This window comes from Gossypium raimondii, chromosome 7 (genome assembly GCF_025698545.1).
Source record: "Gossypium raimondii isolate GPD5lz chromosome 7, ASM2569854v1, whole genome shotgun sequence".
NCBI lineage: Eukaryota > Viridiplantae > Streptophyta > Magnoliopsida > Malvales > Malvaceae > Gossypium > Gossypium raimondii.
Window position 1 is genome coordinate 29644239 of NC_068571.1, and position 72089 is coordinate 29716327.

The 72089-nt window shown below is 32.5% G+C and overlaps 3 protein-coding genes and 1 non-coding gene across 5 annotated transcripts; 2 read left to right on the forward strand and 2 right to left on the reverse strand.

Moving 5' to 3' along the window:
- Positions 1 to 19709: 19709 nt before the first annotated feature.
- On the reverse strand, positions 19710 to 19816 carry LOC128042729 (small nucleolar RNA R71). Its single transcript, XR_008198242.1, has one exon. It is a non-coding gene; the product is annotated as a small nucleolar RNA R71 (small nucleolar RNA).
- A 3932-nt stretch (positions 19817 to 23748) lies between these two features.
- Positions 23749 to 27997, reverse strand: LOC105797164 (uncharacterized). Of its 2 annotated transcripts, none has more exons than XM_012627106.2 (14): positions 27811 to 27997; positions 27674 to 27727; positions 27387 to 27588; positions 27226 to 27300; positions 26992 to 27093; positions 26749 to 26789; positions 26456 to 26569; positions 26129 to 26243; positions 25832 to 26052; positions 25628 to 25744; positions 25237 to 25317; positions 24841 to 25079; positions 24590 to 24629; positions 23749 to 24425 (listed from the first exon to the last, which is right to left on the reverse strand). In XM_012627106.2, exons 2-14 carry the CDS (start codon positions 27719 to 27721, stop codon positions 23862 to 23864), a joined length of 1959 nt encoding a protein of 652 aa, XP_012482560.1. In that variant the 5' UTR covers positions 27722 to 27727; positions 27811 to 27997; the 3' UTR covers positions 23749 to 23861. The 2 variants fall into 2 exon arrangements, with proteins under 2 accessions (XP_012482560.1, XP_012482567.1); XM_012627113.2 differs by having other exon boundaries at positions 25832 to 26022; positions 27811 to 27995.
- Positions 27998 to 30877: 2880 nt separating this feature from the next.
- Positions 30878 to 32021, forward strand: LOC128042539 (zinc finger BED domain-containing protein RICESLEEPER 2-like). The gene is made up of 3 exons (XM_052633906.1): positions 30878 to 31387; positions 31480 to 31929; positions 31971 to 32021. Exons 1-3 carry the CDS (start codon positions 30878 to 30880, stop codon positions 32019 to 32021), a joined length of 1011 nt encoding a protein of 336 aa, XP_052489866.1.
- A 30468-nt stretch (positions 32022 to 62489) lies between these two features.
- On the forward strand, positions 62490 to 67780 carry LOC105797129 (DEAD-box ATP-dependent RNA helicase 8). Its single transcript, XM_012627067.2, has 10 exons — positions 62490 to 62937; positions 63376 to 63436; positions 64000 to 64234; positions 64676 to 64914; positions 65700 to 65951; positions 66032 to 66212; positions 66760 to 66848; positions 66942 to 67015; positions 67108 to 67229; positions 67354 to 67780. Exons 1-9 carry the CDS (start codon positions 62648 to 62650, stop codon positions 67184 to 67186), a joined length of 1500 nt encoding a protein of 499 aa, XP_012482521.1. The 5' UTR covers positions 62490 to 62647; the 3' UTR covers positions 67187 to 67229; positions 67354 to 67780.
- Positions 67781 to 72089: the final 4309 nt, after the last annotated feature.

Sequence of the window (72089 nt, forward strand, 5' to 3'; positions counted from 1 at the left end):
TAACTTCTTTAGAACAATCATTAAAATAAGCATGTCACCAGATAAAAATTGGTTTTCTGTTATTGTGTGCTCTGCTTTTTAATTTTCTATTGCTGACCATTTTTGCAATCACTGTGTTATATATTGGATTGATAAGGGGGTGTCATATCAAAATGGAAAAGATATTCATGTGTTTGAGCGTTTACAAACTCAAGAACTTTTCCTGACTACCTACTATAGTCCTTTTTGATTCATTGTTAATGTTTGGTTCCCTTTAGAAAATTGTTCTATTAATCAGTCCAGACTGCCCCTTATCTGTGATATAAAGAGGGGGGGAAAATGAAGCGAGATTATCATCTTAATTTGCTGATCTTTCTGAGATTATGTTTGTTCTTATGTAATAAACTACTCTGGAGTGTAGATGTATGGTGTCGAAACCATTTTTTTGAAAAACAAAATTTTTAGGTTGTCGACTTTAAAAAAAACAAAATAAATGGGAGTCGCCACCAATCTTTTATTGAGGTGTGATTAGATCACCTAAAAAAACAGCTTTGGTCTACGAGTTTTAGAAAAACGGATCTGGGAGTCAGTTGCGTACGAGGAAGGATTAGCACCCTCGTAACATCCAAAATTGGTACCTAGTTAATTAATTAGTGTCTTAAGGTCGAGAATTTGGAAAAAAACGTAATCCTTAGCAAAACTTAAAAGGCTACGTATTAAGACCCTTATTATTTCAGAGAAAGAATATACCACACCCAATGCGTTAGGGCACAGCATTCTAAATTTCCCCAAAATGAATCGGGCCAAAATACTTGTACAATAAAACTTTAAAAGAACCTCCACTTATCCAAGATTTAAGAAATCACACCCAATACGTTAGGGCACGATTCCTCTAGAATCCCAAACTCGGAATATTTCTTTTTCTTTAAAAGAACATCCACTTATCAAAGATTTAAGAAATCACACCCAATACGTTAGGGCACAATTCCTTTAAAATCCCAAACTCGGAATATTTCCTTTATTATTTTAAAAAAATCTTCATTTCGAGAAATCAATGCGTCACATCCAATACGTTAGGACACAACGTGTTGAATTTCCAATAATGAGTTTTTTTTTATTGAAGAGAAATGCTTGATTATCGGATTTAACGAAGAAAATCGGAACCCAATACGTTAGGGCTCAATTCCCTTGAAAATCTTAAATACGAACATTATCTCAATTTTAAAAAAAAATTATATCTTTAAATTTGAGTAAAAAAATGATGTAATGTGATTTTATACATGAAAATGCTATAATAACAATAATAACAATAATAAATACATCATCGACATAAAAATAATATAAGCAAATGAATAAACGAAATAAAAAAGGTAATCCATGACATGCAAAATATTAAGTGTAAACACAATTATACAATGGATGGGATAGCAAACAAATAAAGAAGGATCAAAAGATGTACACATGGAAATTATGAAGATTAAAATATACATATAATTTACAAATAAAATTTTAGGTTATGGGATTTATATATAAATACAACACATAATATACTTATGAAAATAAAGAAAAAATAATTATACATACATATATAAAATAATAAAAATAAGTATATTTTAAAAAGGAAAAATGTGAGTATTTAATCACTTAAAAACGTAAATATATACATATATATATGAAAATATTCATTAAAAAATAGGAAAATATTCTTTTTTTAAATATATATATGTGTACATATAAAAGGAATATATATAGATAAAAAATTAGAATAAAAATAATAATTACACTATTAATTAATAAAATAAATAAAAGAACATAAAAAAACTAAATTGAATTGCAATTAAAATATCTGGGGTAAATCTGCAAATAAATAAAAGTAAAGGACTAATTTGAACGCTTGAGTTATATAGAGGGTTTGGAAGGAAATTTTCCCTTCTCCTCTAAAACGGTGTCGTTCAAAAGGATTAAATTGGAATTTAAAATAAATAAAAGGGTAAATTAAAAAAATAAAGAAAACTTAATTACAAAAACATTAAAAGGCGGAAGGGCTAAATAAATAAAATTCGCAGTGGTATCACCTTCTCCTTTTTTTAAAATCGTAAATAAGAAAAAAAATAATCGAAAGAAAAAAATAGTAAACCACCTTTAAAAAACTGCCAATCATTCTTTTTTATTTCTCCTCCTCTTTTCTCTTTTTTTCTCCTCCCTACAATGAAGGGAGAGGCCTCTATTTATAGTTGAGCCTCCCCAAATCCAACGGTACAGATCAACGGCTGAGATTAAAGGATATCTACAAATTAAATCTCTAAGATTACAAAATCATATCTTCTAAGATTACATATCATATCTAAGATTGCATATATCATATCTAAGATTGCATATCATATCTAGGATTGCATATCATATCTAAGATTGCATATCCTCAAAAATTATGTTTCCATATGTGAGCCCGGGCTAAAATTGGGTATTACAGCTGCCCCTCTTTGCTCGTTGTCGTGTAACAGGAACGGAGCAAAGACTTTAAAAATGCTCAATTTTGCCCGGTCTTGCTGGAACATGAAACTCTTCTTCTTTAAGTAGCCTCATTCCTTCCTACTGCATCTTCAAAAGTATAGGAGCTAGTGCTTCAATCTATTCCACTGCAACTGCAGGGAGATAAGACTTACAATCTTCAACCTATTCCACTGCTGACTAGGGAGATAGGATTATTGACTTCAATGTACTCCACTGTAACCACAGGGAGGTAAAATCCACAATCTTCGATCTACTCCACTATTGCTTTGGGAGATAAGATCTGAAATCTTCAATCTATTCCATTGTTGCCCAGGGAAGTAGAATTACTGGCTTCAATGTACTCCACTATAACCACAGGGAGGTAAAATCCGCCATCTTCGATCTGCTCCACTACTGCTTAGGGAGATAAGATCTGAAATCTTCAATCTATTCCACTGTTGTCCAGGGAAGTAGAATTACTGGCTTCAATGTACTCCACTGTAACCACAGGGAGGTAAAATCCGCCATCTTCAATCTGCTCCAGTACTGCTTAGGGAAATAAGATCTGAAATCTTCAATCCACTGTTGCCCAGGGAAGTAGAATTACTGGCTTCAATGTACTCCACTATAACCACAGGGAGGTAAAATCCGCCATCTTCGATCTGCTCCACTCATTGCTTAGGAGATAAGATCTGAAATCTTTAATCTATTCCATCGTTGTCCGTGGAAGTAGAATTATCGCTTCAATGTACTCCACTATAACCACAGGGAGGTAAAATCCGCCATCTTCGATCTGCTCCACTACTGCTTAGGGAGATAAGATCTGAAATCTTCAATCTATTCCACTGTTACCTAGGGAAGTAGAATTACTGGCTTCAATGTACTCCACTATAACCACAGGGAGGTAAAATTCGCTATCTTCGATCTGCTCCACTGTCAATGCAGGAAGGCAAGATCTACTACCTTTAACCTGCTCCACTACAAACGAGGAAGGCAAGGCTTTGTTTTCGATCTGCTTCGTTGTCGATGCAGGAAGACAAGATCTGCTCTTTCACTGATCTGTTCTCTGGGGAGCATGACCTGTATAATGAACCTAATTATGCCTAATGATTAGAATGGCATGATCAAAATGCATCAAATGCTCCTAACTAGACATGTATGAATGGTGCTTGCATGAATGCAAAATTTTATTTTTCCGAGAATGATCCCGCTTAGGTTGTCATTACTCGAAGTTTATTAAGGCTTTGTGACTAACGTGCTACAACGCCTTCTTGCTTGACTGGCTTTTCTGAAGAAACATTTAGCCAGGTTGCCCCACAGTGTGAACCTCCAAGTTTAATCCATTGGGGCGCAAAAATTCATACCATCGTTCTCCCACTGTAACCCAAGAGTATATGACTTTTCTTCAAACCTCTCCTATCACAATTCAAAGATACAGGATCTAAATCTTTCTAGTCTCTTACACCATTCCCAAGATGTCGTACCAAAGGCTCATGCACAACTGAAGGCTCTCTTCCCTGAGGTAACCTCTTTCTATTGCCTGGTGATCATTAATTGCTTGTTGACCTAGGCTTTGTCATCAACACGACATCCAATTTTTTGACAACAAAATCCAAGGAGAAAGTCCTAGTTTAGACTGTTCCTTTTCAGATTTCCAACCTTTAAACCCGGTGCGTTCTAAATAATAGTCTTGTTTCAGGCTCTTGTATTATTTAGAAACTTCTAGAGTAATATGCAAAACTTCCTTCGTGAAAGTTTTATTAGTCCATTGATCATTATTCTAATGCAACATGCTTGCAAAAAGAACAAAACGATGGATGAAATAGAGATAATTCTGAGCATAGCTTGAAATAAATAAATTATCAAAGATAGTAAAGAAGAATAACAAAGAGATTAATTGGGAATACGTATCTTGGAAACGAATGAAGTGTTTCGAGAATAAAAAATTTAGTATAAATAATATGAATATTGGGTGCCCAGATATCGCAGCTTGAACTTCTCTCAGACAAACTTTTTTGAAGATCCATCCGAGTTTGACATGTGTTTAGGAGATCCACAGTACTCTGCCAATGCCCCAAGATGTTGCCTACCTTTTCTTGATAATTCTGGTATAACAAGATCACCACATGCCACAATCTGGTTAAAATTTGAGTTGCTCTAATCACCTCGTACCCCATTCTGATCAATATTTGAGCCGCCCTTCTCGGGTTTTCAACTCAAATCCCCATTGGTCTCAAAGTGCCCTTTGCGGGTTTTCACTTTGGCCTCTCCACTTTTCCTTTTTTTTGTTTTTTTTTGTTTTGTGTTTTGTTTTTTTTTTTTGAATCTAAACTCATAGGATTAGACAAGTTTTCGTTATCCCTTTCGATCAGAACCAATGTAAAATCTTCTTTGTGATCAAATTTCTTTGATAGAGCCTTTTGGGGCATAATTTTAACTATGACGAAAACTTTGGATCTTTCTCTTCAATAAATATGAAATCCAACAACGGAGAAATGACAACTTGACTTCGACGGGCTAAACCATTATGAGTCAAAGAAGAAGGCATTGCCCCGGCAAGGAATGCATCGTTCATGATGTTAATCTTGAACATACTGTAATTTTTTTTTTTGATATTGCATTGTTGTTCAGATTACAATGTCAATGCATACCCAAGCATGACCATACGAAGACATCTTTGAACTCTTTGAAGTAACTCAACAAGGTTCTGCTTCATTTCTTCGGTTATGCACGTTCCCTTAAGGTCACAATCTCCATTGTCTCCTCATGAGGTAAGATTTCATTCCTGTTCGACCATCTGTAACAAGTCTGAAAATAGGCCACAATCTATGCCATCTTTAAAGTCATGAGATCCCTCTAAACACAGATCCCACTAAAAGGAACTTCTGAATCCGTAACAGCATCACTCATGTCGTTGATATCTGGAGACCCATAATAGGTACCAAAGAATATACAAAAGAATGTATGAATAATCATTTGTACAATTATGAATGAATGGAATAATATGGAAGAAGATCCGAAAGAATGAAAGTATAATTATTCGAAAAGAATGAAAGAATATTGGCTTAAAAATGAATGCAAAGATGTATTTTATTAGAATAACAACGTTCAGACATGAGCCTATTTCATAAAGGAATTCTTATTGCCTCTAGGCTGAAGGCAACAAGTGTGTTTTAAACATTACTCTGAGTAATCTCTAAATACTACAGGGGCTTCTTCTGCAGTCTAATTATTTAAAACACTCCCAAGTCTATAACGGCAAAAATCTGACAAGGTCTCTTCTTCAGTTGTTTCATCGTGAACACTTCTCGACACCCCTTCATATTCAATCATGACTGGGTACTAGATGAACCATCTATCTTGACAATACCCATGTTGATGAATTTTTCAACTAGCTTTTTGAAGGTAATGCAATTTTCTATAGAATGCCCTGTAATTCCTGCATGATAATCACATTGTGCACTTGCATCATACCATTTGGGATACGGGGGCTGTGGAGGCTTCACATGTAAAGGAGCAACAACATTGGAATTGGCGTGAACTGGAGCTTTTCAGTACCTGGCTTCACACCTAATTCTTGTCTTGATGAACCCTGTTGGTTAGCAATCGATTTGCCGTATGTATTCATGCTGTTCACCTCATTTCCCTTTTCTTTTGAGGCTTGTCTTCTGTTATTTCCTCCAGCATCAATCTTTCCGCTCCTTATGGCACTTTCAATCATTTCACCATTCATGATTATGTCAGAAAAGCTTTTTGTCGCACTCCCTAACATATGTGTGATGAACGGAGCTTTCAATGTATTTATGAATAACATTGTCATTTCCCTTTCCAAGAGCGGTGGCTGAACTTGGACGGCGACCTCCCTCCACCTCTGTACATACTGCCTGAAGCTTTCATTTGATTTCTTTTCCAAATTCTGTAAGGTGATTCTATCAGGAACCATATCTGTCACATGACTGTACTACTTTATGAATGCCTGTGCCAAATCTCTCCATGAATTAATCTGGGTACGGTTCAATCGATTGTACCACTTGGATGCTGCCCCTGTGAGGCTATCCTGGAAGCAATGAATCAAGAGTTGGTCATTATTGACATAACCGGTCATTCGTCTGCAGAACATGGTAATATGAGCTTCGGGGCTACTGGTTCCATTATATTTCTCAAACTCTGGCATTTTGAATTTGTAAGGGAGCACTAAATCTGGAACCAGACTCAATTCTTTAGCATCCATCCCATAGTAGCCTTCTGCACATTCAATCGCTCTAAATTTCTCTTCCAGCCATTTTTACTTTTCCTCTAGCTGTTTTGGCAATTCATCATTCATTTTTTTCCTTTCCAACCGTCTCATCGAAATCAGGAATAGCAGGATTAACAAAGTTGGCTCCGGGGTTAGAGCCTGATCCTGCTTGGAGATTCAATAGCGTTGCAGCGTCACCCGAAGGATTAATGGTAACAGAGGACCTACGCGGGTATATCTCAACTTGTTGGGGGTAAAGTCTGGAGGATAAACAGGTCCCTCATTGTCTCCTTCTTTATTATTGAGCATAGAGCCTTTTCCTTTATCAGTTCCTTTGTTGAACCATTGAGTTAACTGAGTCATCATACTCCCTTGAGATTCTATCATTTTGTCTATCATTTTTTGCTGCTCATTCATTTGCTTTTGAAGTTGCTCATGCATTTCCTTTTGGGATTGTTCTAGTCTTTCCATCCTTTGATCCATATCCTTTAGTTTTCAATCGAGTACCGTAGCGGTGTTTAGTAGGCTGGTTGGTTTCCAGATTAACTGAGGAATGATTTATATCAATTAGAATCTTTTAGTGGACTTTAATGCATATGATATCATGTAATGTGAATGCATGCAATGAATGCATAAAGAGATGTTGATTCTAATTCAATTCCATTTAAATAACATTACTAGAAAACAAATCTCTTTACATAAAATGAATATTTATAAGGCCTTACTGTAATGGCCCAAATTTAAGGTTATCGGAACAGTGGTTTCGGGACCACAAATCCGATGAGGAAAATTTTATTTTTCTTATATTTTTATGGTCTACGATTTCACAAAATGATTTTGTGAAAATTTCGTTCGAAAATTTCGACGTTTGGGCACTCAATTTAGTCAAAAGGACTAAATTGTAAAAAGTGCAAAAGTTGAGTTCTACATGTTAGAGGTGTCCAATTGTTATGAAACTTTAAATTGGAGGTACTTATATGGTAATTAGACCATTGGTTAAGTTGGTAGACAAAATGGACATGAGATAAGTGAAATAGAAAATTTTTAAGTTAGGGGTAATTTGGTAATCTAGTAATAAAAGAATTAAAAAGGAAAAGGATGGCAAAATCATCATCTTCTTCATTAGGACGAAATCAGCATGGGGGGAAGCCATAGTTAGGGTTTCAAGCTTCCAAGCTCCATAGTAAGTGATCCCAAGCCTCGTTTTTAATGTTCTTTACATTTTTTGGAGTCCCGGTAGCTTAATTTAGCTTATTTTAGCAATAATTTAACCTAGGGTTTTTATTTGGAAAAATACTCATAGGTGAAAAGTGTTTATTTTGATGTTTTATGATAGAATATGAAGCTAGAAATTATGCTAAACAACTTTTGCTAGTCAATTTTAAGTGAAAACGAATAAAACGACATAATCGGTAAAAATACCTAATGTTCTTTAGTACATGTTAGAGTGGAAATTTGATGTTGCCATAGAAGGGAAAAATGTTCAGCATGTCATAAAACATAAGAATAAGGGATGAAGTTTAATTTCTGAGCCTTGGGGCAAAAATGTAATTATGTAAAAGTTTAGGGGCAAAATTGTAATTTTGAAAAAAATTAGAGTCGAGGGCTGTTTTGATGAATGTGAGTATTAAATAAGTTAAATTTGCTATTTTATATCAAGAAGAACGAAACTCGAGGTTAGACAAAAGGAAGAATAAAGTTAAAGACTAAGTTGGTGAATTGGACTATATTTGATACCGAGGTAAGTTTACGGTAAATAAATACAATATTTTAATAATTATTATTAATATTTTTATTTTCCAGCAATTATGCATTTATTTTATGAGTTTATTTAATGTTGATCCAAGCATGAAATGATAGAGAATTAAAGTTAAAAAGCCCCGTTGATACATAAGGATGGTACTAGATACGAATGTCATGACATTTGGGTAAAGAGATCCCATGTAAGACCATGTCTGGGACATGGAATTGGCATCCTTAAGATCATGAGAGGTCCTCAGAAGACCATGTCCGGGACATGGCATGGGCACCGAGACAAGAGGTCCCATGTAAGACCATGTCAGGACATGGCGTTATATCAGATGAGAGGTCCCTATAAGACCATGTCCGGGACATGGCATGGGCACTAACATGAGAACATCCCATGTAAGACCATGTCAGGACATGGCTTTGGCATGTTATTATCAAGAGACCCGAGTATCCTTATTATTCCAATGTAGCTCAACGGGCTTGTAAACGAATCATGTTCATGAAAGTTCAGTTTAAAGCATAAATGGCAAGCTCAGGTAAGTTATAAGAGTTAAGAACTTATTATACTATAAATTGATGTTCAACAATGCAGCAAGAGATGAGTAAGTTATGCACACAAGTATTCTAAGTAAATAAGTAAGAGAACTAAAATGAGATTAACTAAAGAGTAAACTAGAGATATAGACACTTGAGTTTAATTAATTGTGTTTAATGTTGTTATTTATTCGCTAGTAAACTTACTAAGCTTTATGCTTACTTCTTTTATTTCTCTTTCTCTTATAGTATTGCAAAGCTACTTCAAGGATCCTAAAGAAGTCGGAGATCGTCCACACTATCAACCACAATCGCTCGATATTTTATGTCAAAACACGTTTGAGTTATGGCATGTATAGGTATTTAGTTATTTTGTATGTTTGTAATGATGATTTTGCTAATGAGTGATGTGTGAGCATTTGATGATGTATGGTCATTAAAATGGTTAAGTATGAAGGTGTTTGTTGTTATGAAAGATTAGGTGATAAATTATGCATGGAAATCATGAAAGGATAAAATTTTGCAAAGGAACAGAATTCAGGCAGCACAGTGACGTGAATTTGAAAAATCACCTAGGATGGTATAAAATGAATTAGAGGGTGAATGATATATGGAATTAAATCTTGTTGAATCTATTTTCATGGAAAAATAACGGTGTAGCAAAAGGAAATTTATATTTTAAGATATGTGAATTTTAGTGAGACAAGGTCAGAACTGTTTCTGGAGTCCCCTATTTTGAGTTTATAAAATCATTAAAATTATATAAAAATGGTTATAAGATGTATTTTATATTTATAGATTCCTTATTGAGTCTATTTGCTTTAGAAACAAGTAAAAACTTCATATGAAAATCCTACACTGAGAAAATTTATTTTTAGTGACAAGAGGTCAGGGCAGTCAATTGGTGAAACAGGGAGACTTTAACTAATAAACTGTACTAATTGGCTAAGCCAAAATTCTAAAAATTTTATGGTAGGAAGATACATGAGTCTAGTTTCAGGAAAATTTACAGAATTAAATTTCAAGTCCCGTAGCTCGAGTTATAATCAATTTAGTAACTGCTGCGCGATTGGACAGGTTTGCTGTAAATAGTAAAATTAATTTTCAAAGTAAATTTTTAAGCTCCGAATTAGTAAGATAAGCTAAGTAATGCCTCGTGCTTGACTCCGCAACGGTCTCGAGTAAGGGTGTTACACTTACCCTCATAGGCGAAGACATTCGATCTTCTTCTTCATTCGAGCGTTAAGATAAATCTTACGAACTCTTCAAAACGTCTCTTCTATCTCCTTTTGCTCGATCCGGGCAGTAACTTGTTGTTCGCTCATCCTTGTGATGCTCATTGGTTTCTCTTTAAGAAGGTTCAACGGTTCTCAAATAATCTTTGTCATCTTGAATTCTTGGGCAACGGAGCCATAGTCCTCCATTAAATTATCATCCTTCTCTTATCATGTGTTCTTGGACCATATTCGGACAACCATATTGTCATCCACTTTATCAAGAAACCCATTTTCTTATGACCAGCTCTCTATTTAGCAATTGAATATGAATTAACACATCTTTTATAATGAAATGAAATGCCATGACATGTAAATAAAACACGAAAAGTCAGTATCATATAAACATATAATATAATAGTAAAATTCCTACTCGGATATCTACTAGGGTTTAGTATAGTTCTACTTAGGATGGATTCCTAAGGTTCATTATATGAGGTTTGGCTTCTAGAGTAAAGGTACCCGAACCAGCAGATTCCTCAATCCTCACCCATTATAGGCTCATATGGATCAAGTTCGATTCAGGGGAATACATTTCCCTATGGCTACACGGAGATGAAAATCTCACGAAGACATAGGTACGGATGTATCCCGAAAGCAACCCACTACCCTACACGGAGGTGAAAACCTCACGAAGGCATAGCTTCTTACTCCCACTTAAAAGGGTAAAATTGTTCAACTCATGAAATGTATAATGCAAACAATATTTAAGTGATAAGATAACGAATGCAAAAGGATGTCATGAATTTTTTAAAAAATATTTTTCTCGACCGTAAGACAAAAATTAATCAACTTTGTGGCTCGACTCTCTTTTTTTTTTTAAATGTCCCCAGTGGAGTCGCCAAGCTGTCGAAACCATTTTTTTGAAAAACAAAATTTTTAGGTTGTCGACTTTAAAAAAAATAAATAAATGGGAGTCGCCACCAATCTTTTATTAAGGTGTGATTGGATCACCTAAAAAACGGCTTTGGTCTACGAGTTTTAAAAAAAGGATCCGGGAGTCAGTTGCGTACGAGGAAGGATTAGCACCCTCGTAACGCCCAAAATTGGTACCTAGTTAATTAATTAGTGTCTTAAGGTCGAGAATTTGGAAAAAAAACGTAATCCTTAGCAAAACTTAAAAGGCTACGTATTAAGACCCTTATTATTTCAGAGATAGAAGATACCACACCCAATGTGTTAGGGCACAGCATTCTAATTTTCCCCAAAATGAATCGGGCCAAAATACTTGTACAATAAAACTTTAAAAGAACATCCACTTATCCAAGATTTAAGAAATCACACCCAATACGTTAGGGCACGATTCCTCTAGAATCCCAAACTCGGAATATTTCCTTTTCTTTAAAAGAACATCCACTTATCCAAGATTTAAGAAATCACACCCAATACGTTAGGGCACAATTCCTTTAAAATCCCAAACTCAAATATTTCCTTTATTATTTAAAAAAATTTCATTTCGAGAAATCAATGCGTCACATCCAATACGTTAGGACACAACGTGTTGAATCCCCAATAATGAGTTTTTTTTTTTTGATTGAAGAGAAATGCTTGATTATCGGATTTAACGAAGAAAATCGGAACCCAATACGTTAGGGCTCAATTCCCTTGAAAATCTTAAATACGAACATTATCTCAATTTTTTAAAAAATTTATATCTTTAAAATTGAGTAAAAAATTATGTAATGTGATTTTATACATGCAAATGCTATAATAACAATAATAACAATAATAAATACATCATCGACATAAAAATAATATAAGCAAATGAATAAATGAAATAAAAAAGGTAATCCATGACATGCAAAATATTAAGTGTAAACACAATTATACAATGGATGGGATAGCAAACAAATAAATAAGGATCAAAAGATGTACACATGGAAATTATGAAGATTAAAATATACATATAATTTACAAATAAAATTTTAGGTTATGGGATTTATATATAAATACAACACATAATATACTTATGAAAATAAAGAAAAAATAATTATACATACATATAAAATAATAAAAATAAGTATATTTTAAAAAGGAAAAAGGTGAGTATTTAATCACTTAAAACGTAAATATATACATATATATATGAAAATATTCATTAAAAAATAGGAAAATATTCGTTTTTTTTAAAATATATATGTGTACATATAAAAGGAATATATATAGATAAAAATTAGAATAAAAATAATAATTACACTATTAATTAATAAAATAAATAAAAGAACATAAAAAACTAAATTGAATTGCAATTAAAATATCTGGGGTAAATCTGCAAATAAATAAAAGTAAAAGGACTAATTTGAACGCGCGAGTTACATAGAGGGGCTAGAAGGGAAATTTTCCCTTCTCCTCTAAAACGGTGTCGTTCAAAAGGATTAAATTGGAATTTAAAATAAATAAAAGGGTAAATTAAAAAAATAAAGAAAACTTAATTACAAAAACATTAAAAGGCGGAAGGGCTAAATAAAATAAATAAATAAAATTCGCAGTGGTATCACCTTCTCCTTTTTTAAAATCGTAAATAAGTAAAAAAATAATCGAAAGAAAAAAATAGTAAACCACCTTTAAAAAGCGCCAATCGTTCTTTTTATTTCTCCTCCTCTTTCTCTTTTTTCTCCTCCCTACAATGAAGGAGAGGCCTCTATTTATAGTTGAGCCTCCCCAAATCCAACAGTACAGATCAACGGCTGAGATTAAAGGGTATCTACAAATTAAATCTCTAAGATTACAAAATCATATCTTCTAATATTACATATCATATCTAAGATTGCATATATCATATCTAAGATTGCATATCATATCTAAGATTGCATATCCTCAAAATTATGTTTCCATATGTGAGCCCGGGCTAAAATTGGGTATTACATATGGAAATTGGTTTCAAGAATGCTGGAGCAGCTTCTGGTTTGCTCAGTGACCTAGGATCATTGTGGAGATGGCTATTCTTAAGAAGCCAAAATTAATGGTCTTCTTAACTGCTCCATTCTTGGGTATTATTTTTGTATCTCTTTTATATTATCAGGGTTTTGGATTTTTCTAAGCTCGGGTGTATGTGCACAAGTCATAGAATTTTAAAAGTTTTCCCTTGGATCATGTTTAGGACGTGAAAGCAGTTGAATTAACACAGGGTGATGCGACTATGGAATCTTCCTCAGTTTCTCAAACAATAGATCTGAGGCCAACTTTTTCAGATAATGTACCTAATCTAGGTAATGGTGGAAATGTTCCGGCAATGAATGTGCATAATAAACGCCCACATTATAGATTTGTAACATTCTATACCCGACTCGATTGTCGAATTCGAAGTTACGGATATCATACTCATTGTCGAACAATTATGAACAATTTCAATTCAATTTAACAATTAGTACATATTATAAAGTTCAAAATATCATTTTGTCATGTTATACAATCGTATGCGAGACTTGTACAAGTTTACGGAAGCTCAATAGATAATTTAAGATTGAATAAAGATCAAATTGTAAAAATTTTAAACTATCGAGTTGATGACATGATTTTGGGGGTTCTAGGTCGAGATGTAACTCATTGACTTGTCCTCAACGTGACATTGAGAGCTTGACATCACAATGCTTGTGCAAAAATAAACAAACCGCATGCTAAGTGAAAAGTTCAAGTGGTACTTTCAAGGCTCAAACCATATAAATTAAAATATTAACATAATAAGAATATAACCGATGCATAATTCAATTTTAACCAATTCAAACAATGTATTCATGATTCATATGCTAATTTCATTCACTATCTCATTTAGCAATTCAATAAAAACATGACATGACAAATTTTCTACCATTAAGGATGTATGTGATACCATTTGATTATACCAATATCACATTTCTTTATTGAATCTACTGATTCGCTAAGTTTCCATATCGACCCTCCAAGCTTTTATAAACCGATTCGCATGGTCTTTTACATGCTACTGATAATCACATATCACATATATGCATTAGTAGTATTATTTCATATTATCAAATCAATTCAAATATCATTTAATCGATTCAAATTTTATTATTTTAAATTATATTTTATAGTATTATATATTATGATTTTAGTAAATTCATATAAGAATATTTAATATTAAGAATTTTATTAAATTATATATTTTATTAAATTATATTTAAAATAATTAATTTAAATTATATTTTATAGTATTATATATTATGATTTTAGTAAATTCTAAGAATATTTAATATTAAAATTTTATTAAATTATATATTTTACTAAATTATATTTTTAATAATAATTATTTTAAATATATTATGATTTTAGTAAATTCATTTAAGAATATTTAATATTAAGAATTTTATTAAATTATATATTTTATTAAATTATATTTAATAATAATTATTTTAAATTATATTTTATAGTATTATATATTATGATTTTATTAAATTCATATAAGAATATTTAATATTAAGAATTTTATTAAATTATATATTTTTATTAAATTATATTTAATAATAATTATGTTAAAATATGATTAAATTATTTATTATTTCTATTAATAATCTTATTAAAATTTAATAACAATAACAATAATCATCTACCTAAAAAAATTCTGCTAAGGGTATTCTAGTCATTTTAATTTTTTCTTATGCTATTACAACATCATTCCATTCAACCAAACACAAGAATACTATTACGCCTCTATTCCATTACATTCAACCAAACAATTGAATTACTATTATGCCTCTATTCCATTACGACTCTATTCCATTACAAATGATATGTACCATTTTTTCGATTTTGGTGGAAATATGTTGATTTTTTTCAATTTTTCAATTTTAATTAATAAATATATTGTTTTCAAATTTATTTTTATAAAATCAAATAATAATTTCCAAATATAATTATTTTAGTAAAAAGTTTAAAACAATATGAAATAAAAAAATACAAATGTGCTTAGAAAAGAAAATGAACTTAAGATTCAAATACAAAATTACTATTATTTGACCGAGTTAATGTGTTACAAACAGTAGCTAAAAATAAAAGCAAAGCATAAAACAAGTTAAAATGAAAATACAAATGAGAGTAGGAGAGGAACCGAACTTAAATCTCAAGGATAAAATCAATAATATTTAAAATTATTTAATCCCGTGTAACGTTCTCATAAAATTATCAACAGCTTTATAAGCATTTTGTATAGTTTTAATACAAATTTATAACATTTATTTCCATAAATAACAGTTTTCATTTAATTTATGCATTGTAATATAATATACATATGTATTAGTTTTTCTTACCCGTACATCTATTAATTAATATTATATTAAATCGTATTTTATTTATAATTTTATTAATAATTTAGTAAATTGTATACTTAAATGTGTAATATAAAAGATAATAGTATTTTCTATAGATTTATATTTTATTATATAAACCATACATGATTATAACTATTAAGCAATAAATGTTTTTCAAGCAATCATGCATGTTTTAGTAAAAGCTTTACTAAAATATTGTAAATTTAAAATGTGTATCGCAAAGCAACTTTCCTGGTATGATGAGTTTTAATTTAAACAAAAATACGTTCTATTTCAACCACTTTTTATTAAAATTATTGACCTGAACAATTTTTATGTTTATAAAAAATATGTTTTAAAAATTATAAATGGATTGATTTATTAACAAATTAAGCAATGTTTAAATAGTGTGTTAATTCTATATTTTTGAAAACATGCATATTAAGAAAATTGAAGAAATTACCATGGGTATTGTTACCGATACAAGAGAACGTGGGTTCCTCTTATTTATAGCTTACAACACCAATCAATAATTATAATAAAGATGAAATATACAAAAAGAAAAGAATTAAAATGAATATATAATAAAAGTATAATATATTCAGGGATTTTACATAGAATTATACCTTTTCCTCAACACCCAGCCTCTCAAGTAGTCCAATTTCTCCAAACAGTTCCACGAAGCAGAACCAAAGTAAGAGCTGGTACTGTGAAGCTTAAAATGTTGTATATTACACAGAAGAATTTAATAATATTATTTATTTACCACTTTATTCAAATTTATTTCAACTTTTATCACTTTAAAGAAGTGTTATAAATAAGATTTTATCACGTAAATAAAATCAAAGTTTTATTTAAAAATTATTACTTTAAATCTCATAAACTTATTTTATCACCGATTTATTAAAATTTGATTAAAAACCCAAAATTCATAACGAAAATAGTTACATTTATCATATATATTTTTATATTTATTTATTAGAATTTCCAGTTTATCTTATTTTTGAATTATTTCTATATATTTTAAATTTATGGTTTATCTTAATTTGTTTAAAAATCAAATATTTATAACATTGATTTAAAACTAACATGGTTAAATTCTAAGTTTTTTTTATGGTGAATTTTTCTTTTGATGGTGATGGAGTTGAGCCATGTTCTAATGAAGATCGAGGCACTAAGAAAGTGTGGTTCCAGGATATGGTAGTAATGGCCATGGATATAGCCACCAACACGTCGACAAAATCAAAACTATTGTGGAAAGATAAGTTAACGGGGAAAGGCATTGCCGGATCTAGGAAGTCGGTTAACTCGAACAGGCTTGAGGATGATGATGATGATGATTTCAAACTTTTCAAAGGGATGTCACAAGGTCGGTTGTTAATGGGATCTCCTCGATTAAGTTCTTCGATAGGGTGTATCAACTCTTGATCAAAGACATGGATACTATGATGGTTCTAACATTGTTGAGACTAAACATTGGATACGTTGCCCTTCAAAGTAGAACATATAACCTATGGAGGCCCTCTATGCCGTTCCAATTGATGGAGATTGAAAATGGCTATTTTTTGGCGAAATTTCAAAACAAAGAGGATTAAGATAAGGTGTTGTCTCAAGGGCCATGGGTCATTTATGGGCAATACTTGATGGTACAGCCTTGGACCATTGATTTCAGGTCATCTCAACCTTATTTGAGTATCGTAATGGCCTGGATTCGTTTGTCAGGTCTTCTAGGATACATGTATAAGAGAAAGATAGTTGAGGAAATTGATCTGATTTGATTTTTGGGCTTTCTCAAATCAATTTACATTTTTGGGCTTCCTCAAATCAATTACTCCAATTTGATTTTTATTGGAAAAAATGGGCAGCTCGAAATAGAGGAAATGGCCTAAATTGAGCAAGTAAAGAGGGAGGAAGGACAAGCCCAAAAGAGCAGCCCAAACCGTCCCATATAGCTAACCCAATTAGCTTATTATAGCTAATTTTTAAACTTTCAAAATAGCCCTTGAACTCCTCCTAAATGCCATTCAAACCCTTCCTCTTTTCATGCCTTCCTTTTTTTTAGCCACAAGCTAAAAATAACAAGGTTGAGTCAACCATTCCTTCCACCTAGCATGGTCAACCATGGGAAGAGGGATTGGCTGCTATTTTTAGCTAATTTTAGTTGTCATCTCTCACTATAAAAATCCCCATTCACTTCCTCATTTTGCATCCCTCACTTCACACATTATTCTCCATTTTCTCTCTTCCATTCCTATTCTTGTTTTCCCATTTTCTTTGTCTTCCTTCCCTTGCCGATTTCTCCTCTTGAAAAAGAGCTAGCATGCCCCTTGGAATATTAGCATTCAAGTGTTCGTGAAGGCCTTGGATCAACAGAACGAGCACAGAAGAGAGAAGCATACTAGTTTGGCTTCGGAGAAACACCGAGATTTGTTTTCTAGTTCCCTTCTCTTTATTTTTTCTCATTTATGTTGTGATCATGAACATGAATATTTGTGTTGTTGTTTTTCAATTAATTAAAATGACTTCAATTCCTTTCGTGTTAGATTAATTTCATTTTGTCCACTTAAATTATTTAAAATGTGTTTGTGTTGTTGTTAGGTCACATAAATTGTTCAATTAAATAAAATCATGCTTATGTTATGATTGCATTTAAATTGTAAGATAACAATTGAATTAATTATTAAACGGATTGAAATTGTAATTAATGGACACAATACTTAATTGGTGCATGTTTAATCTTCTAAGGTAATTGAGGGTTAAATTCATGACGGTATTAAACAATACATTAGCCTTGCATAACTTGTAAGATTATTGTGATTAAACTGTTTCAATATAAAGATATATTATTACCTCACTTAGGGTGTGTTTAGTAAGCACTTTTGGGATAAAAAGCACTTTTGAAACAAAAGCATTACTAAACGAGCTACCTTTTAGAGAAAAATATTTTCTCAAGCTAAAAATTGGCCCAAAAGTACTTTTTTATAAGCTGAAAATTTTAGCTTCTCACCAAAAGTGTTTTTCCTAAAAGCACTTTTGAGAAGCATTCTAAACTAAACATTAATCTTATACTTGTTTATAAAAATTTGATTAATTGTTTGAATTGACATAGAGATATGTTCAAGAGATTAATGGATTTTAGTAAGTATGTGCATTAGTTAGCAAATTACTAAGTTGTTGTGAAATTATTCGTAACAACACGAACATAGTTTTAATGATTCTAAGTTAAAGAATAAAATTGATCTAACACAATTATATCATATTGGTTAAACTCATTTTTGGAAATCGTGCATTGGAACTTTTAATTTTATTCTCCTAGTTAATCACTTAGTTATATTAATTTTATTTAATTTTTCACCTCTTTCAAATCAACATATTTTTCCTCACCAATTTGTTTAATTTTTACATTTCATAACCTTTTTCTTGCACAGTCCCTGTGAGTACGGTAACTCGACATTACTTGTCATTTTATTACTTGTTAACGGTTGTGTACACTTGCACATTTCCTTCATTCCAAGTTTTTAGCGCCGTTGCCGGGGATTGTTTTAAAAGACATTATTTATGAAATTGTTAATTTTGCATTTTGGTTTATTTTCTGTTTAATTTTAATTTAAATATTTTTCTGTGATTGTTTTAGGTGTTTATGAGTATTGATCAAATTATCAACTTACTCCCCGTAGATCTTGGAATTGAATGGACTTTCAGACAAAGGAGAAGACAAGCAGATCAAAGAAGGACAGAAGAGATGAATTTCGAAAACCAGAATCAAGGAAATGGAGTGAATCATGCTCAAAATCTTATCTTTATTGTTGATAATAGAGATAGATCTCTAAGACAAGATGTCGTGCCATTGTTTCATGAGCTTAATCCGGTATTAGGAGACCCAAAATCGAGGTACAACAATTGAGCTAAAGCCACCATGTTCCAAGTGCTTCAAACAAGGAGCCAATTCGGTGGAATGCCTCATCAAGATCCTCACATTCACCCAGATTGTTCATGGAGGTGAGTGATTCCTTCAAGTTAGCCGAAGTACTTGAAGATGCACTAAGATTAAAGTTGTTCCCATACTCACTAAGGGATATAGCTCGAGCCTAGTTGAACTCATTGTCACCATATGCGATTACCACATGGCAAGAGTTACCAGAACATTTCTTTATGAAATATGTCCCACCTAGCAAGAATGCTAAATTGCGGAACGAGATCACAACCTTCCAACAGATGGATGACGAGTCCTTGTATGAGGTGTGGGAAATATTCAAAAAACTGCTACGAAAATGTCCTCATCATGGAATCCCGTATTGCATCCAATTAGAGACTTTCTATAACGGTCTCAATGTTCACACGATGATGGTAGTAGATGCTTCTGCCAATGGTGCTCTCCTTTCTAAGTCTTATAACGAGGCTTATGAAATTATTAAGAGAATTGCTAGCAACGATTACCAGTGGCTAACCAATCGAGCAGCTTCGAGACGAGTCGTGGGAGTACATGAAGTGGGCGCCCTCACTACACTTGTAGCTCAGGCATCTTCGATATCCACAATCTTTAAAAGTTTTACTATTAATAGGTTTAACAATGTTGCAACTCGATTGGTAGGGGGCAATGACCTCTTCATCTTCATCTCCTTCACATTCACCTTCTCGCTCGAAAACAACATTCTCACTTTTATCCACAAGTAGAAGGAGGAAAGAAAACTTTACTTTCCCAATCTTCTTTAAAGGACTCCTAACCTGTGCTAGAAGGATTCCAAATGTCAAAGCCAACCTACACTTTAGCACAACATCCCATATCCATGTTAACTAGATTTAAAGGTTCATAAGCAACCTAAATAGCAAGGATAATACCATGGAGGATGAATTCCACACATTGGACACACCAACATGAGCATCAATAATAGTTTTCATAAATTTCTCCTCATATTCAAGGCAAACAAATGCCAACCAATACTTCTTCTCAGCAGCTTCATTCTCTAAGTGAGTTTTCTCTCTTAATTCAGTCAACTTGATTTCAAAGTCCTTAACCCGCATTGTGGTCTTCTTTTGCTTCATATCCTTCAACTTGTGTTTGACCAACTTCTCATTCAGTTTGTAGATTTTGGTGTGAGTGTTGGCAGATTCAACCTTTTTTCTTTGTTGTTTCAACTAACTTTTTAGTAAACTCTAATTACTCCCGCAATTTTTTAAGTGGGAACATCCTTTTTATACTTGTGATAGGTGGGCATCAATTTCTCTAGATCATATAATGTTTCTAACATAACTCCCATAGACTTATCTAAAAAACATGCAGTCGGGGAATGCTCTTGAATTTAAGCCATCAATGGTCCCAACAACCTTGAAGGAGTACTTATTTTGGCAACTTCAACCAACAGCTTACCAATGGTATTCTAAGTAATTGCGACAACTTTCTTTGCACACAATAAAAATTCAATCTTGGGGATATAATCATGCCATTTAAATTAAGCCTGATTTTTAATCACTAACTTTTCTATAAACTAAGAATGTGTGGTCCTAATTGAGTAAGCTTTCTTGAGGGTAACATAATCATGCTTTGGCTTGACAAAGGCGACATAACATAAGAAACTATAGTAGAAGCAAAAGATAACTGAACAAGAGGTGGCTAAGTACTAGATAAACCTACTGCAACAGTAATACTAGCAACAAGTGTATGAAAAAACCCTGTCATACTGGCAGGAATTTTTAAAGGTGTAGTACTAGAGGCTGGTTCATTACTCTTAAAAGCAATAACCTCCTTCTTTCCTTTAGTTTTCCTCTCTTTCTCTTGTCGTTCTTTCTCTTGGCCAACAATGATTTTCTGTCTCTTACAAGACTACTAATCCCTTAAAGAAGAACCTCACATTTTATCTATTCCAAACATCCTACTCATAGCAATACCACTGAAATCCATACTTTTTAAAGTACTTGCAAATTTGTAAAGATGAATTAAATTCAATTTTTCATAACATAAAAAGTTTTGAAGAAAATTACACAAACTAGAACTATTACTAGGGCTTTAGTTAAAGCTACTAGGGATAGCCAAAATATTACAATTCATAAATTCTTTCATAGATGGATAATATATACCAAGTGAGGTAGGAATTTCATCATTTGAAAAGGACATGTTTATCACCAAAGTCTTGGAATTTTCCTTCATGGAGTAAATTTCCTCACCTTAATTGGTAGCAGCAACCTCTCTAACACATGCATGACTAGAGGAAATGTCAATACTATCATCAACTTTATCCATAACAATAGAGGTTTCTTATGAGGCCTTACCACTGATAATTCTATATTTTGGCACTTTATATTTCCAAGAAAGTTTTGGGTACTTACAAAAAGCGCTAAAAAAGTCCTTCGATTCATCAAATACTCCAAGTAAAAATTTTCCTATATTATCAACTGTGTTGTAAGGCCAAGCTTGATTATTTGCAAGCCAAGTTCCTTCCTTTACATCACCCTATTCTACATCATCTATGCTTACATCATTTGGTCTCCTACCCTCCAAACAATACAAGAACCCATTTTTCATAGTCATTGTCTCTTTAATAGACAATGAACAACATTGTCGATACTTTTTATATTGAGCCTTTATAGTATTACTTTCCAAAAGCGAAATCCTCTGGCATTACTTAGTGGTGGGCAATACCCATTCCATTGAAAACTCAAAATCTTCACTATTTTGTCTTACAAAAATTAACTTTTGTTTATCAAAATGAAGATTACTAGAGACTATTTTTTTTAGAATGGGCTAATGTTGAGCATGTGCTTTAAAATATGTCATATCCCCATTATGTGACTATACACTGATAGAGAAAAGTATATCCTTTTTTTTTTAAATATGGCCTAGAACAAGGTGACGTCCCCTTAACACATTCTCGAAAAACAAGTGCAAGGGTTAAGGAACCCCACCTCAAATAAGTGCAATGGCAAAAATATTCCCCTTCTGTGACCAAGCTCTTCAACATCGCTTAAACACCTAGGTCACTGGGAATAATAAATTCAAACTTAGGTTTTTTCAATTCTAACACTCTTGTAGTTAGAATTAACCTCATAAAATCAGACTCAATGTGACATGGAAAAGTATCTACCTCAATGGAGATATCAATGTCTCTGTGTTTAGCCCTTTAGCCCTCCTCAAATCTTCTCTTTCTCTTTTAATGTCTCTCCCAAATCTTCCTTTTTACCAACCCTTCTCCTAGTATATCTACTCCCACTCCTATGTCTTCTAACAATCTTACCCACAATTTCAAAACTTATAACGAACATTTGATCCTTAGACCAAAAACATGGAAAGCACACAAAATATGTACCATTAACCCAAAAAAACACCTATACTTCCTAGTTGACAAAGAAAGCCAAAAAAAATATAGCTAGATACTTATCCAAATAAGCCTACACAATCAGACAAAACCCTTCACCAAATTGAAAGAACTCCATAAAATTTCAAAAGTAAAGCACAAGAAAATGTTTCAAAACAAAATAAGTTATTTCACCAAAACCCTCTCCGTATTTATAATTTTGGTTTTTGAAACATTTCCTATAAGTCTATCATCTCATATGCGTCCAACATAACAAATTCAAGATTGTCGTTAAAGCAAAAAAATGATGCACCCCACCAGTGTAACAAACACGTGACTCTTCAAGAATTCTAGCATTCCTTAACCACCCAAACACCAAAGGCGCCTCTTTCAAAACCTCATCATTAACCAAATGCACACTCCGACAAATCCTTCATACTTTACAAAAGAAAACCCTGCTACAATAACCCAAAACGCAACTATGTTACAGTAATTACTATATGCCTTCAACTATGTTACAATAAAATTGCACCAAGTGCCTATCCCGCCAATAGCCAAGTCTCATCACCTTTGCTAGCAACAAGAACCCGACTAAGGACCTCTTGCCTCCTCTAGAGTGCACCGATCAATTATCATGCAGATCGAGAGAGAAATGTTGATGGGAGGATACTTAAACCAAAATATTATTATTCTGAACCTTCAAATTTAAAGGAAAGAAAAAATTTATTCTAAATTGATTATCTTAAAACATTAAAATTGATATTCTAAAATCAACTAAGTCTTAACTCGATTAGAATAAATATTGTTACTAATACAATAAGACGTGGGTTTGAATCCACTGAAGTGCATTATCTTTCAGTGTTTCAACTTTCGTCATTTTTGTTTTAATACCTATATTCGTACTCTCAAATAAGCTTCATTCGCATATAATATAAGAAGGAAATAATACCCAATCCCCATAAGCTGACATATGAACATGTAGTGTAATATTATATTATATCAGACAAATTTTCGATTATTAAAAAATTTTAAAGTTGAATTGTAATTAAAACTTAGGTAACACATGTTGACACAAGATAAGATCCGAGATGCACTTTCCATGGCGATCGATCCTTCGAGAGCAATTGACACCACCATCGAGAATGTTACGAACCACCACGTTTAAAGACTGAATTCCATGGACTTCATATATTTCCACCTTTACATTATCTTCATTCACCAATTGTTTTGTCTCATCAATGGCCTTTGGAGATGCATCCAGAAGGACTGAGACCACACTCTTAACCCACTGGGGTGTTATGATAAGCTTCAGCATCTCAAAGTTCTGCGGACAGTGTGGGATGACGGAGAAGTTCAAGTCGTTTCCTTTATCTCCAGCCCTACTGTGGGCTATATTATAGAGTGGAATCTTTTGACCAGACTGAGCTGCTGAGAGGCTGATTTCCGATGACAAGCCATATTCTAGGCAAGAGTTCTGCATATCTTCTTGTTGAAATGGTGGCAATGCCAGTTCAGCTGAAATGCAGGCCTTTGTAACATCTGCAAAGACATGTTCACTGACTTCTGTTTGCTTTGACCCTATCCGCCAGAAAACATGTTCTCGACCGATCTAAGTAGAAAGGAAACAGATTACTTTGCATAAGCACATCCATAAACTAATGAATTCAATAGTTCGAACAACGACATGTTGGCCTGATTACAGTTTCAAGTTCAACAATAAGGATTTCATGGACCAAGAATTTATTTAACGGAAGAAGAGGGAATGGAGAGTACCAACTGTTTTTCCAGAACAATTTCCTTCTTGACACCAGTGCTGCATGAGATGATAAACATAAACATCATAGGTTAGGCACAAAGATCATGGAGCCAAAGAAGAAACTCGCCATCCATGCGTACATGAATACAGCATATGAACCATTGGCATTATCCAGAACCAGAGAACTTTACACATTCACTATTGGCATTTAGTTTTTCGTACATATATATGGTACATATCATAGATATAAAATTAGGAGGAAATATACCTGATACCACCACCGCCGGCCGGTCCATTTGTATATAATGCAGTAAACTCTTTAGCAAGTTGCTGTGCGTGTTTCTTCTCCTGGAACAGTCCATCCATGCGTAGCCGAATGTCTTCACTGGCTCTCCATGTCGATAGATGGTGATCAATGCAGGTAGCTTTCAAGCTATCCAGTCCAATTATATAAGAAAGAATACAGGAACTGACACCAGGAAATGCCTCTTCCATCCATGACCTAACCTAATATATGAAGAAAGAAAAGGAATACCAAGAGTCCAAAGGAAACAATGAGCAAAGTATTTCAAATGCTTTTAAAGATGATGATCAATATCAAAGAATGTCATTCAGAATCAGAGAGTAATAAACCATCAAACATTCTCTTTTACAGCAGACTTACAAGAAGTTCAGCAGCTTTTGCACGTTTGACACATTCATATCCTCCATATGATATCTCACCCCATCCTTTCCATCCACGGTGCTGGAAACAAGATAAATTAGAATGCATAGAAACAACCTTAGAAGACATTAGACCCAATGAAGTAATATCTGTGACTAGAAAATAATTGAGATAACTAGAGGGAGGGGAGGCGGGGGACAGGGGCTGCAACGAGGTAACAACGGGGTTCCCTCAATCATAGAGTGAAGAGAGAATACATGCTTTATTCAAATACAGAAATATGGAAATAGACGCTTTGTTGAAATACCTACAAGCCATCTGCTGCAGGACTGAAGCTAAGAAAAAAGAACAGTCCTTAAAGCTAAATATTACCTTCAGGATAGAAGGTTACCTTCGGAATCAACTGCAAAAGTTTATCAGGAACAGGATGAGCAGATGGCTTTGCACCAATACAGAGAACTTTAGATCTAGATAATGGCTGAAATGTAACACCCTGAAAATCAACTACCTGCAGTTACAAGAAGCCCATTTTTGTTTAGTTTTCCCCATCAGTGTAGTTATAGGTGCAAATTCCTGAAGAATAAATTCAACTTACAACATCAGGTGTAATGTAAGCACTTGGATCTCCAACCTCATAAAGTAGTTGTTCAGCACAAGTACCGAAATTTAAAATCCCACCACTACCTTCTGCTTTCATGACACATATTTCCCCACTTGATGAAATTTCAGCATACGGCAGTGATAGATCCAGGAGACTTGGGAAAGACAAGTTTCGGTTCTTGTCCGCTAAATTGGAGAAAATGCAGCACAATGAAACTGAGTCAATCAAAATTCTCTATTTCAATCGACCTATTTCCCATGTTATCATAAAGACAGACAAAGTGTAACTAACCTGGATGCATGAAGTATCCCCCTGTGAGTTGACAACCACACTCTAGAAGGTGTCCAGCCAGAGATCCCTGTGCTAATAGCTCCAAGTCATCCCAATTCCAGCCCAGTTCGTAAACCTTATCAAATACCAATTATATAATTTTGATTAAATACATTAATGCTAGCCATAGCATAGCCTAAACATCAGCACACTGTCAAATATAATTATGATAACTAATGAATAGAACCATAATGGCGATAAGTAAAACTAACCTAGAGAATTATACTAAGACTCAGAAAAGGGAAAACCTAAAGCCGAGTAATGAAAAGAAAGGTTAGATTTTCATACCATTGGTGCTAAGAATAGTGCGGCATCAGCAACCCTTGAAGTAATTAAAACATTTGGTCGGTATCTCTCTAGACATGCAACTATTGGGGCTGCTCCCAGATATGTGCTAACACCCTTCAAAGAATTAAACAAGATAGAGCTCAAGAGTTTGCATTTCTCATGAAATTTCATAACTAAAGATGAAAAAACGTACATGCAGATGAAAACCAGATCATTAATCCTTTTATGTGAAACCAAAAAGAAGATACAAAAGGCCAATGAACGGTACATGCAAAGGAGTACCAGATTCTTACACCTTCCATGTTAACCAGCTTCTCAGGCAAGGATCCTGAACCTGAATATTTAAAAATATTTCTCATTTGGAGTCCAAGAATATTGCTAAACACAATGAATCAAAATTCTGAATTGCACACAACAATATACGGACTATAGTTTCTAAAATGAAGATCATACAATTGTCAGTTATCTGAACTCACCAGCAAAATTCTCATACATGATTAACTTAAATTTAAAAAGGGCTAACTTGATGAGCATACCCGATTCATTAACAAAGACCTCATGAGCCACAGCAACAGACAAACGAATCCCAAGGCTGCTGGCAACTTCTAAAACCTTTTCTCGAGCACTGACCGGATCCACTATCCAGGAAAGAATCAATATGCTCAGTATGAAAAGAAAAGATCAAACACAACTTTGAACATCAGCACAAAGCATTTGGTGAATTTGGCAGACAACTCAAAATTTGAAATGATGTTTTCAAATAGTCATACTTGCACCCATGTTGGTAATTATACAAGTTCCCCTATCCACAGCCAAAGGTAGTAGCAGAGACATCCATTCTGAAACTGGAAATTGAACATTTTAGAGAAAACCCAAAAATAAAACATAAATAAGCTTGAATTCAAAACAATTGAAAGCAACATAAACATACTATTAGAATCATAGCCATCACCGCCGGACGCCATAGCCTGGTATCGTTCAGCAAGAGTACGTTCTGCTAAACATTCAAGAACAATATAATTCAGCTCTTTGACTCTGTTAAGCAATTTTTTAGCTGCCATTGGCCGGTCACCACCGAACCCAGCTCCACAGCCAATATAAACTTTGTCTTTTCTTCTTTGAGGATTGATTCTCTGCAGTTTAACATACAACAATTCAATTCAGCCTCCGGAAACTACCTTGGATACTTGTTTCTAAAAACTGATAAATTAAGCTAACCGGCTTGATCAGGCAGTCATGAATCTCTTCGTAGGCCTGTTTTTCCATTGATATCTGTTGAAGATTCAGAAAACAACAACGAAGTTCACACCAAAAGCTACGCTATTATTGATTTACTGATGAATTCAGAAAATTACCTTAGATTCAATGTAAAAGAGTTGAGAAATTGTCTCGCCGCCGAGTTTTCTTCTCCGGAATCTAATTTATAGCTCTCCCCTGTAATCAAACCTATCAGTTGCTTGATTAGAATCTGATAAACGAAGTCTGGGTTCTTAATAATTATGATGATAACTAAATAAATACAATAAGATCAGGCAGGCTGGCAGGGGCAGCGTCCTAAAATGTAAAATCTTTAAATTAATAAAGATAAAATTAACATTTAAAAATATTAAAAATTTAATTTAATTTTTAAAATTATAAATATATAAACTATTAAAATTATAATATTATTATCATAAAAATTATAATTTAATTTCATCCTAAAATATTATTTACAACTAGAAGCCAAAATTGACACAATGTCGGAGGGTCCCGCTTTGAACTTTGTTTTGGTGATAGTCGATGGTTATTTATCCTTAACCTGGATGAAACACACGCCGCCTGTTTTCTTCTCTTTCTCGGCTAGAAAATCCCAGTTAGAGAGTTCAAGTAGTAATGTTGCATTGGTTTCATTTAACTTTTCTTTTAGTTGAAAAAGGTTTCTTTTAGATTTTCCATCACTTATGCCATGGAGGTAAGTTATGTTAACAAATCTACATGCAGAAAAGAGGAAAAACGACTTGCTTACTGTTATGGATTCAGCTCATTTACTGGGTAAGGGTAGGGGTGTGCATAATTCGGTTAAAATCGAAAAAATTCGGTTAACCGACCGAATTCGTTAAGCGGTCGGTTAACCGAATTTTTTCGGTCGGGGGTCAGGTAATTTTTTTTGATTTTTCGGGTAACGGTTAATTCGATTCGAAACCGGTCGGTTAACCGAAAAAAATTCGGTTAACCAAATATTGCAGGGTAAGCTTTAAAAAAAAATTTGGACCCTTATTACTATGGGCCTCAACTAGGTCAAATTAAATTTGGCCCAATTTATTTTCTCTCCTCTAAGAACCAAACTTTTTTCAAAGACTCAAAGACACTACCACAAAGAAGGACCAAATTGACTTTCACAATTTCACTAACACCCCTAAATCCCTAATATTCTCAATCTCAGTTGAATCGAGAAAACCCACCATTTTCACACCTTTTTGCTATCCATTTCTCTTCCACCACACCAACACCCAGACCCAGGTTTGTTGTCTTCTAATTTTACACCATGTTGCTGTCCATTTCTCCTTAGTACTTGACATTTGTGCTTTCAGCTTACTTTTATGGGTTTTTCTTTTTAATTCTGGGTTTTGCTTACTTTTATGTTAGTAATAATGTCTTCTTACTTTTTGTGCTTTTCTTTCATTATTATTTTCAAAAAAAAATGTTGATTTTCTCTGTTGATTTCCTTGAAAGCTTGAACTGCAAAAGCTTGTTGATAACTATCTTATAACTATCTCTCACCGACAAAATCAAATGTTGCCTTACTTTATTTATTAACTATTATTTTAAGTTAATGTTTTCATTGTTAAATATTTATTAGTTGAAAAACTATGTCGTTGTATACTATTGTCTTAATTTTTTCATTGTATACTATTGTCTTAATTTTTTCATTGTATACTATTGTCTTAATTTTTCTTTCATCTTTATAGTTAACCTTTGTCGTTGTTTAATTACTTTTTTATTTGTAATTAATGATAATTTTATATTGCATTAATTAAATAACAAAATCCTATATTGTTAATTAAATAATTAAATAATTAAATGCTAACATTTGAATCTTAAAATATTTAAAATTAAAATTGTTATTATTTATGATTCATTGTATATGTTATTATTTAGAATAATAAACATCTTAATTATCAAATGAATATCGGGTTCATTGTCATTACATAAATTGAACATAAATTGAAATATCATATAAGATTATCAAATTGAACCGCTCAAACTAAATACCTTAATTCAACAGATAAGATTATTTTTCATATAAGATTATTTTTCATACCTTAATTCAATTTCTGCTCAATTATCAAATTGAATCTTACATGAACCGTTCACATTGATGATCATTTTTCTTTACGGCAAAACAACAATAATTTTATTGCTAACTACAATTTTCTCCACCCAATGATGCAAAAGCATATTTATTTAATTAGTCTGACTTTGCTTGGGCTTTATCAACGAATTTAATTGATTAAGTTGAATACCGAAGGGTGCAGTGCATGTGTTCCATAATGATCAACTAATTTAATTGATTAAGTTGATTAAGTTCCATATTGCATCAATTTAATTAAGTTTATGGATTTTGTAAATAATATTGTCCTTGACCCCAAGTTTGTCGATTATTTTAATTTATTATATACTTTTTTCTTGCGTAATGTCAACCGAACCAACATCTATTGGGGGTAGTGTTACACCTCCTACTTCGATAGATTCTGAAAATTCGGGAGTTGGAGCTTCAATCCAAACAAAGGTGACTACCGGGAAAAGAAAAGCCCCTCCTCAAATGTCAGAAGTTTGGTCTCACTTCACTAAATTTATTAATAGTGAGGGTGCAAGTAAGGCTAAATGTAATTATTGTGAAAATGAATTTTGTTGTGATATGAAAAAAATGGTACGAGGTCATTGAAATATCATATTGGTTCATGTAAGAAAAATCCTAGTAATGTTGTTGACACTAGTCAAGGACAACTAGTTTTACCTAGAAAGGGAGTTGAAGGGGGGAAGGGAATCTTTCAACTTGGAGATTTGATCAAGAAGCATGTAGGAAAGGATTAGCACAAATGATTCTGATTGATGAATTACCTTTCAAGTTTGTTGAAAGTGAAGGTTTTAAGAAATTTATGTTTGTGGCATGTCCTAGGTTTCATATTCCTTCACGAACTACTATGACTAGGGATGTTTATCAATTGTATCTAGATGAAAGGGTCAAGATAAAACAACTTTTGAGAAGTTCTTGTTCTAGAGTTTGCTTAACTCTCGACACATGGACATCTTTGCAAAGAGTTAATTATTTGTGTATCAACGCTCACTTTATTGATAACGATTGGAAATTGAATAAAAGATTTTAAACTTTTGTCCAATTTCTAGTCATAAGGGTGAGTCCATTGGGATGGTGATTGAGAAATGCTTGTTGAATTGGGGATTGATAAGTTGTTTATCGTTATCGTTGATAATGCAAGTTCAAATGATGTTGCTATTGGTTATTTGAGAAAGAAATTTAACCCTCGAGGGGGTTTAGTTCAAAATGGTAAATATCTTCATATGAGATGCATGGCACACATTGTGAATTTGATTGTTGTTGAAGGCTTAAAGGAAATGAATAAATCTGTTGAACGTGTTAGGGGGGCTGTTAGATATGTGAGACAATCTCCAGCTAGATTACAAAAGTTTAAGGAGTGTGTTGTGGTGGAAAAGATAGAGTGCAAGAAGATGTTGTGTCTTGATGTTTGTACTAGGTGGAACTCGACCTACTTAATGTTAGACACTGCTCAGAACTTTGAGAGAGCTTTTGAGAGATTTGAGGAGCAAGATACAAATTTTAGGGCTGAACTTGAAAGGGGAGAGGGTTGGCCTAGTGTGGATGATTGGGATAATGTTAGAAACTTGAGGGATTTCTTGGAACACTTTTATGAAGTCACTTTATGTATATCTGCACTTCATATGTCACGTCCAATAATTTTTTTGATGAGCTTTCTGAAATTGATATTCTTTTACGAGATGCTCAGTTAAATAGTAATATTGATTTCAATGTTATGGCCATCAAGATGAAAGAGAAGTATGATAAGTATTGGGGTGATATTGATAAGATGAATTTGCTTATGTTTGTTGCTTGTGTTTTAGATCCTAGACAAAAACTAAAGTATCTTGAATTTGCACTTAGTGAAATGTCTAGTTCTGAAAAAGATTGTGAAATGATGCAAAAGTTGAAGGAATCTTTGTATGAATTGTTTGATGAGTATAAGCCTCCACTTCATGGTACTTGTAGCCAATCGAGTGTGTCAACACATGTTTCTATTGGTGAACCACAACAAAAAATGAAAAGGCGAATGCAAGCTTTGTATAAAAAGCGTGAGTTGGAAATTTGTGGTGAGGATAAAACATCTGAGTTGGATAAATATCTAGCTGAGGCTAATGAAGAATTTGTTGAAGATTTTGATATTTTATTGTGGTGGAAAGTGAACAGCCCTAGATTTCCCACTCTTTCAAAAATTGCCAGAGATGTGTTAGCTATACCGGTTTCTACGGTTGCTTCAGAGTCCGCATTTAGTAACGGAGGACGGTGCTTGATCAATATAGGAGTTCTTTAACTCCTAAAATTGTACAAGCTCTTGTGTGTACTCAAGATTGGATTCGAAGATCATCATCACAAGAAGACATAAAAAAGATTGAAGAACAAATCCAAGAGCTTGACAAGATTGAAAATGGTATGTTTATTGTTTTATTTTAATAGTTTCAATTTTTTTACCATATCACTCTTACTTATTTAATTGATTCAATGTTTAGACATTTCTTGAATGCATTAGAGCCTACCCTAGATTCATGAGCTTTGTGAGTTGAAGGGTATGCTTACTACTATCTTATTCTTGTTAATTTATAATCTATTTGTTTGTTTATATTATTTGAGTTTTTTTAAATGCGATATTTCTATTATATGCTAAATTTTTGCTCATGTTCTTTTTTAGGTTTAATGCAAATGGAGATATTTTGGAGAGATGAAATGGATATATTTTGGAAAGATGAAATGGATATAAATGGAGAATGTTAAAACATACATTTCAATTATGTGTTAATTCAAGACTTATGTAATATTTTTAATTATATAGTGATTCAAAGACTTATGTAATATTTTTAATTATGTAGTGATTCAAATATTTATGTAATGTTTTTAATTATGTAGTGATTTAATTCGGGTAATTCGGGTAATTTGGGTAATTTTCGGGTAATTCAGGTAATTTGGGTAATTTTCGGGTAATTCGGGTAATTTTCAGGTAATTCGGGTAAGTCGGGTAATTCGGGTAAGTCGGGTAAGTCGGGTAATTTTTAACCAAAAATGATCAACACATATTTTTCGGTTAATTCGGTTAACCGACCTTATTAATCGAAAAAAATTTCGGTTCGGTTAATTTTTTTTAAAATTTGGTTCGGTTAACGGTTAAAAAATTTGGGAGGTCGGTTAATTCGGTTTCAAGAATTTCGGGTCGGTTAACCGACTGAACACCCCTAGGTAAGGGAGGAAACAGAAATGATGAACGAAGAAGGTAGATTGTTGATTGCCAAGCGGCTAGCTGGGTTCATCAATAGTCTCTCCTACTAAGTACAAGCTATATATATATGGCTCACCTCACTTCGCTCGAGTAGAGACTTCGTTAATGGTCTATCTGGTCAAGGTCCATTACTTTAATATTAATATTTTTTTAAGATAAAAACATTATTGAGTTTTTTAAAAGTATGTGTAAGGCCCAATTTTAGCCCGGGCCCATGCAGATTAAATAAATAAAAAAATAAAAAAATAAAACAATAAACAATGTCCAGTTTTTTTTACAAACTCAAAATCAATACAGCCCAGTAAACTAAACCCTATTAACCTAGCCCAAACCTAAATCCACTAAGTCTAGCCCAGCAAACCAACTTAACCCAAATCCCAACCCGATTACAGAAACCCTAGCAGCAAACAACTTCCAGCGCCGCACCCACCAAAGCCTTCGTCCCCACATGCCGAGCCTCTACCACACAAGACGCTTTCACACGCAGCGCCATCACTACGTACACGCCTCCATGCTTACAGTGTTTAGCAAATACACGCCACCGCATTTAATTCAAGTATTCTTGTAAAAAGGACAAACAAACGAAAAAGGCAGAGAAAGCAAGCAAAAAGAATAGAAATCGCCAGCAAATCAGAAAATAGGAAAATAAGAAAATGTAAAGAAAAAAAAATTCGGGGGGATTTCATTTTTTTGATTTCGGTTATAAGAAGAAATAGGGAGCCTTTTGTAGGGGTTACAGAGAAAAACATACAAAAAAAAAGCACATACACGCATATTGTATACAAAAAATATATTCAGAGAAATCGGAAAAGAAAAGAGTTAAAAAGGTGATCCCTCTTGATTTTTCAGTGATTTTTTTCTTGTTTCTTTTTTATATTCGTCTTAGTTTTTTTGTTTATTGCAAGAAGAAAATAGAAAGGAGGAGAGGAGAAACTCACCTGCGAGGTGGGAACGCCGGATCTTGGTTCACTCCGCCGTAATCGGAGTTCGGACCGGATGAAAAAGGGTTGGAGGTGGCGCGGCTCTTGAATGGAAGAAGATTAAGTTTTTAGAGTTTTTTTATTATTATTTCTGTTTAGGGTAACAGATAGGGTTTTAACAAAGGGGCTTAGGGGGAATCACGAAACAACACCGTTGGGGCCGGATTCAATGGCTTTGAAACGGCGCCGTTTTAGGCCGCGACCCGATGACCCGACCCAGACGCGGCTAGACCCGCATGTTCTGGCGTAGGGAGGGATATTTGCGCGACCAGCCCTTCCCCTTTTCTGGTGTATTTTAATTAGTGGTCTTCTTTCTCTCCGATTTGGCCCCCATATTCTGCTTTTGTTCCATTTCAATCCAGCTTGCAACACTGCGTTTTGGGGAAGCGGGATATTTCCCAATCAGGCCCCCATGTAATACGTGTGTTGCAGCATGGTCCCCCACTTTTCTTTAATTTTATTTTTTCCTTGTTGATTCGATTTTGTTTGTGACTTACTCCTTCTTGCCATTTAGTTTTTGTTAAGGAATTTATTGTTATTTTTATTATCATACTTATTCTTATTATTGTATTATTGTATTTTTATATATTAGTTTTATATAAAAAGTTAATTTCTATAATAGTACTGTATATTTATATATATATATGCGTATGTAATATAATTATTATTTTTCTTTTTTCTTAGTATACGTGTGTATATATAATCATATATTATTATTTTCAAATGATATTTTCTTATGCATGAAAACTTTATTCTTTTTAAATTTTTATTTCATTTTAATTATTTAACTTTTATATATTATTACTAGGTATATACTATTAATTTTACTAAGTTTTATTTATATAAATTAGAATGTATATATTAATTTTAAGTTGTTCACTTTTATTTTACTACATTTTTTTGTGTTTTAAAATCCTTCATTTAAATTTATTCAAACCTTATATTTAAATTTTTATTCCTTACCAAATTGTATTAAATATTTGTATTATTTATTGTTATCACTGTTGTTTTTACTCATTGTCTCGATTTTTTTATTGATTATGAATTTATGGGTTGCTTAATTTTTAATGTGGATGTTTGTATAATATGATTAAAGTCAATATTTGTATTTTCCTATTATTGGTTAAATTGCTTCTAGTTTAAGTTTAATTTGTTATTTATCTTTTACATTATATGTATCGTTATTCAATCACGTTCCATTTGTAAGAGTTGAATTTTATTAAAGCATCATAATCGTTTTATTTCATAATCCTTAAAAAAGAGGTTTGGCGCTCATAGGTTCCCGAGAGAATTGTGCCCTAACTTACTGGGTTTCAATTTTTCTCGATGAATTTAGATAATCAAGCGCCCATTTTATTAAAACCATTCAGCTATTAAAATAAAATTCTTAAGATTTCAAAATATTGGATCCTAACTTATTGGATACGACATTTTGTTATCTCAATTTTAAAATAAAGGCAATGTTTGATGTTTAAGAATTTCGAGAAATTGAACTCTAATTTACTGGGTTCGGATTTCTCGATTGACTTAGATAATCAAATAACCTTCTTAAAACACATGATTTTCTTAAAAATAGACAAATTTAATTTCAAAGATTGAATTGTTGCACCCTAACTTACTGAGTGTGACAATTTATTTCTTTGAAATAAATGAATCTCATCATCCAATTCATTTTATTCAAATTTTCTTTTCAAAGGATTGTATTCTAAAATCTTTTCAAATTCTCAACATTAAGACATTAAACAATCGATTCAGTACCAATTTTGGGCGTTACGAGGGTGCTAACCCTTCCTCGTGCATAACCGACTCCCGGACCTATTTTCTCAAATCTCACAGACCTAAAATTTATTTTTAATGGTGAACCGATCACACCTTAATAAAAGATCGGTGGCGACTCCCATTTTTCATTTTCAAAGTCAATCCCCGTTTTTTTAAAAAATTTAAAAATGGTTTCGACAGTATGTTTTTAAATTTTTAGCTAAAAAATATTTTGTAAAAACATTTTTTTAGCCAAAAATAGAAGTAAAAATTCTAGCTTTTGCTCAAAAATGTTTTTGGGCTCAAAAGCACTTTTAATAAGCAATGTTAAACGAGCTTAAGTGTAAAAATTTCATCAAACCTCGTACTTTACTTGTAAGACCCATTGATTTATCATTATATAAATTTTTAAAATTCGACGATGTAACATGTGACTCAATAGATATCTGCTTGGTACTAAAATTGATGTTGCTAAGTGTGAATGATGCAAGATAATAAATTAAAAATTCGAATTAGTACAAATATATAAAATTAATCCAAATATTATACAATTTTACAAAAATAGAGTAAACATGGTTCCTTCTTGTGTATAACTATTTGCAAGGATTTTTATGATAGCGGATTTGGGCAACTGTGGCTCACTATATGTTAAGAGTACTGTTGAAGATACTCTAAAAGCCATTCCCTACCACCACCAACCATACGGATGAATAGGGTATCTCATTTCTTGTCCGGAATTTTTAATGAAGTAATTAGTTTAAATAATTATCTTTAATTAGAATATAAACTCTATTTTAAAGTGATCAAGAGTATAGTTTAAGAGAAAAAAAACATAAAAATGCACCCCTATCCAGATCAAACGATTAACTCAAAATAAAATTAAAATTAGGCTAAAAAGTTTTAAGTGAAAATCAGAAAGATAATTGGGTTTAAGTCAAAATAAATTTAAAGAACTTGTGTTCTGTCACCTAGCTTGGCATCTCTGCACTAACACAAGTTAGTTTTTGTTTACATGGCACTAATACCCAATTCGATGGTGGTACGTGACCTCTCAATATGCGACATGACAAACATAAATAATGAACATGGACAAATGGTTGTCTAGATATGTATACATTTGGACACCCATTTGTCTAGATTCATTTCAAATATATTTTTTTAGTAAGTTTATAATTTTTTTAAATTTTTTTATAAAGTACCAGATTGTCTATATTATGATTTTGAAATTAAAAATATATTTTAAAAATAAAATAATTAAATTAATAAAATATAAAAAATTACATCAAGAATGACCCTAGATAAGTTGTTGTTTAAATTCAAATACATCTCCACAACCGCTTATCTAAATTCATTGTAGATGTGCTTTTAGTTATTTTATATTTGTTTATTTCTTTTATAATTTTATAAAATTTTAATTAATTTATCTATATTATAGATTATAAATTTTATATATTTTTCAAAATATTATACGCTTTTTATATTTTTTATTGTATATATTTTTCTATTTTATAAATTTATATTTTTATATATTTATAATAATAATAATCTAAAACTGATATTTTATATAAAAATTAAAATATATAAACTTACTAAAAAATATATAGAATGAATTTGAAAAAATGGGTGTCTGGATTCATATGTATCTAGACAATTATTTGTCAAAGTTTATTCTTGATGTGAAAAAAAAATTTTAATTGACTTATATATTTTAAATATTTTTTAATTCCTTAAGTTTTGCTCGCCAAATGGCATATTGAGATGTTACTACGTGCTACCATCGAATTGGCCATTAATGCCACGTCAATACAAATTAACAGTGCTAGTATGGAGGTACCGACCTAGGTAACTGAATACAAGTTTAGGTACCAACTAGATTAAAAAAAAAATTTAAACACCAATTATATATTTTTAGACAAATTCAAGAGCAAAATATGAATGAAATAGAGCAAAAAGGGGCAAAATGCACTGGTATGATAGGTATAAGATGGGAGTTTCAGCGAAATTGAAAGTATAGTTTAAGGTTTTGATTTAGGTTAAAATGTACTTAAAAGTTGTTATATTCCTTGTATATTTAGAATTTAGTCCTTACTTTTATTTTAAGAAATTTAGTCTAAATTTATTTTAAATAAAAGTCTAATTTAAGTTTATTTTATCACACTACTGAATTAAACAAAATATTTTAATATTATTAACAATTGGACTAGAATCTTAAAATTAAAAAATAAAAAGATTAAATTCTAGTAATACTAAAACCGAACTAGTTGATTGATACACTGGTCAGAAGCAAAAGAAACAATAGATTGACCCTCTACCAAAATAACACTTTTATAATTTTTTAATATTTTAAATTTTATAAATATTTAATAATTTATTTAATTAAAATTGATTACACAATCCGACGCTTGCAAGCATATATTAACCTTTGATTTATTTTAGGAATGAAATTGACTACTCTATTGTACAATTGGTTCGGTTAATTGAATCGAATTAGTATTAATTTAATTAATTAAAAAATTTATCTTTTAACCATTAATTGAACTGAATTTTTGCATAACCAAAATTTATATGTTTTATTTTGTTAAAGCAAGTATAATATATATCAAAAATAAATAAATTAATAATGTTCATTTGATCAAATTAAAACTACATATAATTTGTATTATTAATTAACCGATAACTAAACTTTAAAAAAACTATTAACCGAGCTTTGACTGAATTAGATCAATTAATCCATCAATTATCAAATTAAATTAGTTCATTTAGTTAATTCGATTTTAATTGAAATTTAAACACCACTACTACTGCTCGTCTTCTCCAGGAGCCCTTTAAAGTCTCATTTTTTAGTCTTTTACTTCTCTACGAGCCCTCTGGAGTCTAATTTTTTAGATTTTTCCCGCCCTGTCTTCAGTTGGGTCCCTTCTTTCTTTATTTTGGACCATCTTTTTCACCTCATTTTGGATATAAACTGGCATTTTCCCCCCCAAAACTTGCAGCAGTTTCTTACCTACATGGTGTTTGACGAAATGCACAGGGACTTTAAAGCTGATCCCTTGAGTTTATCTGTTTATCCTCCCTTCAAGCTTCTAAGCTATTTGTCTCCTATGAAGCTGTCATCTCGAACCTGTACGAGGCTGGCGACCAATTTGATTGTGATCAGTCGTTCGAGGTTACTATGGTTGAGACCGGGATTCAGCATAGAGCAACTGGAGTTTGGACTCACGGGCCTTCCTGCTTGAGGGTTAGGGGACCGCCTTTTTTATGATCACAACCTGAACGAGGGGCTTTTTCATCCGAGGACTTCCACTAAGACGTTTCTTTCGCTCCTCTTGTCCAGGTATGTTGCTTTTGCATTGAGCTTTGGGATTGGGTTTTTCTCGGCTACACATTTTCTTTAGTCCTCTCTGTTTTGGGTCCCTGTTCTCATGAAGTTGAAAGTTTTAAGTTGGAACTGTCGGGGGCTTGGTAATTTCCGTGCAGTTTGAGCTCTGAAAAAAACTCATCAACAACAAAAGCCCCCTGGGGTGGTATTTCTTAGTGAGACGAAGCTTAACACGAGTGAATTGGAAAAGGTTAAAAGGCAATGCAATATGGAATCTTTTTTTATTGTGGCTATTGATGGAAGGAAAGAGGGACTTGCCATGTTATGGAAGTCTAAGTTTGATCTCAATCTAACAAGCTTTTCCCTCAATCATATTGTTATGGAAGTGAAAGATGGAATGGATGATTTCTTTTTCTTAACAAGCATCTTTGGGGAATCTGAAACACATGTGGGAAGTTCTTCATGGAATCTAACTCGTAGCCTAGCAAGAGAATCACGATTACCATGGCTATGTTTCGGTGACTTTAATGTGATTACCGATGTTGATGAGAAATGGGATAAACTTGAAAGGTCAGAAAAACAGATGGAAGCTTTTTGTGAGGCTCTTGAAGACTCGGGTCTCTATGTTATCGGTTTAAGGAGTGTGATACACTTGGACCAACAACCAGAAAGGGGATGAACTCGTCTGTGGAAGATTGTACCATTTTTTGGCAGATGATTTGTGGCTGAACAAGTATTCTATGTTCCAAGCTGAGCATCTTATTAGCTCACATTCAGACCATAGCCCAATTTTCATTGACCTTGGAAGGAACAACCAGAGAAATTAAAGTGTTGATAGACGATGACGATCTGGGCAAAAGAACTAGCATGTGAAATGATCATCTGAGACACTTGGCAACAAAGTGTGGGAAACTTGGTTAACGATAAGTTGAAAACGATTAATGTAAAATTAGGCTAATGGCACTCTTGTAACATTGTCAATCTATCAGTGAAAATAAATGATCTTCAAAAAAGAATTCAACAACTTCAAGAGGCTGGCCCTAATTCTATAATGTTAGAAGCAGAGAGTAAGGCAAAACAAGATCTTGATACTTTGCTTGAAAAGAAGAGACTTTCTAGCAACAAAGATCCAGGGTAACGTGGCTTAGCTTCCACTCTCAAGCTAGTAACCGACGCAGAATTAATCACATTTCAACCCTAGCAATTGATGATGGGAACTAGAAATTTGAGGAAGACAAACTCCAAGGCATTGCTACTAACTACTTCAGGAATTTGTTTGATTTTAACCAATCGATATTAGAGACAGTTGGAAAAATGTATTATTGATGAAATGAACAAAGGCTTTTGTGCAGAGTTTAAACTTGAGGAAATTGAATCCGCACTGCATCCAACAAAAACACCTGGACCCGATGGTATGCCGACATTATTTTATCAAAATAATTGGTACATTGTTGGGAAAGATATTTCTGGATTATGTCTGAGCTTGCTAAAAGGGGATATGCCTTGGTCTGAGCTGAATCACACAGTTATCATCTTAGTCCCTAAAAAGACAAATCCCACCCTTATGTCACATTACTGACATATTACCTTGTGTAATGAATTATATAAAATTGTGGCGAAAGTCCTTACAAATAGGTTGAAGCTTGTCCTCCCGAATTGTATAAGCGAGAGCCAAAGTGCTTTTGTCCCCCATCGATAAATCATTGATAATGATACAGTGACTTACGAATTGATCCACAACATGAAGGCATGGAAAAAGGGTAAAAAGGCTCAGTTTGCGCTAAAGGTGGACATGAGCAAAACCTACGACAAGAAAGAGTGGAATTGCCTTGAATCAATTTCATTGGACATGATAGAGTGGAATTTCCTTGAATCAATTTTATTGAAAATGGGATTTGCTGGGCAGTGGACTTGTTAAAAAAACGGGTTAAGAAAAACAGTTGTACAGTTATAGTGGAAGATTTAAACTTTTCAAAATCGAATCATTTTGTGATATTTATAGTAATAAATTTTAATTGAAAAGTACTTGTAATTTGTGTAAGACGGGTTTGAGTCGATCTTGACTTTCAACCTAACGACATTCTTCGCAATCCTTGAACTATGAATTGTGTAGAATATGGGCTTGAACAACACAAACCACACATAAAAAAAACAATGTAGTTACTTTCAGTAGAAAAATAAATTATCTCAATAGAAACTAACAAATATAGTAATTACCAGGAAATATAACTTATTCTTAGATAATAATTTCCCACCATTTACAGGGAGAGGTACAAAAATATTGGTTGAATAAATCATTGTAAAATAATATTGTTTAAATAAAAAACTCTTTTTTAATCTAACGAAGAGAGGGGTGGCAACACACCCTCTTAACTTCCCTTAGGCTTGTCGCCCCTCATGTGCTATGTGAGGCAAATTGGACGTCTTATTATTAGGTTCAATTATATGTGTTTTCTGAACTTTTAACCCAACATTTTATTATTTAATTTAACCTAATATTTATTTTCTATTTCTCAAAATAAATAAAACAAATATTATTTATTCAATTAATTGAATTAACGAAATTAATTTATTAAATGAATAATTTTCTCAAACTAATTTTATTTCCGTTAAAGTTATGACAACTTTACCGTAAAAGAATTTATGAGAAAATATATTTAATTTTCTTATTCAACATATTCATAATGACTAATTAATTTAATTTAATTTTCCAACTTCAATTATTTATTTAATTATAATTAAATAATTATTCTAAAACCTTAAATTAAGTCTTAAGTCATTTTTATACTTAGCGAGAAAACATATTTATATGTGAATGCGGTCCATTTCTCTTACTTTATCATTTCCACTTATTTCTATCAATTTGGTTCTACATTCAATTCATTTAGGGTTTCAATGAGCTAGTAGAGATCGATTGAACATATATAATTAGGGCTAAAATAATTTATAATTAAGTTACAATTTTTGCTTATTAATTATAAGTTTATTTAGTCATGAAGTCACTCCACTATAATATCATGACTGATCTCTTCCTAATTACATACCATTACGAAAATTACTTAATAAGTGCTTGTCTAATGACCTTGTCATAAGTGTGTTGCCCTCATAGGATATTCTTAATATTTTTGTGATAAATTCGTTCTCCCAATATGATCCTATTTTATCTCATGGTAATTATTACATTTTATTTCATGAAAAGTCAATTACTATCAAATAGTAATCAAGTCATTTATTGCAAAGACAAACGATTCGTGACCACGTTTACTTTTCATGTATCATGTAATGCCTGTGAGAGGACATCATTTACCATTTAGTTAGGTTATGAATTCCACTATCATGAACGATGTTACACACTAGAGAAGTCATATACCCAATGTAGCAGCTTTCAATTTCTTATCTATTTGAACTCAGACTTTTATTTACATTAAAGTATACAAGTCATGCATACATAGTCCATCATCCACTCAATATTAATGTATGTCATACTATGAATGTCACAAGTGAATAAATACAAAAATGAATCTAGGATCTATTCTACTTGGGTCATATCTGATGTATTGTCAGTCTAGTTAGTTACATCTATGTCTCCATCTTTTAAGAGTCATCTCTGATACTCAAGATAAAGCATCTTCCCTATTGGACTTGATAGATGTCATATTAGTCTTTCAATTGGTTTGCTCCTTTCCTATTAGACTAAGGACATATTTAGATTATTTACTAATACAAGCTATCTCTTCGTATTACGATATGACTACGTAATACCGCTTAGTATTAGTTAAATATTAAATAATCAATGAGCCAATATACTTTCATTTTGCTTTGCACGCAAAAACTATTGAGGACAATATATGAAGAATATCAATGTAATAAATGGATATTTTATTAAACCAATTTATTTGAAAAATACAAGTATACAAAATGAATAAATTACACTTAGGGTACTAAATCCAACACTTAACACATTATGAGATGCATCAAATCAATCTCTTACTCAGTGATCTTCAACAGAAATGTTACATACTGTGAGATCCCTTATAACCATATTTGTTCATTCTCTGTTAAGAATGCTTGTCGACCAACTTAGCAATGGCACAAAGGGAAGGGGAACTTGTAAGATTTAAGGCTAGCAAACTTGGACTTAGAGTTAATCATCCTTTCTTCATAAATGACAACTTACTTTTTGTGAAAGCAAATAGAAGCAAGGGAGAAAGATTTATGAATAAAGCTTTTAGCCAACAAATTAATTATGTGACGTTTTTCCTCTATTTCAACCCAAATAAGAATGAGAATATTGAACGAGAACTACAAGCTTTATTCAAAATTTGTGTTGCTACTAACCTAGAAAAATGCATTAAGATGCCAACTTTGGTAGGTAAAGGAACTTTCAAGGAGATCATAGCAAAAGTTCAACGAAGAGTTGATAGACGGAATAAGCATCTCCTCTCATTTGGAGGTAAAGAAATCTTTATTAAGTTGGTTCTATGATCCTTGCCTTCTTATGTTTTTAAATGTTTCAAATTACCTTCTACATTGTGTGAGAAAAATTCATGCTTAATTTGAAGGTACTGGTGGATGAATAAAAAATGATGGTAAAAAGGATTTATTGGATTGAATGAGACAATCTTTGCCTACCAAAGTCACAAGGAGGATTTAAATTCATGATCTATCTAATTTTAATTTGGCTATGCTGGATAAATAAGGATAGAGTTTGACCTAGGATAACCAATCTCTTTGCCATAAGGTTTTCAAAGCAAAATATTTTTCCAATGTTGACTTTATAAGTGCAAGGCTTGGAAGGAAATTATCCTTTATTTGGAGAAGCTTTTGAGGATAAAAAAGAGTGATTAAGCTCGGAGCAAGATAAAGAGTTGGCAATGGGAGCAATATTTGAGTCAGAGAAGACAATTGGATCCCCATCGCATGTGCTTACAAGGTTCTTTCTGAACCAATACACTTGCTCTTGAGGCTAAAGTCTCAAAACTTATTGACTTTACCACATGGAGATAGAAAGAGAATGTCACTTGTAATGAATTTTATATGGTTGAAGTTGAAACAATTCTTAACATTCAACTTTTCATTGGTAATTGGGAAGATAAACTGATTTGGCATCCAAATAATAGTATAACATACTTAGTTAAAAGTGCTTACAGAGCCATGGCTAAAAGGATTTCAAGATTTGGCCCGCATGATAAAATTTGAAATTTAAATTGGAGTTTATTCTTACCACCAAGAGTGTGTCTCTTTTTTCTTGGCATCTTTGTTGTGTTATTCTTCCTACAACTTCCAATATTACGAGACATTTGAACACTCCAGACATTTGTTCTAAACAATGTGGCACTAGTAATGAAATTGAGATGCATGCTTGAAGGAATGCAGTATTGTTAAGTTAGATTTGCTAGCTTGTGGGTTCCTTATTGAGGTTGTGGAATCTAAAACCAGCAATGGTGTAGATTGCCTGGAATCAACGACCAACTCCATTGATAAGAAGTAGTTTGATCTCCTTATTATGATGGCTTGATGTAACACCCCCAACCCGTATCCTTCGCCGGAACTGGGTTACGAAGCATTACCTGGGATTACAGATCAAACAGACAGAAATCTCAAACATTTTATATCATCAAAACAAGTCATCAAAGCATCATTTAAACCAAATTATAAACTCTCCAAAATAGATCTTATAACTTCATTTACAACCAAACCACAAAATAACTAATATTTAGACACTCTAGGTACATGCCGACACAAAGAAATAAACATCACAATATTTGAGTTCGGGATCGTTGTTAGATGTTAAATCAGCGATCAAACTTAAGTACTTAACCTGCGCACGGAAAACAAAACCCTACGCTGAGTAAAAACTCAGTGGTATTTCTATAATCCAATTTTTTTTAAAAATAAAACAATAAAATATGTATAATAAAATGTTAAGCACAATTGAACATTTAAATTCACACAATACTCAATTTTTATCACTTGCTATATATAATACCTTTCCAGAATTTATTCACGTATCCTTTAAACAATGGCACTATCCATTCTACAATCAATTTATGAATATATAACTCGTGTATTCCATGTATTTACAACATATTTCACATTCTATTTTCAGTTTACTATCTCATATTCTTAGCCCAAAGTAGATTTTATAGAGCACATCGGATATACGAAACAAATACAGAGGTGCATTATTATGCACTAATGAACAGAGAGCACTAAAGTGCTAAACAGAGAGCACAAATGTGCTAAACGGAGAACACTGTCGTGCTAGTAATCAAATAGCACCAACGTGCTAATAATCATAGAGCACGCTAAATTCCTTAATGGCATGCCACTAATATCCCAGTAGTTTTAAATTTCGTCTACTTGGGCATTAAACTGAATTTTTACATATAAAAAATAATCCAATTATCATATTTGCACAATTTCACATTTACACATATATATTCATAACATATATATTTCAATTCAATTCGACCAATATAATTTCATCACATATCAAGACAATCCATTTCAATTGTAAAACACAATAATTCTCACATCAATCACTTACTATAACATTTAATCAAAATGCAACAATTAATAATTAGATTCGGATTATAGAAATACAAACCAAGAATTCCGAGCTATTCCTCGTCAACTATATTTTTCCCCTTTTTAGTTGAGAATTCCGGTACAACGCTAGCTACGGAATTAAAACAATTAAAAATCATCAATACAACACCATTCAATCTCACATTAAATATTTCAATTTTTACTCAATATTTGTCTAAATTCCAATTTAGTCCCTGAACCAAGACTAACTTTTATTCTCAAAACTAATTTCATATTTTCATTCCATTCCCACTTTAAACTAATTTAACTCTCTAATTTCACCATAAATCCATAATTTTGAAATTCTCTCAATTTAGTCCCTACTATTCAAAACTTATGTTTTATTTTACAAATCAACCATTTACTAACTCCTAACTTGAAATTCAATCAATTTAACCCTAATTCATCAATTAATTCAACATGAACAACATCTAAAAATTTACTAACTTTCAAAATTTCAACTTAAATCAAGTAGTATTTTGTTCTAGGATTCCAAAAACATCAAAATTATAAGAAAATGGACTAATTTGACTTACCAAATTAAGCTTGGAACTTCAAAACCCCAATTTTCCCTTTTCTTTCTTTCCTTCTCTGTTTCGTTTTTCAATTCTGTTTCTTCATTCTTTTCTATTTGTTTGTTTTTATAATATAATATAATATAATATAATATAATATAATATAATATAATATAATATAATATAATATAATATAATATAATATATATACTTAACTTTTAAGTAATATTATTATATTATAATATATTTTAACTTTAGATTTTAAATAAATATCTACTTATGCCGCCTCAACTTTAAGTAATGGCATAATTGCTTCTTTGATCCTTTTAATTTTTTTCTATTTCATAATTAAACTTTCACAATCAATTTAATTTAGTCCTTTTATCTAATTAACCTTAATTAAGTCAAACTCACCTAATCAAAACCTAATTAACTACACAACTAGCTTCGTAATATTTATTAAAAATATTTACGAATCAGATTTACCGGAACGGAGTCCCGGGAATGCATTTTTAAAAAAAAAATACATTTGACTCGTAAATGTTAAATAATAATATTTACAAACTTACACGTAGGATTTAGTGGCCCTAAACTACTATTTCTAATATCACTGAAAATCGGGTTGTTACACTTGAGGTTTAGGAATGCAAGGAACAAATAGATTAATGGTTTAAAGTAGACAACGATCAACAATCTAATGAACTCCATCAAGAGCTATTGGAATGAATTTAGAAAATTGACCAACTATAAGTCAACGCTTAAACAGGCTTCTACGATGCAAAAATCAAAACCTCTCATTCCAAACTTCATTAAAGTGGAATTTGATGGGAGTTTTGATGCTAAACTAAAGGTTGGTGGAGGAGGCATTGTGATAAGAGACTGAAGGATTTGTGTTGGCCTGTACAACTATTAAACTTGAGATGATCACTAACCTTGAAATAGTAAAGGCTTTGACAACAAAAAAAGATCTTGAATTTGCTCTACAAACTGGGCATCAGAGAATTTTGTTGGAAGGAGATGCATTACAGATAAACAAGCTATGGAAACCAGGGGAAGACTTTTCAAATGCAAAACCTGCTATTAAAGATGAAGAATTGACTATCAGCAACTTCCTTTAATCATGTTAGAAGATATTCTAATGAAGCTTGAAAGTTTTCAAGAGACTATATTCAATAAAACTGTACTATATTTATTACGTAAAGAAATTAGTTGAAATAAGAAAAAGACTCACAACATAATTGGGAAAATAGTTCTCTTATTCTAGTAAATTACTAAAAGATAAAAAAAGTCTTCCTAAAAAATCTCAATTGATTATTCTAAGATTTTCTACCCAAATAACTTAAAAATTATCCCAAAATATATGGGAGTTCATCACATATTTCGACACCCTCCCTCAAGGTGGTGTATATATATCAATCATGCCCAAATTACTTACAAGAAAATTAAAACTTGTCTTAAAGAGCCCTTTAGTGAGTATGTTAGCAATTTATTATTTTGAAGGAACAAAATACATGCACACTTGGCCTTCTTTAATCTTTTCATTGATAAAGTACCTATCAATCTTAACATGTTTAGTTATATCATGCTAAATTGAGTTGTGAGCAATGTTAATGGCAGCTTTGTTATCACAATACAACTTTATTGGTGAAGTTATCGGTTTCCTCAACTCTTCCATAATTCTTTTTAACTGTATCATTTCACAAATTCCTTAAGCCACTGATCTAAGCTTAGCCTCTGCATTACTTCTTGCTGCAACACTTTGTTTTTTTTTTGCTTTACTAAGTCACAACATTTCCCCAAACAAATATACAGTACCCTGATGTAGATCTTCTATCTATTATTGAGCCTGCCCAGTCTGCATCTATATAAGCTTCAGTTCCTCCTTTTTCGAGTTTCTTGAAGAATAAGCCATTTCCAAATGAACTCTTCAAGTATCTTAGAATCTAAAACACTACTTCTTCATGTTCCTCTATTGGGGAGTGCATAAATTGACTCACTAAGCTTACTGAAAAAGCTATGTCTGGCCTTATATGTGATAAGTAGATTAACTTACCAATTAATCTTTGGTACTGCCCTTTATCAATTGATCTTCCTTTTTTATTTCCAAATTTTACGCTTGAATCAATTGGTGTGTCAGTTGGGCAGCAACCATTCATCTCAGTCTCCTTTAAAAGATTAGTCACATGTTTTTTTTTGAGAGACCGCAAAACTCTTCTTTGATCGAGCAACTTCGATTCTAGTGGAGTATTTTAAAGGACCCAAGTATTTGATCTCAAACTCCAATGCTAAATGCTCTTTGAGGCACATTATTTCATTCACATCATCTCTTGTAAGAATGATATCATCGATATAAACTATAATAATCATTATTCTACCTTTTTGTGAGTGTCGATAGAACATTGTGTGATTAACTTCTCCTTGTGAGTAACCTTATTTTCTAACGAATTGAGTGAACCATTCTAACCAAGCTCAAGGAGATTTCTTTAGACTATACAAAGATTTCCTGAGCTTACATACTTGAGTTCCAAATTTTTCTTTAAAACCTAGAGGAGAATCCATGTAAACTTCTTTTTCAAGTTTCCCATTTAGGAAAACATTCTTCACATCTAGCTGTTGTAAAGACCAATCAAGATTAACAACAATGAATAAAAGAACTCGAACAAAATTTAACTTTGCTACTAGAGTAAATGTCTCAAGATAGTCTATCCTATATGTTTGAGTGTACCCTTTAGCCACCAACTGAGCTTTGTATCTGTCTAAAGACCTATCCGGTCTGAATTTGGTTTTGAATACCCATTAACAGTCTATTTTTTTTCCTACAGGTAATTCCACTGCTTCTCATGTACCTATTTCATCAAGAGCACACATCTCCTCTAAAACAACCTCCTTCCATTCAGGAACCTGTAAAGCATCTTTCATATTTTTGAGTTTTGTCACAGTATCGAGACATGAAACAAAGGCTGATAATGTTGAAGACTAGTCTTTATAGGACACAAATTTAGACAGGGGATATTTGACAACATTTCTAACACATTTTCTTTTAAAAATTGGAATATCTAAATAAAAAAAATTCATTGGTCAGACTTAAGAGTTTGACCTAGACTTTTAGCAAGGTCCCGCAGGTCGAATTCTTGGTGATGAATTTGGTTGATTCCACATTCTTGATTTTGGTTTCTTCTTGAGTAAATTAACAACTCCTTTGTTTGTTCTTTGTTCTCATTATTAGACTCTACACATTCAAACTCCTTTTTATTAACAACATTAACATCATTCATTGTGTTGATCATAAATTCACCTTTCCCATTATTAGAATCTCTATGTTGTATATTCCTAGTCTCTTCTTGATCAATTATGGAATCTTCCTTATTATAATTTCCTCCCTGAATATTAGAATCGAAGTAAGGTTGTGTTTCAACAAAAGTGATATCCATGGTAACAATTATCTTCCTATCAATCGGATCATAACATTTGTAACCCTTTTTATTAGAAGCATAACCAACAAAGATATTTTTTTCTTTAGGATCTAGTTTGCCCTGTTGTGAAGATGAACAAAAACACTACACCTAAAAACTTGGAAGGGTAAATCTGTGATAAATTTAAAGTTAGGAAAGCTATCTTTAAAAAGACTGAAATGAGTTCTATTGTTTAGAATCTTATTGGGCATTCTATTAATAAGATATGTAGCTGTTAACAAAGTCTCTCCTCAAAGATAATGTGGTACCTAACTAGTGAACATCAAGGCTCTAGTTACTTCTAAAATATGGCGATTTATCCTTTTCGCAATCCCATTTTGTTGTGGTGTATTTGTACAAGAGTTTTGTTGCACTATTCTATGTTTGGTTAAAAAAATGCCTAATTGGTCACTAAAAAATTTCTCACCATTGTCACTTCGAAATATTTTGATTTTTACACCAAATTGTGTTTCCACCATAGCATAAAAAGACTGAAACACATTTTTAACTTCAAACTTATCTTTTAATAAAAACACCTAACAAATGTGAGTATAATCATCAATAAATGTGACAAACCAATATTTTCCTAAAAAAAGTTGAGACTCTCGAAGGTCTCCAAACATCATTATAAATTAACGAAAAAGGTTTGGAAGTCTTATACTTTTAAGTTGGAAAGAATGACTAATGATGCTTAGCTAATTCACAAAATTCCTAGTGATATGAAGAAGATTTTTTATTCTTAAATAGATCAGGTAACAAAGGTATTAAATAGTAAAAATTAGGGTGTCTAGGCCTATAATGCCAAATCATAACCTTATCGAAACTAGAAACAGAGTTCAAACATAGAGTAGTTGCTGGTTGACTTTGATGGTCGCCATTAAGAAAGTAAATTCCACCAGACTCTTTAGCACTGCAAATCATCCTCTCCGAGATCATGTCCTGAAATTTACACATAAATGAGTCAAATATAGCATGAAAATTCAAGGATTGAGATAATTTACTGATAGATATGGGACTACAAGCTAGATTTGGCACATGTAAAACATCATGTAAAACCAAGGAAGTTGAAATTTTGATAGTGCATTTCCCGACTATTGCCGAAAACAACCATCTGCTACTTTGATCTTTTTATTTCCTGCACAAGGTGTGTAAGTTGAGAAAAGGAAATGACTATTAGTCATGTAATCACTAGCTCTAGAATCAATGATCCACAGGTTTGTTTTACAAGTCTTAAAACTAAAAAAAAAACTGAAAAATTAGCACCTGATTGGGCAAATGAGTAAGATGGATTATTGGATGAGTTGGAAATAGAAGAATTCATCCAAAACTGTGGTGATTGAAGAAGCTTGTGTAGATGCTCTAATTGTTCCTTAGTGAATGGAAACCCTTCCAGAGGATTTTGCTGCTCATGCTTTTCATTAGTTGTTTAGAAAGCTCTGATATCCCCAAATTGTGAACCACGACCATTTTCACTATTCTTTCTCTCATTTTTTGATTTTACATAAAGCTTTCAGCACGTTTCTCAAGTGTGCCAATGTTTTTGCAGTGGTCACACCAAGGTTTCTTTCTCTTTTCACTGTCATCATCATTTTTAACAGCCACAAGAGCAGAATTATCATCATTAGCTTCAAAGCCTGACCTTAACATTACTTTTCTCCTCGTCTCCTCTTTTCAAACCTCAGAAAAAATCTCACGGAGTGTTGGAAGCGATTTTCCCTAGGATCTGATATCTCAGTTCATCAAATTAAACCAACCATAAATAAATAAGCTCACTCATTTTTTTTTTCATAGCTTTTACACTATCTTCAGGATATTATCTCGCTTATTATAACATTGATCTAGTTATTGCCAAAGATAAACCATCTTGTTATAATAAAAAATAATATCATTTTCCCTTCGCCTTGCCTTGCCTTGCCTTCCGGAGTTTTATTTTAACTCTTTGGAAAGCATTTTCTAAATCAGTGGAAAATTTTTAACTCAAAGATTTGTGAAGTATTTTCTAAATCTAAATAGGTGTCTTTCACAATGTCCCAAACATCTTTAATAGCTGGGAGAAAAAGAAAAGGTTTACCTATAGAAAAAGAAAAGGTTTACCTATAGATGCTTCCATAGAATTAATAAGTCATGCAATTATCATAGAATTTTTTGACCTCTTCATGCTCATTCTTGGATTGCCCATCTATGGTTGCTTGACTTCTCTAGTTAAATGACCCAGCTTGTTATGCCCATCAATTGCTAACTTCATGGACTACGGCCATTTGAAGTAATTCTTGCTCTTCTACTTGTGAGGTGTTAGTTGAAAAGAGAGGTGAGACGCTTCTTTCCTTTGAGTCATTACACTCTTGATAGTTGTTCTGACGGTAGATTTTTTCTACCTCTGTTTGTATTGGTAAATGTGCCCATATTGTAGTAAACATGTAACTATTTTTTATTTATTTAAACGATGAATAAATAAATAAAGTTAATTTCACATTTCACTATTATGTCTTTTGCATTTCTGTCTTTTATATTTTGCATGCATAGCGAAATTGTGACAAGCATATATTAGCTTATTGATTGTCTAAATTCAAACTAAAGATAAGTGGTATTGTAAAAACGTTTACATTGCGAGAAAGACAACTTACTTCAGTAGATAATCTAAATAAGTCTGTAATCCCGTAAAAGAATCGAAATGAACATTTGATTCAAATACTGAGAAGGATTATTATGTTGTCTACAATTCTAATTGGAGAGATGGCTAGTCTTGACTATCAGAGCAGTTGACTCCATGGGTAGAGACAGAGATGTATTAATTGGAAGAATGATATATTAGACTGGACCCAAGATGAATTAATTTTGAATCCGTTAGTGAATTAATTCACTTGTGGCGTTCATGGTGTGATTTACCTAATTCCTGAGTTAGTCACTGACCATGCGTATGCAACTCATATGCTTTGATATAAGTGGAGGCTTATGCTCTAAAGATGATTGAGCCCATAGCCAATATGTTGGGTATATGACTTGTGTATGATATGGCTTTACTAACAATAGTGAAATTCATAGCTCAATTAAAGAGTTAATGATATCCTCTCATTGGCATTGTGTGGATTGATAAATATGGAACGTGGCCACGGGTTGCTTGTTCTCGATCGAGCAATTTATCATAGTCATTTGTTGACAGTAATCGTATTAATCATTAAGCAGACACAATGGTAACAATGAGATAAAATAGGATTGTATTGAGTAAATGGATTTAACTTAAAGGAATCAAGGATATCATATGAAGGTAACACACACATGATGAGGTCATTGGACAAAAACAACTGGATGAATTGTTTTCGTAAAGAATATACAATAAGGAGTTTTCAATCATAATACTTATTGTGGACTGACTCCATGATTAAGTAATTGCGAATTATCGGAATGATACTTCTGGATATAATTGCAATTACTAGAGCCTAATTGTATATGTCCGATTGGTCCCTCCGCTAGCTCAAAAAAAGCTCAATTGGACTGTATTTGAATTAGAAAAAAATTTTACGACTTTAAAAATAATTTAATTGAGTCGATTTATTTGATGTAGAATTAAATTAGGTGGTCGTGATAATTGTTCAAATAGAGAATTTGATTAAAGAATTTTCTTAAAAAATAATTTAGAAAATCTAAGTGATTTTTCGAAAAATTAATTTTGATCAAGTAAAATTAAATTATTCAAATTAATTAAAATTAATATGATATTTTTTGAAAATTAATTTTCAAGTCAGATAATTGGCCCAATGGTAATTGAACTTGAAAATCGGATCTAAGATTGTAAATTGGGCTCGAAAGCCCAAACTCGAGATCAAGACCCAAAAACACCAAGACCCAAAAAATAGTTTTACTGGGCCTGATGTATAAAACTAGGCTGACTGTCCAACCGATGACTAGACTGGACCGGTTGGGTCGTCACTAACCCGAACTGAAATGGCAGCAGTTGAACTGGCTCGAGGTGCCGTAAGGGTATCGTACCTGTATTACCGCATACGTTAGTGCCGGTGGTTGCGACGCCGGCATCCTGGTGGTCGGGGGCGGTTGGTCTTCAGTGATTGAGTAGTGGAAGAGTTACGCTTCTACTGAAACTCTACTAAAGAATTTGATTTTAGATTAATTATTCAAAAAATATTATTATTTTAATAGTTTAATATTAAATTTAATTTAATACTTATCTTAATAGTATTTTATTAATTTAATATTAAAGTGGTTATCTTAATATTAAATTAAATTTAATGTTTATCTACAAGATAAACATTCTATTATTTTAATAAGATTTAATATTAAATTTAATCTAATATTAGATTAAATTTAATTACTTGCAAAAGAACTTTTCAATGGATGGCATTTCAAACCATTGGATTCTCAAAAACCTCAACAGTATTATGAAAATATACTGGTCCAAACTAGATCAATATTGTTCAAACATTACACAGATCCAAAAGATCCAAATTTTATTACCCATTCAACAGCCCAAATATTAAAAATTCTTCGACCAAGAGATTAGAGTGAAAACCCAAATTCTCCAAAGAAATTTCTAGCCAAATTTACCACCAAAATAGACTATTACCCATATTTTACATATTGGGATTACCAAATGGCATGGTACAATGCCTTCTTAATGAACAACCAACACATGAGACATTCTTGGCTCATATATTTCAAATATGGCACCCAATTCAAATTCCCAAACTGGTTCCAAGAATGGTGGAATTGGTATGGACCATCATCCTTTGAGATACTACCAGAAAAAATTTAAAACTTATGGCCCAAATTCTTTGACAAATTTAATCCTGAACCAGATCAAAAACACATTTACAGGACAATCTATTTTTCTTCAAAACTATGCATTTCTTAGATTGTCTCATGGAATTATTCTTATGAGCAAGACCAACATACTGGAATTCCATTATTAGTTCGCAACTAAAGGACTAAATGGTGGGACAAATTTAATGATGAAAAAATATTTGGATATTTTTTCAACAAGAATCCGAGATTATGTAAGTCCGCAGTCCCGGATCAAACCACAGCAAAATTTCTTCACGCAAAGTCGACAGCTAGTGCAATGTTAGCTCAAGCCAAGACCAAAAAAGAATCTAAAAAACTCATGTCTAAAATGCTCAGCTCATTGGACTCTGAATCTGAAGATGAATATTCAACATCCTCAATCAAGACGGTGAATCTTGCAGATGATACCACTTCAATAACCATCACCAGGTCCAAAAAGAAATAATACCAGAAATGATGTATGAACAGGAGAGATTCCCTGCAAGAAATGATGTGTGAACAGGAAAGATTCCCTGCAACAAAATAATGCGTGAACAGGAAAGATTCCCTGCAAGAAAAGACAAGTGAATAGTTCTGTAATTTGTATTTTTGTAATCAGAGAATATATTCTCTGAAAAGTTCTAACCAAAGTTTCAAATGTAATGATTTCCCGATTCAGATAATGTAAAGAGAGAATAGCCCTCTATAAAAGGCTATCAGTTTGAGAATGAAAAACAGAACTCGATTTAGCCATTTGAATTGTTTCTCCAAATTTTCCAAAAAGCTTCTTCAAAATTTAATTTTAAGTTTACAAATTTTCAAATTAATTTTTCAAATTTAAGTTTTCAAATTACAAATATATCATTACCAATCCGATCCTAAGATCCTCGAGACTAACTGGTATCAGAGCCAAGGAGGAACAGGTATTTCTAAGTTTAAAAAAAATTTAATTTGTTTTCAATATTTTCGAGTTCTAGTTTAACTATCTTCATTAATGTATTATTATTTTGCTGAGAATTGATACAGTGTCCAGTTAGCCATGAGTTAGGCATGTTAAGGACATAATATCCCTGTAGGCAACTTAATTAATTCAGAAATCTAGATAGTAGAACCTCCTGTAGGAAATAAGAAAACAAAGAATGTTTTCTTTCCTTAGAAGAACCAATTCTTCTGCAAGCTTTGTTTCTAATCAATCCCAAGAATCTGACTAAACCTCAAACAACACTGTTAATGAACAAGAAGAACATTATGAAAATATTCCCCAAAGATTTGATAATTGGACTCTTCCAAGAGTTCCAACAAACCAAGTTTACAAAAAAAAAACAACTTTTGAAAATTTAAATGCTTTTTGCAGTTATGTTATAAAAACAAAAGAAAGGAGTTTGCCTATTCAAAAAGAATATGAAACAATCCAATTATTAGATAAAGTTGTCATTAATAAACTCAAAGAACAAAGATACAAATATATCCATTTTGGATTAGTCTAGGTTGGATTCAAACCTTTTAGTGTTGAAGCCACTAAAAATACCTCAATATTAGTAGTCTTAAGAGACCAAAGAGACATCATGTTTAATGACTCATTATTAGGAACTATAGAAACAAGCCTATGTACAGACCCAATACATTTTAATTGTTATCCAAATTTTATGGTTTCTTTGACTGATAAAAATATTTTACAATCTTTGACCCTCCAAATACATACCCATAACTACAAATGCTTCCTGGTACGGAAGTATTAACTTTAGTGTATAGACTTTATTTCAAAGCTATGTATTCTGTTGTTAATACCAAGGCTTTACTCCAAAGCCAAAAAGGAGAAACCCTCTTAATAGAGACAGACACCATAAGATCTCATACCACAATACCAAGAACAATACAATGGTATGAGATAAATCTTCCTAATAAGTGGAAACTTGAAGGTGCTACAGATCTCGTGGCACCAACCCCCATAAGAAACACTTCATTAAGTGAAATTTCTCAGCACCAAGATGGCATAGTCGAATTAAAATTCAATAGGCCACAAAGAATGCCTCCAAGATACTCCTTCGAAATAGAAAGTACCAGAACAACCTTTAAGAGGTTAAATATAGAAGAAGAGTCAAATCTAGAAACACAAACAGTAGATTTTAGGACAGCCAGAGCCTTTGTCTCTTCTATCCCAACAACATTTAGGACCAATTTACAAGGAATAGATAATTCCTCAAAAATAGCTCAACCTATCTATGCCAGACAGGAAGAGAGTCCCCAAAATATACCTAATATGTCACCAACATATTCATCAATGACTAATAATGCAAGATAAGGAGAAAATTCAAAAATATTTGTTTTAGAAAAAACGTTTGAAATAAATAAAGAATGGTGTAGAAAGCACTTCTATTCCAACAAAAATAAGCAAAAAAGGGAAGATTACTTTAAAAATTATAATGATAAAAAAGAAAGCATTCTTCAAGAATATTATGGATTTATGAATACCTATAAAGTCCATATAAAATTCTTTGAATGGTTTGAAGAATATTATTTAGAATATGTTAATACAATAAGACATAATACTAGATGGCAGACTAATAAAGGAGAAGTTGAATCTCGACATCCCCCTTTAATGGAAGTTCAATATCTTCACAAGAATATTGGAATAAAAGCAAACCCTTTAAGAATGAGAGCTCCTGATGCAGGAGAACGAATCTCATCAAAAGATATTAAAATGATAGTAGAACAAAACAATTATACAAATATTAATCTTCATACAATAGGAAAGCAATTAGATTATATTGAGAACCTGGTAGAGAGTCAACCAATCAGGAAAGAACCAGTAAAAGAGATAATCGAAAAAAGTTCCAAAGAACCAATATTCACACCTTATGAGATTCCAAAAACTTTCCAAAAATCCCAAAATGAATTCCTAACAGAAATCCAAAATAGACTTAAAGCTTTGGAAAACTACAAGTCTGAATTAATTGCCCCTGATACCCTAATACAAACCCAATATTCTGTAAATACATTACACCAATCTTCCCAATCTAACTCGGATCAGTCAGATGAACAACAAATTAACAAGATGGCTTGGAAAGAACCAAAAAAATTATATTATCCAAAAATCACTGCACCTGATCTTAACATAGAAGAAAAACTTGTTTTCCAAAAAAAATACAATGCTAATACAATCTATGAATAGAATATAGATGGAATGTCTGAATACAATATTCTTAGTTTATTACAACAAATGACAATGGTTTCAAATGTTTATAAAACCCAAAATCAAAATGGATTAATTAGTGATCATGCTATAGCTAATCTTTTAGTTGCTGGATTTACTAGTCAATTAAAAGGATGGTGGGATCATGCACTCACTAAAACCCAACAGGAAGAAATTTTAAAAGTAATAAAAAAAGATGACCAAGATAGAATATTTTAGACGAACAAGGAAGAGAAATCCAAGATGCAGTAGCAACTTTAATTTTCTCAATCTCTAAACACTTTATTGGAGATCCTTCTCATCTTAAAGATAGAAATTCAAAATTATTATCAAATTTAAAATGTAAAAAATTAATTGATTTTAAATGGTATAAAAATGTCTTTATGACTAGAGTTATGCAAAGATCTGATAACCAACAACCATTTTGGAAAAAAAATTTCTAGCAGGACTTCCCACTTTATTAGGAGAAAAAGTTAGGAATCAAATAAAAGAAAATTACAAAGGTATTATTCCATATGAAAAGCTTACATATGGTAAACTAATTAGTTTCACCCAAAAGAAGGATAAAAATTTGTCAAGATTTAAAATTACAAAAACAACTTAAGAAAGAAAGATATCAATGTAGAAAGGAATACGGATCATTTTGTCACTAATTTGACATCAAGAATGAACCTTCTTCTTCAAAAACATGTTGCCCTCAAAAGCCAAAAATAGGAAAAGAATATTTCGAATATTATAAAAACCTAAATATAGAAAAAACAGAAAAGGAAGAAACAACAAAAACAGATAACAAAATTGATAAAACAATAAAATGTTATAGATGTGGAAAACCAGGACATATTTCAAAATATTGTAAAATCAAAAGAAAAATCAATAATTTAAATTTAGATGAAGAGATAGAACAAAATTAAATGAAATCCTATTAGAAACAACTTCTTTTGAAAATGATACATCTATCAAATGATGAATTACAAATAGATGAATTACATACAACATCTCGTCTTCTAGTGATGAAAATGAACCTTCAATTAACATGTTAACCAAAGATCAAGAATTTATGATTGAAGTTATTGATAAAATTTAAGACTTAGAGCTTAAAAGAGAATACCTTTTGAAATTAAAATCCTCATTAAAAGATAAACTAGAAAAGAAAAGAAATCATTTCTAGTAAATCACAAATGTATAATATACAAGACATAATATTTAATAAATATGAAAAAATAAAATCAAGGCAAATTACAAATTCTGAATTACAGCTGGAAATAAAACAGATTAAATTGGAACTTTCTCAGCTTAAAACATAACAACAAGAAATGAAAGAACAAATGAGGTCCTTAAAACACGAAATCGTAGAAAAAAGTTCGTCAGAAACTGAACCTGAACCTAAAGAAAATACACAAGAATATATGATGATTCTAACTGAAGTATCTATTCAAAGATATTTAATAAAAATAAATATTGTTATAAATAATGAATTTCAATTAGAAACAATAGCCCTTTTTGATACATGAGCGGACCAAAACTGCATTAGAGAAGAAATAATTCCAACAAAATATTATAATAAAACATCGAATCTCTTAAAGTCGCAAATGGTAAAAATTAAAATTTACTTACAAAATTCCCAATGTAGAAATATTCAACAAAGGTATAAAATATCAAACATGTTTTTAATGGTAAAAGATATTACCCAAGATGTCATATTAGGAACCCCATTCATATCCTTACTCAAACCTTATAAAGTAACAAATAGAATCCACCAAAGTTTTAAATACTAAGGTAGAATTTCCTTTTGTAGAAAAACCAAAATATGAAATCTCAACTGTTAAAATTTTTATCCATTCATAATGGGCAAATTAATAATTTAATTAATTATAAATGAAGCAAATCTCTTTTCTAAAAGAAGAAATATGTTTTAAAAATTAACGGAACAATTAAGAAAAGAGAAATACAAAAAAGAATAGATCAAATCCAAAAAGAAATAGAATCAACAATTTGTTCTGACATTCCTAATGCCTTTTGGAACAGAAAAAAATACGAAGTAACATTACCATATGAAAACGATTTTGATGAAAGACAAATACCCATAAAAGCAAGACCCATACAAATGAACAAAGAAATGAAAGAATTTTGTAGAAAAGAAATACAAGACCTTCTTAATAAAAATTTAATTAGGAAGAGTAGTTCCCCTTGGAGTTGCTCAGCATTCTATGTAATAAAAAATGCAGAACTTGAAAGAGGAAAACCAAGATTAGTAATTAATTACAAACCCCTTAATCAAGCCTTAAAATGGATTAGATACCCAATACCAAATAAGAAAGATTTGTTACAAAAACTTTGTAATGCAAATATTTTCTCAAAATTTGACATGAAATCTGAGTTTTGGCAAATCCAAATAAAAGAAGAAGAAAGATATAAAACAACATTTACCGTACCATTTGGACAATATGAATGGAATGTAATGCCTTTTGGGTTAAAAAATGCTCCATCTGAGTTTCAAAGAATAATAAATGATATTTTTTACCAATATTCTCAATTCACAATAGTATACATCAATGATGTATTAGTATTTTCAGAAAATTTAGAAAAACACTTCAAACATATATCGATCTTTATAAAAGTCATAAGAAATAATGGTTTAGTAGTTTCTAAATCCAAAATAAGTTTGTTCCAAACCAAAGTAAAGTTTTTAGGTCTTTATATTATCCAAGGAACCATTACCCCAATAGAACGATCTATAGTGTTTGCTAGCAAATTCCCAGACCAAATTCTTGATAAGCTCCAATTACAAAGGTTCTTAGGAAACCTCAATTATGTCATAGACTTTTATCCAGGTCTTAGCAAATTATGTAAACTATTATATGATAGGCTCAAAAAGAATCCACAACCTTGGACAAATAACCATACCAATATTATCACCCAATCAAAAAACAAATCACTAAACTTCCTTGTCCATATTTAGCTGATCCAAATGCCCCCAAGATAGTAGAGACAGATGCTTCTAAAATACGATATGGTGGGATCCTGAAACAAGTTAAAGGAGGAAAAGAACAAATAGCTCAGTTTACTTCCAGACACTAGAATCCTACTCAGCAAAATTATAATACCATTAAAAAAGAAATTTTATCAATTGTTTTGTGCATTACAAAATTCCAAAGTGATTTATTAAATCAAAAATTTCTTTTACGAATCGATTGCAAATCAGTAAAAGAAGTTTTACAAAAAGATGTTCAAAACATTGCATCAAAACAAATTTTTGCAAGATGACAAGTAATCTTGAGCATATTTCGATTTTGATATTGAATACATCAAAGGAGAAACTAATTCTTTTCCTGTTTTTCTCACGAGAGAGTTTCTTCAAAAATGCCCCCGAACTTCGAGACAAAGGAAAAGGGAAAATAGAAGAATCATCTAAAACCCAAATCACCTCAAAACCAATTAAGTCATGGTATGAAATTTGCTATGAAAAAGATGAGAAATCATCATCATCGTCAAAATCCTCCAAAAATACAATAATTCAAGATGCACAAGATCTAAATGAGATTGGTTCTCAAATAAAAAAATGGATTGAGTCCCCATCTCAATCTCGGAAGTAGCATTGGCCTTTTCACAAATGAAAGAGGAAACTCCTCTCAAACAAATTACTGCTGAAGCAGCAAAGGTTTCAAAAAATAAAGAGATTGTTTTACACAAACCAAAATCTCTTAAAAATGTTTTAAAAGAGACTTCTCTCCAAGATGTTTTTCCAAAAGAGATAGCAGTGTCTTCACAGACTGCTACACAAAAATCTTCACAATATTTTCCAAACAAATATTTTGAAAAAATTATTGTTATGAAGGAAGAATTTTCAGAAAAACCTCCACAAATACTTGCAAAAGAACTTTTCAAATATAATATAATATTAGATTAATATTAAATTTAATATTAAAAAGATTAAGTTTAATCATAGTTGAACTGTCTAAACTTTCCTTATATAAAGAGAACATTATGTCATTATTTTTGACACATTTGAATTCAAGAGAAAGTTGTAGAGAAAAATTCTCTAAAAAGATTATTTTAAAAAATTTTCTAATTTGAAGCGAGCCCAAACTAAACAGACGTGAGCTTGAGGATAACAGATTTATTATTTTAGATATCACAATTAAGATATTATTTTGAAAAAAATTTTAAAACTCTATTTTTCCTAAATTTATTTTTCGTTGCGTTTTCCAAACCCGTTTTTTCTAACAATTTGGTTGTTGGGTCTCTTATCTCTAGTGAAGGCTGTTTTAACCATGATGTTACTGAAGATTTAACTTAGCTCTGATACCATGAAAATTTTCAAGGAACTATTTCAATAAAACTATACTGTCTTTATTACGTAAAGAGCTGAGTTTAAATAAAAAAAGACTCAGAACATAGCTAGAAAAATAGTTTCCTTATTCAGTAAACTATTAAAAGATAAAAAAAAGTCTTCATAAAAAATCTCAATTGATTATTCTAAGATTATATATCCGAATAACTTAAAAAATTATCCCAAAATATACAGGAGTTCCCAAAATATACGGGTTTTCAACACATTTTGACAAAGCTACCCACTTATTAGCTAAATTTTGATTTTGATTTGTGCCTTGACAATTTTTTAACAGAAATTTTAAGCACGAGTAATGTGGCTAACCCAATGAAATTACATGTACTAAATTGACAATTTAGATATTATGCCAGGGCCAAACACCATATTAACCGAAATCTTTTCTTTATCTTTGCAAAGCCCATTAACGACTCTAAAATTAAAAAAAGAAAAAATTCCATTTGGTGTCTTCTCTATGGGCAATAAAACCATCAGTATTCATTCAAATTTACGATCTAACCTTCTTCCTTTTTCTTCAACTAACAAAACTAAGCTTCTTTGTTTTGATTTAGGACGACCCTCGGTTTTGCCATTATTTACGGCGCTACCCCTTTGTAAGAAACCCTAGTGTTTGATTTTTTTTTTTTGGTAGTTGTGTTCGGATTTCGGATTTTTCTAGAGTTTCGTATCTTTTTTTTTTGGAGCTTAGGATTGTGATATGAATAGTAGAGGGAGGTATCCACCACCGGGGATCGGCGTTGGCCGGGGGGGCGGAGTGAATGCTAACCCTAGTTTTCAGTCCAGGCCGTCGCAGCAACACTACGTGCAGAGGAATTTGGTTCATAATCAGCAGCATTTTCAACAACACAATCAGCAGCATTTTCAACAACAACAACAGCATCAACAACAACAGCAGTGGCTCAGGCGTAACCAGTTACCCAGCGGCAATGACTCCAGTGTCATCGATGAGGTCGAAAAGACCGTTCAATCGGAAGCCGTTGACTCGAGGTCCCTTTTGAATTTTATTTCTTGTCTATTTTTTGTTATATTTATGCCTAATCTTTTTTTTTTCTTTTGTATCCTGTGGCATTATCTCTCTTCAATTCTACAGTTTTTGAGTGCTCCTAGTGTGCTTAGGAAATAGTTTTTATGGTTTGATTTATTCCCAAACTTTCCATTTGTTAGGAAGGACTTGAAGAGGGAAGGATGGAATTTGCGTATTGCTTTCATGGTTACTCTTCGCTTATTTGTTGTTAAGCTGTTAACATTTCTTTTTTGTATAGCTGTCAGTTCTCTTCTATATGCAATAGATTGAAAGTTTAAAACTTCATCTTTAGATACTCCAACAAATTTTGGTTTTCAGTTTTCTTGATTCTGTCTTTACATTTAACGACATCATTTTATTTTGCATGGTTTTAAAATCTAATGTACATTTTCCTCTTTCAGTTCACAAGATTGGAAGGCCAGGCTAAAGATACCACCAGCAGATACCCGCTACAAAACAGAGGTATGTCTGTAAATGGTATTTTTCTTGTCTAGGTACTGAATTGACTGCTTTCTTGAAGAATCTGCTTTTATCAGTTATGTTTTTATCGCAGTTGTGGTATAGGTTATGAATATCACCTAGATAATCATCATCCTAATAACTATTCATCATACCTTCATGAAACTATAAAAATTGTTCTCTGCTCTTCTGAATGGTAAAGAATAAATTGCTTTCTTAGGTCATTCTAGAAATGCAGGTGGATTATTTTCTTTTGCTTCCAACTATCCTGTTGTATATATAGCCACATACTAGCATAATCACAATTATAAATGGTCGGTTTCCAGAGTTCTTAACTTGGGGAAGGTTATACCTAATTCTATGGTGTTGAGGCCTTCTGGTTTGAACTTGCATATCGAAGAACTGTTTTAGGCAAGCATTACTCATTTCTTGGAAGCATATCATCTGTTTTTTGGTGACATATATCTCATCACTAAGTATGATAGTGGTGCAATTGTTTTTTGTAGATTTTTCAAATGTTATAATTACCTGTTTACATACTAAACTGCCTATTAAATTGCTGCCAGGATGTGACAGCTACTAAAGGAAATGAATTTGAGGACTATTTTCTGAAACGTGAACTTCTTATGGGAATATATGAGAAGGGTTTTGAAAGACCATCTCCTATTCAGGAAGAGAGTATTCCCATTGCTTTGACCGGAAGTGATATTCTTGCCAGAGCCAAAAATGGAACTGGAAAGACAGCAGCATTTTGCATTCCCGCCTTGGAAAAAATTGACCAAGATAACAATGTTATTCAAGGTTAAATAACCATTTATATATTCTCTTTTTTTTCTTTTGTCTGCATCTATAATTGGTGCAGTTAAATGGGAATGGGTACTTCAAGTGGGAAAGAGGCTTGAATGCCATTTTCTGCATATTGTTAACTGAGATTTGAATTATGGGAATGGGCATGGATGGACATGGTAGAGTGGGGGCCCAAACACCGCACCTGTTCCTGAAGCAAGTCCATCTTGTCCTCCTTCAGGCAAATAGTTGCAACTTTTGTTTTTGGATATTTATTTTTGGTGGGCAGCCAAAATCCTTTTTGGCTTCATTTGACATATGTATCATTTTCATGTCTTCTCTATTTGATGCTGGTACTTTTGGCCCAAGAAGTTACTTGAATTTATTTTTCTTCTTATTATACAAAAATTATCCATTCAGTTCCTGTGTTTACCCAAAATATATGTTTTTGTGCAGTTGTTATACTTGTTCCAACTCGAGAACTGGCTTTGCAGACATCACAAGTGTGCAAGGAGCTTGGGAAGCATTTACAAATTCAAGTCATGGTCACCACGGGAGGCACCAGTCTCAAGGATGATATTATGCGATTGTATCAACCAGTCCATTTGTTGGTTGGAACGCCTGGCAGAATTCTAGACCTTGCTAAAAAGGGTGTTTGCATTTTGAAAGATTGTTCAATGCTTATAATGGATGAAGTAAGTATTTGGTTGTTTCTATGTGTATTTTTTTCCTTTCCAGTTTGGTTATTGTCCTTTCATGTTTAACATTTTAGAGAATTTGAAGTTTTGTATTTGGATGGACATGGAAGAAATATTATTTATTTATTCCTTTTGTATCTTGATGAGCAGTGATTTATTGTTTGTGTACTTTTTGGTTGGGTGAGATGTGGGTAGACTCTGCTTGCCTCAGATTTACAGTTTGGAAATATTAGCAATCAATTGAAGAGTTTATTGGTTTCCTTTTAAGGGTCCATATTCTAGAAACAGTTTTGGCTGTATAACTTATTGGATTTTTTCTTAACAAGTTTAAGTGTAATTGTAAGTACTTGTTCTTTTTGTAAGTTGGTTGTATGTCTCTAATCCATTATCCATAGATTACAATTTGCTTTGGGAAAGTTAACTGAATATGCAGTTACTGGAGCTTGTTGTGGAAGTGTCTTCAACTTTTCTTTGTGAATACTCACTGTATTTGGTTCCATAGTCTGCATATCTATTGTTTTGTAAAGACTGGGCATTTTTTATTCTGTTCCTCATGTTCCCCTTTTGTTTTTTTCCCTTTTGGGTTTCTTATATTGATATAAATGCTAGTTTTGGAACTAGAATTCTGAAGCATTGAGTGAATTATTAGTATGAAAATTCTTAACAAAAGAAGGAAGAAAGTTGCTTGTGGAATGGAGAATGTATTTGATTATTTTCCTTAACTTGTGTGCTTGATTTAAGTTTATGATCTGCGTCTGATGCTATGTTTTGGTTTCTTTCAGGCAGATAAACTTTTGTCTCCAGAGTTTCAACCTTCTATAGAGCAGCTGATACGTTTTCTTCCTGCAACTCGTCAAATTTTGTTGTTTTCTGCCACATTCCCTGTTACTGTTAAGGACTTTAAAGACAGATACCTACAGAAGCCTTATATTATTAATCTAATGGATGAGCTTACCCTGAAGGGTATTACACAATATTATGCTTTTGTGGAAGAAAGACAGAAAGTCCACTGCCTAAATACTCTTTTCTCTAAGGTTTATCCTTTTATAACTTTTATTTAGTATTTGCTCTTTTTCCCTTGTTTGGATGAGATCTGATGTAAATTTATTTTCAGCTGCAAATAAACCAATCAATCATTTTCTGCAATTCGGTAAATCGGGTGGAACTGTTGGCCAAGAAAATTACAGAACTTGGCTACTCTTGCTTTTATATCCATGCAAAGATGCTTCAGGACCATCGTAACAGAGTATTTCATGATTTCCGTAACGGCGCATGCAGAAATCTTGTTTGTACTGGTATGTTATGCCATGCTGTGTGTTTCTGCCTTTTTGGTATATGAGCTAATCTATGTGCAATTTGACTATTTAACAAATAAATCACTGTTGGTACTGATAGTTTGCCAGGCTTGGTATTTGTTCTCTTTTCGTATTCTATTTCTCTCTCTTTTCTTTTGTTTTGCTAGACAATATAGCTGAAATCTGTAATACCTTTTATTTGAAAGCACCACTGCTTATCTTTTTCAGTGATAGGCTGCCTTTGAATTTAAATGTCTCTCTTTCACAAAATTTGAATCAAGGGATTGAAGTATGCAAGTGTTCCAAGTTTCGTAATATATGGTACACTTTGAGCTATATTGAAGCTTTGCCTTTAATGTTTTTTGTTGTCCCCTCTTATGTAGTGGGCATTAATTATTTATTTCGACCAACATACATGAAATTTTAGTTTCATTAGGATTAATTCTCTATGCCAGTGCGGAAAACAGATTTACTCTATTCATAAGCATTTTATAGAAGTCATTTTGTAAACAATAATCTCCTAATGATGTATTTATACTTGCTGCAGATCTTTTTACAAGGGGTATAGATATCCAAGCTGTGAATGTTGTTATTAACTTTGACTTCCCCAAGAACTCTGAAACATACCTCCATAGGGTATGTTGGCTATCTATTTGTCTCTCTTGCAACACTTACCAAACATATATACATTCTTTTGCTAATCCTCATGAATATCTTCTTAATGAGCAGGTTGGTCGATCAGGAAGGTTTGGTCATCTTGGATTAGCTGTGAATTTGATCACTTATGAAGACCGCTTTAACTTGTAAATTACCATGTAACTGTTTTTAAACTAAAGTGCTATATGCATTGAGGTTTTCCTGATTCATAGAAATGTCGTATGGTCTTTTCTAACAGGTATAGGATTGAACAAGAGCTTGGGACCGAAATTAAGCAAATTCCTCCACATATCGATCAGGCTATTTACTGCCGGTGATTTGTAGAAGATGTTTCTTGTTTGGCCTACAGTGGTAACAATGGTGAGCAGCCACCCTCAAGTCTAGTTTTTGATTATGCGAATGAGTGATTTCTCTGTTCCCTCTTTCCATATGTGTATCTTGTGAGATAATATTGATGATGTGCAATTACTTGCATGTTTGTTAGGGTTAATGAAGCCTGCTTATCCAAGGCGTCCGTCCTTGCTCATGGGTGGGTATATATATTCTAAAATATAAGACGGTGTTGGTGGAAGACTTCTTAGCGGGCGCTTTTATGCATGTAATCCTTGAATGCTTCTTTTCTATTGACATCTCAAATTTCAGAGTCCTGAAATGTTAGCAGGATATGGTAGACTAGGGAGAGTTTTAGATGAGTCTTGCTTTTGATTTAGTTAAGTTATGGTTTGGTACCGTCTGTCTGTCTGTCTGTCTGTCTGTCTGTCTGATCATGGTGGAATTGTAGCTTGTGCTAGAAATTTATGTTTATGTTTCTTCTGTTGGTGCATTTTCTCATCTAAATCTTTGTGGTTTCAATGGACAAAAAACATCTGAGATTTCAAAACGAAATGAAAAGTATCGGCTGTTGTTTGATACATCATGTATGCATTTCCAGTTTGTTTACGACCTTTTGCAATTTTAATCTGAACCTGTTACTTATACAAATAATTCAGATAATTTTTAAAAAAAATATTAATTATTAATTCAAAATTATAGCATTTAAGAATATTATTGAATAAATAAATACGTAATTGGAATCTTGACTGTCTATCACTTACCTGCCAGTAGCGTAGTGTAAACCGAGGAGGAAGAAAATTCCATCCATGGTTTGGTATCTCATTTATTAGAGGGGGATGGAAAGAAATGGATCCTGGCAAATAATGTCTACTTTCGAGGCATTCTTACAAGTTGCAGCTGACAGATAACTTATTGCAAAGAATTTCCCGCAAGAAACGCTAGGAGTTAAATTGACCGTCTTGCGGATGAAAAAAAATGGAGTAATGGGAAACTTTACATTTTGAAACGGATTTGAGTGGAAAGGAACCGACACCCTAAACAAGATTTAGTCTTTAGATGAAAGTAGTGCCAGCATGATGATACGGATCAAGAAATCGACAGAGAAGAGAAGAAGAAAAGAGTTGAGAATTTCCTGATATTTTTCCTCAATCATGTCGGGCTTAAATTGCCAATCAGGGAAGATAGTTACAAGTCGTTACTATAGCTGTTATAACAACTCAACGATACACATTGTATCATTTAACCCTCTTACACTATTAAAAAACACGTCGTATTACTTAAGCTATACTAATAATGCCTAACGCACCTTTTCATTAATGTTATTAACCAGGAATCCAATAACAGAAAATAACTAACTTTTAAATTCCATATCAATTAGTCCCTCCTTGAAGCATCCTTGTCCTCAAGGATGAAAAGAAGGAAACCTCTTCTGTAACTCTACCAAATTCTCCCGAGCGGCATTTTCTGAAAATGTATTGGTCCGCTCAATCAAAATTTTAGTCATTTCCCTTTGTCCTTTCTTCATCATTAGACGATTAATGATTGGAGATGGCTCTTTAACAGTTGCTCCATCAATGCCAACAATGGGCAAAGCTGTTTGAACCACTGAATGTCCAACATGTTTTTTGAGTTAGCTTACATAAAAAGTGGCATGGATGCATGACCTAATAGGCAAAGTTAACATGCATGCCACCTTCCCCACTCAAGCCTCTACAGGGAAAGGCCTATAGAACTTAAAGGCTAGCTTTTGATTCCATGTCTTTCTCATAATATGTTGTCTATAGGGCTATTGTTTCAAATACACCAAGTCCCCCACCTTAAAGACCCTATCACTTCCCCTCTTATCAGCCAAGTGTTTCATGCGTTCACGAGCTCTCTCAAGATGGAATTTCAACTTCTACCTGCCTGGTTGCCTCTCGTTGATGTAAGCTCTTATCCACAATAGCCACACTTGACATACCAGCAAGATAAGACAAGTATATGAGAGGATTTTGCCCATAAGAAGCCTCAAAAGAGGAAGTTCCAATTGCTGAATGGTGTGAAGTGTTGTACCACCACTCTGACAAAGGCAACCACAACATCCATTCTCCAAGTTTCTTATCGAACATGCATCTCAAATACCCTTCTAAGCATCTGTTTAATACATTTGTCTGACCATCAGTTTCAGTATGGTAGATTATAGAAAGTTTCAACTTAGTTCCCAGTCTCTTGAACAACTCTTGCAAAAAATTAGAGACAAAGATCTTATCTCCATTAGACAGAATCAATTTAAGAGCTCCATAGAGTTTGTAGATGTTATTGAGGTATTCCTAAGCCATTGTGACTGCTGCAAAGAGATGTGAAAGAGCCACAAAATGACCATACTTGGTTAACCTATCAACCACCACAAAGATGGTTTCCTTGCTCTTTGAAGTGGAGAGGCCCTTTATGAAATCCATGTTCATTTTAGCCAATGCTCAATCAAGTATTGGTATTGGCTACATCAGTCCAGGCTTAGCAACATTATCACTCTTACATTTCTGGCACACCACATACTCTTTCACTCACTGTTTCACATAATTTGTCATCCCCTTACAATATAGCAAATTAGACAAATGGCCCCTCAAAGCGCTGCAATAGAAATATTTAAAAAGTTCATTCCTTAGTTCACCATTTGCTCCTAATATAATCTTACCCTTTCTCCTAAGGTACTGACCATCCCAAGAATACTTAAGATGCAAGGCATGATTTATTTGGATGTTAGCTTGAATTTTTGTAACTTGGGATCAGTTTTCCATGACCCTTTAACCTTGGTGAGTTGTTCTGATACCATGGAATTGCCACTCATTTGATTTAGCTGCACAGAAGACTTCATTAGCTTCCTTGACAAGGCATTAGCCACAATGTTATGCACCTCTTTTCAATAGAAAATGTCATAATCATAGCTTAACATTTTGGCCATCCATTTCTGCTGGAATGGAGTAATAGCTTGATTCTCAGAAAGAAATCTCAAACTTTGATGGTCTGTTTGAATCTTGAAATGCTTGTCAATCAAATAAGCCCTCTACTTCTTAATAGCCATGAGAACTACCAACATCTCCTTGTTAGAAATGGATAAGGACTAATGTTTGAGACCTAAAGCTTTACTGAAAAAAGTAATAGGCTTCTCTCCCTAATGTAACACAATCCCCACACCATACCCACAAGCATTTGTATCAATACAAAATTCAGTTTGAAAATCAGGAAGTGTAAGGATAGGAGCAGAACAGACTGCTTTCTTCAACTGTTGAAAGGCTTGAGTGGCTTACTCAGCTCATTTCCATTTATTCTCATTTCCATTTATTCTTCTTGAGTAAGTTAGTAAGGGGCTTGGCCAAGACTTCATAATGCTTTACAAACCTTCTATAGTAACCAGACAAGCCCAAAAACCCTCTGAGCTCCTTAATTGACTGAGGAACAGGCCAATTTTCTACACATTCTACCTTGGATTTATCCATAGCTACAGACCCTTTAGAGATCACATGCCCAAAATATTCAACTTTCCTGGCCCCAAACTTGCATTTTCTCATTTTAGCAAAGAGCTTATGTGCCACACTTGGAAAAGTCAAAGCTTAGGTTGTAAAAGTGACTTTGAGGACCAAATTTGGGCGGGCTCTAACATAAATAAGAGTAATTGGCAGAATACCTACACTTGGATGTTGAATTGATATTAATGAAGGAAGCGCATGAGTATTATATAAGGGAGAGACGTTCTCCAGGGCAGTTATTTCTTCATCTTTTCTTTAGTTTGTTTTGAAAGAGAGAAAGCTTAAGGACCATTATGCATGTAAGAAAGAGACTAAAGTTTGAGTCTAAGAAACTAAAAATTTTCGTAGATGGTAAGCTTCCTAACCTCTTTGTATTAGCAAATCTAAGAAAATAGAAGAAAGTTAAGGATTCAGTTAATCCATTGATTCTGTTCTGTAATGGGTAAAGTTGCGGATAGTCATTAAACTACTTCTGTATGCAAACAAAGTATGGTTCTTATCATTATAAATTATCTTCTTAGGATTTCTGAAATGGTTGTTGTGTTTAGTTGGCTAAGGAGGCTCGAGAAATAAAGGAAAAACTAAGTAGATAGATTCAGTGTCAATTTTAGGTGAGTTCCTGAACTCATGTATTAAATGGTTGTTCATTATTTTCAGTATTGTGTGCTGGGTATGTCTAATTGAATGTTATGCAAATACGTGACTGGTTGTAAGTTCATCCATATGGTGTCAATGAAATGTGTGGTGTAATGTGTATTATGCATGAATGGTAGTATTGGTTGAGTGCTTTTATTTGAAATGCATGTATATGAATGATATGCAGAGTAATAGAGGTCTGTCGAAGTGTGATAAAGATGAAAGGAGTAGAGGAGAATATGATATGTTACATGTTTTGCCTCCGGTATAGTATGAGAATGAAAATCGAGATTGGCGAATGACCCGGACCTTGCAAGGGAACACGTATGTCTTCAAGTTAAAAAAAAGGATTTGCGGAGGTCTGGGCGGACTATACAGAAAATGAATATTAATGGTATTCAACATTGTAGAGGTTAGGCTGGTTTGTACAGAGAATATGTGCACATAGATATGAAAGCCTTTTTATAGGTAGTATGAAAGCCCTTTAAAGGTAGTATGAGAGTCTGAGGAGTTTAAGGCTTTAAGCCATATATGTGAAATACAAGTCCATGGCCATGGCATGATTTAGGGAGGTACGCCAGAATCGCATATAAGGTATAATCTGGAGAGGTCCACCAGATTCGCTTACATGGCATAATCCAGTGGAGGTTTGAGAGATAAACATATGTGAATCTAGGGGTGAGCATTCGATCGAATCGAATCGAATCGAATAAAAAATTTTCGAGTTAATCGAGTTTTCGAATCT

Bases quoted from the DNA above. Each gene is read 5' to 3' on its own strand.
- LOC105797164 (XM_012627106.2), bottom strand. From the start codon at position 27,721: ATGGAAAAACAGGCCTACGAAGAGATTCATGACTGCCTGATCAAGCCG. The intron at 26,570-26,748 runs GTAAGAATCTGG...AATTCTTTGAAG, and splicing joins AGCTGGTTAACATGGAAGGT to GGTGTTAGCACATATCTGGG. The intron at 24,630-24,840 runs GTATATTTCCTC...CATCTCATGCAG, and splicing joins GCCGGCGGTGGTGGTATCAG to CACTGGTGTCAAGAAGGAAA.
- LOC128042539 (XM_052633906.1), top strand. From the start codon at position 30,878: ATGCTTGTTGAATTGGGGATTGATAAGTTGTTTATCGTTATCGTTGAT. The intron at 31,388-31,479 runs GTCACTTTATGT...CGAGATGCTCAG, and splicing joins TCTTGGAACACTTTTATGAA to TTAAATAGTAATATTGATTT. The intron at 31,930-31,970 runs GTGAACAGCCCT...AAAAATTGCCAG, and splicing joins ATATTTTATTGTGGTGGAAA to AGATGTGTTAGCTATACCGG.
- LOC105797129 (XM_012627067.2), top strand. From the start codon at position 62,648: ATGAATAGTAGAGGGAGGTATCCACCACCGGGGATCGGCGTTGGCCGG. The intron at 62,938-63,375 runs GTCCCTTTTGAA...TTCCTCTTTCAG, and splicing joins TCGGAAGCCGTTGACTCGAG to TTCACAAGATTGGAAGGCCA. The intron at 64,235-64,675 runs GTTAAATAACCA...GTTTTTGTGCAG, and splicing joins AGATAACAATGTTATTCAAG to TTGTTATACTTGTTCCAACT.